A 70,656-nucleotide genomic window follows, 5' to 3' on the forward strand; every position below is an offset into this window, starting at 1 on the left:
GGTGACATCATTGAGGACCTTTAATAGCAGTAATGTAAAGAATGCCTTTGTGTAAATTAAGCAATTAAAAGCTCTGTTTCTTTGTTTTAGCAAAGTCAAATAAACTAAACTGAAAGCATGAAACCACACCAACCAAACCACCTGATATCACTTAGACTCTGATCCCCTTTAGTATCAACTGGAACAAAGCTTTATCGGTGTCAGAAGTCACTGAACCTTTTACACACACAACGGGCATGATGGACGCTTAAACGTGCAGACCCATAAACCGTAGCATCACACAATAATCTATATCCATATCATAGCACCAAGTAGCCTCTTATCACCAATGCATTATTCATCCAGCGCTATGCTATGTAACGCTACTTTCAAACAGTTCCCTAGGGGAATCCCTGACATCTCGTCTCGCTCAGAGACGGCCTGGATGATCAGAGAGGAGTTATGGGCTCGGGGGGAACTTGTATCTACAGAGTTAGTGTCTCTGCTGTGCTGTCCCTGTGGAGTTGTATCTCTAACCTTGCTCTCACTACAGTTCACACTCAGCACTCAGGGCCGCACATCAGAGGAATTCAGGTGGGTTTTAAGTGGTGTGTGTGTGTGTGTGTGTGTGTGTGTGTGTGTGTGTGTGTGTGTGTGTGTGTGTGTGTGTGTGTGTGTGTGTGTGTGTGTGTGTGTGTGTGTGTGTGTGCAGATCTGCAAAACTGGATGGCGTGCAGTTTCATTCCCTTTCACAAATTCAACCGTGAAGTGTTCTTATGGAGACTATTCAATTATAGTGGAGTCTACAGTATTTTGCTATTTTTGTGCAACAAAGCTACAGTTGGCCATTTTGAGTGGCAGACAGCTGTGGAGTTAATGAAGTCATTTCATTGAGTTAAACGGTAGACTGGCTCAGCATCGTGCAATCATTAGCATGCCTCACTGTGGTAAATGCAGCTGTCAGCTCCAATCTCGAGAGTAGCGTGGGTTCAGCAAGACACCAAGCCGAGGTAACGGCACTAGTATACAGAACTGTGGGACTGAGCACTCCGTATGAGATACCGACACATCTTATTTGTACAGAATTGAAACCGTTAACTGCACAAGACAATTGTAGGAGTAGGTGTGTGTGCATGTCTGCTATGGCCAATTTCTGCGTCATTCATTTCATTTCTATTCACTCTTTTAATTGACTGAATTGAAAACAAAATAAACCCCAACTCTGCTATGGACGACAAAACCAACTTGATAAGAGTTGGTTCTATTTAGTTAACTGTCAGAGTAACAGCAGACATGCTGAGAGGGACTTTGGAGACCCAGCCAACCAGATAATTGCTCATTGTTTAGGCCTTTTAAAGGTGAAGCTACCCTCGGCAGCGTCATCACCTGTGGGATAACGCTAACTATTAATTAACCGAAACGGGTTAAAATTTGCAGCAAACAGGCGATAGACGCAAGTTGAAAATCCAGTCCAAACCAATTAAAGAAAAAAAAAGCATTAACAGTTGGCACTGGGTCAAAATCTGAAGAACTTCTCCTGGTATCCTTGGCAACACACGTTGCAGTGACTATCTCCACACATCAACATCATGGGCTATTTATGCGTCAGCAGCATAAATACCATCTAACACACTGAGAAACAAGCAGACATATTGTTTGTGTGTGTGTACTGCATCAGGTACAGTGTGAATCCTATCCCCTCTATGTGGCCAGTCGGTACTGAAGGACACGCGCTATCAATCTTTCAAGCTGTGATTTACATGTACAGCCTCCCTGTGACCTTATGGGAGGTTTAAAAGAATACACCTCACGGGCAGCCATTTAGAAATCTATTTTCCCTATATTCTCCCCACGTGGGCCAGCCCCCTAGCAATTTGAGTTCTAGCCAATGAGCTTCAGCCCCTCGCATTTGAGTGACAGCTAGCAAGAGGCCTGCCCAGCGCTATCGAATGAGGTTGCAGGGCGGGCTCAACGGCTCAGTGGACACAGCAGAGAGAGAGAGAGAGAGAGAGGGAGAGAGAGAGTGCAACAACGTGGTGCACATATCTGCACAAATGTGACGCACTATGCCCTTTTCGGGGAACACTTTTGGCTCGTGAGCTCTACTTTCAGAACTACTGACTCAAAAGTATACAAGCTACTGGAGAATGTCTTTAACAGTAGAGCTGGCTGAATTTCTATGGGAAATGCCTTTGATGTTGTACACATTCATATTCATTTGAAATTGCATCACAAAATAACACCATTAAGGGATATTAATGGCAACATAGTTTGTGATGTACTACAGGTGTAGGATCTTAATTTGAACAGTTTCTCACAGCAGGACAATTATCTTGCAGCATCAGTAAATGTGAATTATTGTGTGTATTATAAATAATGGACATTTGTGTAGGGGTTGATGCATTCTTTTGTTGCAAGTCAAGTCAGATTCTTTTAAAAAAAATGTTATACCTCAAATACACTACACACACCATAGACAAACTGTGTGTGAATACTGAAGAGTGTCAACACCAGGGGTGTTAAAATCTTACCCTATGAGGTCAGGACTACTGCTGTTTTTTTTGTTCTACCTGATAATTCATTGCATACACCTAGTGTCCCAGCTCTAAATCAATCCCATATTTGACAGGATGAATTTAAAAAAGCAGTGAAACGCTTCGAGGTCCAGATTTGAAGTTGAGGGCTCTACACCGTCTCTCTATAGTCTGTAGATATGTCCAGACATTCAGAGACTAGACTACTCCCTGAGGTCTATACTCTCTATACCACCTTGTTACGTTCCCCAGCAAGAAACCCAAAACGTCGCTTAAACAGAAGGGGGAACTAACAGTGTCCCTGACAACAACCAAAACGAAACAGGTGTTTTTTTTAGGAGGGGTTCTGAAAGACACTCATGGGGGTGTCCACTGAAAGTTGACTTGCAACAACAACTGGAACCTAAAAGACACCCACCATGAGCGGCCGCTAAATTTGAGGCAAATAAAATGTAAAAAACACACCAAACTTAAAGACAGGAGCAAAACAAAATCAGGGAAATCAGACAAAGAAATGTTTTTCTACAAATCAAATAGGGAGCGCTAACTAAAGGTGTTGACCCTACACATCTCTCAAGACAACTGGAGCACTCAGCCAGCACTCTTAAATATCACATGTGCCAGCAGACAGCAACCAGCACAGGTGTAACACATACGGACTAACGAGGTGACACCAATCGGTGCGCCATATGTGCTAACAAGCTATACATGCTAAAGTCCAACCTCAAAACATAAATGGAAAACACCAAAACCAGTAACAACCTCCTCCTGGGCCATCTGCTACAGTAGTTCAATTCCAACAACCCAACCATCTATTCATGAATTAATTTATTAGTAAACCATTCACACATTATCCTCCATGATTAGCTTCAGATCACGTTCAACTGACACTGCCTTGTCTCTTAGTGAATCTGATGCTTTTCTAAGTCATCTGGGTAATACCTTACTTTATAGGGGGGGTACACATTACACATTCATGAAACCAGTCATAACAACATTACGAGTGTTGCTGTATCATTCATAACAACCTTCACGACACATTATTCAACAACATTCACAAGGGGTTTTGAATATGAAGATTGTTATGAAAGATACTACAAGGGTTCATGGTTTCATGAAGGTATTATGAATGCCTTATGTATACCCCCAATAGTGACGTAATACCATTATCCTCCACCTCCCATCTCTCTCTCTCTCTATATATATATATATATATATAGAAAAAAATCAATATTAGGACTGGAGTAAATCATCAGCGAGGCTAAACTTATTTGCTAGTTACCAGTGACAGCAGGTGAGAGCCGTCTGTTGGTCTGGCACTGCCCCAGTGGATCCTGGGAGAAGAGACAAGGAGAGACAAAGGGGATGTTTGTTTTTCTTCCATGTATCGAGCCGTCTGCACATCTGTCAGACCTGTTTTTCTCCTATACCTGCAACGTATGTGGAAATGTAGATGATGGGAGATGAGGGAGAAGCCATTGGGAGAATGGGATTGTGGAATAAATGGATTGGAATGAGACAGGGGAGATGTTGCCTCACTTTTACATTCTTACTTAGGCTATTCTATCACTCTCTTTCAGTTAGTACAGCTCTCAATTCTCCATGTTGCCTGTATTCCCCAGTCATACTTTATCAAATCATTCACTCAACACACCACCTGAAGTCCCGCACCCCCAAATGATTAACCGATCCACCAATTTCCAGGTCCTAAAATGAATCTAGAAGGACAGACCTGCTCTCAGACAGTTAATAATAGCTTACCCTACTGTTATTCTCCAAGTTATTTGGGCTGTGGTCTAGTTAGCCGACATTGACAGTAAAGGGTAGAGAAGAAACAGATTCACACAATGTCTAGTACTATTGCCAAACAACAACTGTGATGATGGAGTATAAATCTTAATTTATTATGGAAAGGCCTAAACGACATACCTTGGCGTCAAATTACAGTAGCTTCTTGAATGCAAAGGTTGTACAGTGTATAATTTGGTGAAATCACCTATGTTGCGCTTCATAATTTTTTTTCGGGTACTTTCCATTTTGTGAGACTTCTTCGAGCGCCCCCCTGCGTTTTGAGAGATATCTACAAGGTAAATAGAACGCAAAAGCGCTAAGTTTGTCCCAAACCACTGCCCGTAGTACGTTAACAACATGGCTGCTCCCTTGATGGTAAGAATATCCTTCGCTTCTCACGTCGCTAACGCTAATAAATACAAATTAAAACGGTATTTTGCATTAGTGTAGCCTATATTTTGAAGTTGTATGTAATCTCTGGGTTCAGCGTCCAGAATATACACGCTATAGCAAAAAATGTGGAGGGATCACATAACGGTGAGAGTATCGCGATAACGTTAGTGATGTCTCAGTGCAATATTTTCTATACTAATATTTTTGTGACAGGAAATATTCTGCAACACCTACATGATAAAATGCATACATAAGTACTATGAGCATCCATATTTTAGCAGAATTACAAATAGCAGGTTAAAGCAAGGACAACCACCACCAGGTGCTCTGGCACATAGCTATGGCTCCAGGTATATTGTCTTCTCACCTCTGCCTGCTCAAATGTTGTTTTATAGAGTAAAAGACAAATCAGTGGTGGACCTTTTAAAAAGGTGCTACCTATCACATTTTTCTAGATTATCAGTAAAGTGGACGTGGTATACTTTTGTGGATCAAGTGATATGTTTGGGACCCGTGGGGGGCAAGAGCAGTGTGGGCCGTTGAGAGCTGAAGAGTAACTAACTAATCAAATCAACAGTTGGAGTGCAAAAGTCTACACATACATGGGGGCCTTCCAAGAACAGGAGTGATGAACTTGTCTATGAAGTCAAAACCCAAACTATGCAACATCACACATGGACAAGAGTGGAGGTGCAAACTAAAGCACTCCTCTCACATGTACAGCCTCCCTGTGACCTTATGGGAGGTTTAAAAGAATACACCTCACTGGCAGCCATTTAGATATCTATTTTCCCTATATTCTCCCCACGTGGGCCAGCCCCCTAGCAATTTGAGTTCTAGCCAATGAGCTTCAGCCCCTCGCATTTGAGTGACAGCTAGCAAGAGGCCTGCAAAGCGCTATCGAATGAGGTTGCAGGGCGGGCTCAACGGCTCAGTGGACACAGCAGAGAGAGAGAGAGTTTATAGTTACCGCATATTAGCATGGCAAGTAGATTTTCCCCTCCTTTGCATTTGCCCCTCTCCTTTCTCACTGTCCATGTTCTGTGTATCTGTCTTGTCAGTTGATGCGGCAAAGCTGTAGGCAGGTGACGCTCTTGGCCGCTGCGTCGCGTTACTGGAGCTCTAGCCCTGTGGCTCCGCCCTCAAAACAGTCCAGGCTCCTCCTCTTCCTGAGCCAGCGTTTCCATGACATTGAGACTCTCCTCAGCTGGAGCTCCTGGTTCAAGAACCGAGGTCTACGACAGAAGAATTTGTATGTGTAACAGGAAAACACACCAATTATTCTAGCTACATGCATTTCTATCAGCACGCCACGGTCTAAAATGAACGTGTAGGTTATCATCTGGTCCCAAATCAGTCCCTCCCCCTTGGCCCTTACTCTTCAATGCACCATCTATAAGGCGTTGGTAAGCAAAATGGTGGACGCTCCAACATTGCTTATGCTATCCAGACCCTTTTAGATCTTCATGCAATGAAGGGTTATAGGCTAAGGCGAATGTGTAGGGAGTGAATTGGAACAGGCTGTCCCAACTCCATAAACATTGCTCTCAGCCCAACCACTGTCTCTTTCCCTTCACAGTTTCTATGGTTACACCCAGCAAAACTATGGGGACAACATTGCAGCTGCTTATTACATCCTTAGCCTGAAGGGAGGATTCAGGTAACTGTACCGCCATCTTGGGCTGCCCATAACCGCCTGTGCATGCCCCCTTTTTGACGTGCTGGTGAATATTGATGTGCTTTCAGTTTTTTGTTGTTGTATTTGAATGTTTTTTTTGTTGTATTTGCTGATCACTGTGTAATTCACTTGTTAGTGATGACTAGTCATTTGACCCTACAGGTTTGCAGGGCAGTCAGAGTGGTTCCGATCAGACAGAAGAGGGAAGTTCAGTTGGGACTTCATGAACCACCAGGACACCTCCATAGAGGAAGTGGATGTCGGCAACACGCTCATTAACTACACAGGCCTGGAAAACCTCGGTACATACCACTTTATTCATGTCTGGGGGGGGGGTTTGTATTTGTTTCACATTGCAAGTTACCCTTCCTAAATATTAATGGATAACTTAGCATTGTGGTTGATATGTATTATTATGCATGTACTCTGTGCCAGTGGTTTTCAACCTGTTTTCCGCAGGGTTTTTTAAATGATTCTTTTCAACATTAAATAACAGTTGGCACTATTAATGGTATTATATGCTATTTTACATTATTTTTCACAATGCATATTGTTATAAAAATAAGAATAGGCCTTTAATCTGTTAGTCACTGATCAAATGTATTCTAAATTTGACCGCCAGGGTTTTGTTAAAAAGTTTTGCGACTCTGCGGATGGTGTTCCTCAAACTTTCGGTAGTGATTTGGTGGTCCCCGAAATGGAAAAGGTTGGGAACCACTGCTCAATGCTGTAAAATGTAACTCCTTTTTCTCTCGTCTCTTTCTCAGTGAAACAGAGGGGGCTGCGTACTCTCTCTGTGAGTGGCTGCGCTGAGGTGGATGACTGGTTCCTGTCCCGCCTCTATATGTTCCAGGACACCCTGGAGGAGCTGGACATTTCGAACTGTCCCCGAATCTCTGTGGGGGGCCTGGCCGCACTGCAGAAGCTGAGGTACACTGACCAACACGGGAGGAAATGACAAAAACAGAGGTGTTTTATCAATTAGTACGTGAGGAACTGAGAAAAGACTATCTCCTTGCTTCGTCCTTAAAATGGATTGGAGGATGCGTTTTGAGAAGAAGGTGAGGAGAGAACACAAGGAATCATGGGAAGATTAATTGAGAAAGAGACGGCATCACTAAAATGTCTATGCATTTCCTCATGGCACTTGCCTTAAATATATTTGTATATGTGTGTATATATAGGGGTCAATGGACTCCATAACGTCACAAATTGATACAAACATCCCTTCTCTTCCTCTTGTGTATCAGGGGTCTGCGACGGCTGAACGTGTCCTCCCTCCCCAGGCTCCAGAACCCTGGGCTGGTTGCCATCCTGCTGGAGGAGATGCTTCCTCATTGCCATGTTACTGCTGTCGGGTACGACCACAGCCTGATCTACAGCCCCACACAGACAGACGGCTAGACGCCCAGACACAGATAAAGGCCCAGGCTGAGGCTGGATGTCAAAATCTGACTAGAGAAGTGGAGAGACACAATCGAAGTTGGGCATGGTGACAAATGCTCTTATTCGCTCCCTTTTTGATTCTTTAACTAACACACACACAGACAAACAGGCAGGGAGGGATGCCCATTTAGTGTGTGATGTAGAGCCTCACTGATTTAAAAAATGATAAATTATCAGACAAGGGTTTTACTTACTTGTAGAGCAACATTGTCGTCCTTAAGCTACCAAAATGATCAGTCGAAATATTTCCTTCAAAATATGTATATATGATGATGGTATGAATTATTATTATGCGTTGTATTGGTGATTTAAATAAAAATATTTGTAAAATATGCCTCCTGTTGTACATCTGGATCAATACAGACATTTATGAAGCAGACACAGAAAACCAAGTCATGGTTAGCGTTTTAAAACGGGTGTGAATCTTATTAACCGTGAGGGATGTAAATCCCATAATCCTTTGTGAGACTGAGGAGAGGAGACCTTAAAGCTGCTGTTGAATAGGAGGAATAACGATTCAAGAGGAAAATGGAGAGATTAACATATTGTAGACTGAAGTAATGATGTATTAACTACCTTATACTGTTGCAATATTTATGTTTTTATTTTACCTTTATTTAACTAGGCAAGTCAGTTAAGAACAAATTCTTATTTTCAATGACAACATAGGAACGGTGGGTTAACTGCCTGTTCAGGGGCAGAATGACAGATTTGTACCTTGTCAGCTCGGGGATTTGAACTTGCAACCTTTCGGTTACTAGTCCAACACTAACCACTAGGCTACCCTGCCGCCCCGCAATCATACTGTTCAAAACATTGCAGCCATGACCTCATGCTTAAACTACTTCTGCAGGTACATAACACTATAGTCAGTCATAATAACCTACACAGATTATTTTGTTATTTGCTGCTATCACCAGTCAAGATTCACCTCTCTCTTTCTACATCAGAAACACCCCGAGCCCTTCTTTTCCCTGGCCAGGGAGCTGTACCCAGGACAGTTTAAGGTAGGATCAAGCCTATTTTCTGGCTTTTTCTTAACTTAATTTCCTGAATTGTGCAGTTGGTGCCTGTGTATTATTAGGTATCACTAACAGCAGTGTTGTTGTGTGTTAAGCCCACAGTATGTCACTACTTCATCAAGTTGCTGAAGAACAAGGGGCTACTCAAACGCTGCTACTCACAGGTTCGGTATTCTTTCATATCCTTTGTTCTGTGTCTGAGTTAGTCACCTACAGCCTGTCGTGAATTGTTATTGGGGTCGTCCATTTCGGTTTGTCCAGAATAGTCACACCCTGGAACGTGTGGCAGCAGGACTGGAGGGAGAGGACCTGATTGAAGCCCACGGCACCTTCTACACCTCACTGTCAGATTTATGTGCCGGGAAGAGTAGGACTTGGACTGGATGAAATGTTAGTGTGGTACGGTAATATCTAACTGTGATGGTTTAACAAAACGCTGTTATACCACCTAGGCAGACACTCATTTACATGGATATGCTAATTAAGTTGTCATTTAAAAGGAATGTGGGTGCTATTAAAATAATTGTTGAATTATGCTATTTTACCTCTGACCTGCAGAGAAAATCTTCTCTGATGACATCCCCAAATGTGACAAGTGCAGCAATCTACCAAAGAGGTTCTTCACCTCAGTGGCCATGGTGAGTGTGGTTTGGGTGGTGACTTGAAAGACTACATTGAGTCTGTGTGTCTTTGTCTTTTCCATGTATGTGCAGATTTGTGTGTACACAACCATAATAAAGTGATGAACCATAATGAAAGGCACAGTACTCAGTACTGATTTCCTGTTTCTTTTCCTCCAGAACTTTCCTCGACTGTGATTTGCTGATTATAATGGGGACCTCCCTGCAAGTTCAGCTCTATGCTGCTCTTGTTGGCAGGTGAGTCTTTCTGTCTTGACTCTTTTCACAGGATCATGATTATAATGCTATCTGATACACTACTATTGGTATAGTATTGCATTTCAACATGTGTCCACTTCAACCACGGATTCGAGCATCAACGAGCTAATAAATGGTGTGTGATGGAATATGTGTTTGCACTGTTTCAAACAGCTGCCCCAGACTGCTCATTAACCGGGAGCCAGCAGGCAGCGTGAGTCCTCTGTCCTGTCCCTGTCTGTCTGGATTTGCATGAGACTTTCCTTCCTCTATCCACCTCTGTATTTCAACTTGTATATCTTTCTGTCTGTGTCTCCCTGTAGGCAGATCCTGTATTAGGGATGATAGGCATTGGCGGAGGGATGGACTTTGACTCAGAGAAAGCATACAGGTGAGAAGCTATCGCCTTCAATTGAACTATGATGATAATGGTTAAGATGGTGTTGGAAGTGTTGCTGATGAATATTCATTGGTTATGAGTTGTCTCTTGTCAGGGATGTGGCTCATATTAGTACATGTGATGATGGATGCTTGGTACTTGCTGACCTACTGGGCTGGAAGGTACATGATCAGTAAATACCCATATTCTATGGACACAGTCATAAGAGTGCAACAGAGATTGTTGTATTTTCAATTTTTTTCCTCTCACCACTCTCTCACGCCCACTCTCCCTCCCTCCATTATCTCTCTTTCTCCCAGGCAGAGCTGGAAGAGATGGTTAGGGAGCATGAGGGAGCTAGGGAGGGGGGGAGGCTAAGGTAGAATAACCAATGAGAGTCCGGCCGGCTCCAACCCATCACTAGGCTTCAGTCTGGAAGCAGATTTGCATAGAGTAACCAGGACTGTGCTCTACTGTCTGGTTTTGGATTTCCTCCCTTTAGTTTGCACTTTACTAACTCCCCTCTCCTCTCCAACCTCTGTTTGATATAAACCCACCTCCTGACTCCTACTGTGTGTATTGGTCTGCCTTTTGACAGTTCCCACAGATGGAGTTTATAGCAATACACACTAAAACGAGCATATTTTTCCTTCTGAGGGAGAGACCTACAGACACTGAGCTGTCAGCATGCCAACTAGCTCTGTTGAGTCAGTTAGTTGATTAATTTAGACGGAAGTGAGAAAGTATAGAAGCCATGGCAGGGTAACAAAGATGATGATTGGCTGATTCATCCACTGATGCAGTGACACAACTACTGTAAATAGAATGGAAAAAATATATAATATAGCATTTATGATCAATTACTATTTATAATCAATTATAATTATGCATTTGTTTTTCATGGCATTGCTTTCTATTCTTATTGTTTATATAAATTGTTTTAATATAATTATTTTTAATCTATTAAACGTACCTGTGGTATTTGGTTTCTCTACTTCCTGTGGATGTTGGCGTTGGACGTTCCTATTTCAGCACGAATGATGCAGCAGAAAGTTACCGCAGTGGTGTGATATGATGTCGCAGTACGTCTCTGGTGTTGACCAAATGCAACTCCATGCTTTCTAGAAGATTGTGTGTAATACAACAAGTAAAAAAAACACAAAATAACGTGGCAAGGTCTCCCACTGAAGTTGGTATTTTTCATGCACATACACTACATTAAGCATTGAGCTCATACACAGCTGGTACAACTAATGTTGATTGGTACAACTGATGTTGTCTGTGTGGGGTGCATGGGTTGTTTATTTCTATGTTGAATGTATTGTAGCCGTGAGTTGAACAGAAAACACTATTGCACATTTACAGTACACTTAGAATCCCACCTTTTTATTCCTATGCAGCTTTTAACTGCATCCATTTTGTCTGTGTTTTCAGCTCTATAAAGTGCAACATTCAGATGTGTCTCTGGGTAAAAGAGAGCGAGATGAACATTATTCAGGTCTTGAGAGTAAAGGCTAAGCAGACTAATTTCTTTATGTTAGATGTGTTAGCAAGGTTAACCACATGAAGGGGGTGGGAGATGAAGGAGGACGAGAGAATGAGAAAAAGAAAAATAGAGAACTTGTGGGCAAGTGGAAGTGCAACATGAAATGTCAAGGTGTGTGGTAGAGGCAGGTGATGCATCGACACAAAATATACTTCTGACGGAACAGAGAAAGACTGTTGCTGAGGTACGGAATCTGCAGTAGACAAATGTTTTACCCTGTTATTTTTCACCGATAAGACAAATTGTAGAGCAACATAGTTAGAATGTCAGAGGACAGGTCTGTAGGCACAAGGTTACAACATGAAGAGATCTGTGGAGTTTGTTAGGCTGACAACATTAAGAGATCTGTGGAGTTTCTGTTAGGCTCACAACATGAAAAGATCTGTGGAGTTTCTGTTAAGATGCTAACATAAAGAGATCTGTGGAGTTTCTGTTAGGCTCACAACATGAAAAGATCTGTGGAGTTTCTGTTAAGCTGATAACATAAAGAGATCTGTGGAGTTTCTGTTAGGCTGACAACATGAAGAGATCTGTGGAGTTTCTGTTAGGCTGACAACATGACGAGATCTGTGGAGTCTTCTGTTAGGCTGACAACATGATGAGATCTGTGGAGTTTGTTAGGCTGAAAACATGACGAGATCTGTGGAGTTTGTTAGGCTGACAACATGAAGAGATCTGTGGAGTTTGTTAGGCTGACAACATGACGAGATCTGTGGAGTTTCTGTTAGGCTGACAACATGAAGAGATCTGTGGAGTTTCTGTTAGGCTGAAGGGGAGACACATAAAGTTGTCTACTTTGACAAGCAGCCCTAGGGGCCATTAACAGTAAGTAACCCTTTTTAATACATATATTATCTCAAATCAGCTGTAAAGGTTAGTTCACCAACTTCTGGGTGAACTATCCCTTCAAATGTTAGTTGAGGAAGGATATAATCACTATTTTTTTCCAGAATAACTTTTTCAAATAGTTTAATGTTCATTTTTCCATATATTTCATGTTGATATATTGGATTTCATCTTAATCCGTACGCAGTTGGCACACACTAAACATTTTGTACACTATATTTCTGTGGTGTCCTCTCTAGTCTGGGATGATGAGGGTGTTCTGTAGATCAGGATAAGAAGAATGACTCTTTTCTCCACCCCATGGATCGTTATTAGGGACCCACTGGGGTTATAGATCTATTTTATACGAGCTCTCTGGTGGTTTCCAGGACACAGATTAAGCGTCGTCCTGGACGAACAGGCATTTAAAATTGTACATGCTTTTTAGTCCGGGACTAGACTTAATATGTGTCCGGAAAACCTCCCCTGTATGCTGTAAAAGCATATTATGAAGCCTCAAACTACCTTTGTGTCAATATCTCTAGAGGTGTGAGGACAGAGAATGGAGGCCCCTGTCTATGCTGGACAGGTTGCGACGGTGTCAGGACACTGGGATAGAGACAAGGCCCATGCTGCCCTCTGGGGCCGGCCAGCTAGGGTGACCTCTGTCTTTACACAGGTCACTGTCAGTCCAAAATGGCACCCTATTACCTTATATAGTGCATTACTTTTCACCAGGGCCCATAGGCTCTACTACCCATAGGGCTCTGGTCAAAAGTAGTGCGCTATGTAGGGAAATGGGTGTCATTTAGGACAGACACACTGTGTAGGCCCATGACACTATCTACTGTCTGACCTCATGGTTGACCTCTCTGCATCCAGGCCACCTTGGTACATTAGGTTAGCATGTGGACAGGCTGCGATTTTAAATTGGTGAATTTGGAAGCAGACACTTACATTATGTCGAGTTACTCTTGTAGTTCCCTTTTCTTTGCACGAAGGGAAATGAATGCAGAAGTACTGCATGTGTGAAATAGTAAGAAAGAAAGCGGAACGGACTGAGTAGCGGCGTAGAAGTTGATCGATGCAGAAAATACATTTGGTTTGCTAAAGAACCCCAGCTATCTTAAGGACCCTGTTTTAACAAGATCAGCCACTGAGACAAGTGAGTATGGTGAGACAATGGTGATCCAGTATCTGGATACAGCATCCTATTACACTGTAAGAACTACTGTATGTCAGGGTTTAGGTTGAATTAGTGGTATAAGCACTTTATATTTTAAAAATGTATTTAGAATCCTTGACTTTTTCTAAATGTTGTTGTGTTACAGCCTGCAATTACAAGGTATTAAATGTAGATTTACTTTTGTCTCTGGCCTACAAACAATAGCCCATAATGTCAAAGTGGAATTGTTTTTTCGACATTTTTACAAATGTAATTAAAAATGAAACCCTGAATTAAGTTAATAGGCATTCAACCACTTTATGGCATGCCTAAATACGTTCAGGAGTAAATATTTGCTTAACAAGCCACATAATAAGTTGCATGAACTCACTCTGTGTGCAATAATAGTGTTTAACATGATTTTTGAATGACTACTTCATCTCTGTACCACACACATACAATTATCTGTAGGTTTTCCAATGCCTCGCAAAGAAGGGCACCTATTGGTAGAAAACAAATTAGCCGACTTTGAATATCTCTTTGAGCATGGTGAAGTTATTAATTACACTTTGGATGGTGTATCAAAACACCCAGTTACCACAAAGATACAGGCGTCCTTTCTAACTCAGTTGCCGAAGAGGAAGGAAACCGCTCAGGGATTTTACCATGAAGCCAATGATGACTTTAAAACAGTTGCAGAGTTTAATGGCTGTGATAGAAGAAAACTGAGGATGGATCAACAACATTGCAGTTGCTCCACAATACTACCCTAATTGAAAGAGTATAAAGAAGGAAGCTTGTACAGAATAACAATATTCTAAAACATGCATCCTGTTTGCAACAAGGCACTAAAATAATACTGCCAAAATATGGCAAAGCAATTCACTTTGTCCTGGATACAAAGTGTTACAGTATGTTTTGGGAAAATCCAATACAACACATTACTGAGTAGCACTCTCTATATTTCCAAGCATAGTGATGGCTGCATCATGTTATGGGTATGCTTGTAATCGTTATGAACTGGGGAGTTTTTCAGGATAAAAAAAGAAATGGAATGGAGCTAAGCACAGGCAAAATCCTATAGGAAAACCTGGTTCAGTCTGCTTTGCACCAGGCACTGGGAGATTAATTTACCTTTCAGCAGGACAATTGCCTAAAACACAAGGCCAAATATACACTGGAGTTGCTTACCAAAAAGACAGTAATTGTTCCTGAGTGGTCGAGTTACAGTTTTGACTTAATAAGTCTTCTTGAAAATCTATGGCAAGACCTGAACGTGGTTATCTAGCTATGATCAACAACCAATTTGACAAAGCTTGAACAATTTTGAAAAGAATAATGGGCAAATGTTGCACAATCCCAGTGGAAAGCTCTTAGAGACTTACCCAGAAAGACTCATGGTTGTAATAGCTGCCAAAGGTGCTTTTACAAAGTATTGACTCAGGAGTGTGAATAGTCATGTAAATTAGATACTTCTATATTTAATTTTCAGTGAAGCTGCAAAATCATTTTGGACATTTTCACTTTGTCATTATGGGGTATTGTGTGTAGTTGGGTGAAGGGGAAAAAACATGTAATCCATTTTGAATTCAGGCTGTAACACAACAAAATGTGGAATAAGTCAAGGGTATAAATATTTTCTGAAGGCACTGCAAATTATGAAGTGAAAAAGGGGGAGTTAATTTCTCTTCCCCAAATTTAGTTGACGATATGCATCGATATTTAGAGAACTTGATATTTAAAATAGCTTGCCTGCATCAAACTGCTGCTTCCCATAGTTTGTTCTTGGCACAATGTGAACATACCAATGTGTCACTCACTATCACAGTCAGGCATCTGAACACAATGTTCATTAAACCCACTTCTGTAGCCCTATTGCGCGCTCACTTACAGTACCAGTCAAAAGTTTGGACACACCTACTCATTCAAGTTTAATTTTTTATTTGTACTATTTTCTACATTGTAGAATAATAGTGAAGACATCAGAACTATGAAATAACACATATGTAATCATGTAGTAACCGAAAAGTGTGAAACAAATCAAAGTATATTTTATATTTGAGATTCTTCAAAGTAGCCACCCTTTGTCTTGATGACATCTTTGCACACTCTTGGCATTCTCTCAACCAGTTTCACCTGGAATGTTTTTCCAAATGTGTTGATGATGTTCCCACATATGCTGAATACCTGCTTTTACTTCACTCTGCGATCCAACTCATCCCAAGCCATCTCAATTGGTTTGGTGATTGTGGAGACCATGTCATCTGATGCAGCACTCATCACTCTCCTTCTTGGTCAAATAACCCTTACACAGCCTGGAGGCGTGTTTGGTCATTGTCCTGTTGAAAAACAAATGATAGTCCCACTAAGCGTAAACCAGATGGGATGGCGTATCGGCGCAGAATGCTGTGGTAGCCATGCTGGTTAAGTGTGCCTTGAATTCTAAATAAATCACAGACAGTGTCACCTGCAAAGCACACCCAAACTATCACACCTCCTCCTCCATGCTTCACGGTGGAACCCACACATACTGAAATCATCTCTGTTCTCCTACTCTGCATCTCACAAAGACACAGCGTTTAGAACCAAAAATCTCACATTTGGACGCATCAGACCTAAGGACAGATTTCCACCGGTCTAATGACCATTGCTCGTGTTTCTTGGCCCAAGCAAATCTCTTCTTATTATTGGTGTCCTTTAGTAGTGGTTTCTTTGCACTAATTCCACCATGAAGGCCTGATTCACACAGTCACTTCTGAACAGTTGATGTTGAGATGTGTGTGTTACTTGAACTCTGTGAAGCATTTATTTGGGCTGCAATTTCTGAGGCTGGTAACTCTAATGAACTCTTCTGCAGCAGAGGTAACTCTGTGTTTGTGGTGAGTATATGAATGTGTGTGTGTTATTTGTGCTTCCACATTCTCTGCCACTTAGTTAGCTTTGGTGTGAGGCTCACCTGGCTCGCTCACTTCTGTAGGCCTTGAATGACTGGTCTACAAAACAATGAGTAAGTCCATCTTGTCCTTCTCTGTGAAGCTGCTCGGCACAATCACTGTTTCCTAACGCCCAAACACAGTGTAATGAGGCTTCTTGTCACCTCTCTCTCTCTCCTTTCACAGAAAGGTGTTGAGTGTTCCTGGTGTTGAGGGACTCTGCCTCCCAGCCCGTCCCTCTGTGTGTCCACTGGAGGAGAGAGTGGACATATCAGAGACAACCCCATACAGGCAGGACACACACATGTATGTTTTCCTGTCCAGAACCTCAACAGTCATACTTCATACTTCCCCCGTTGTTTTTTTGTTGTTCTTTTTTTAAAGTTCATCTCAAGTTCTTAGCTTGTTTTACGTCTTTTAATAATCTCTCTCTTCTACTCTCTAAGTTTATCAGACATCTCAGTCATATTTAGGCTTCTCTGATCCGGCTCAGTTAGTGGTCTTCTACTCTCTAAGTTTATCAGACATCTCAGTCATATTTAGGCTTCTCTGATCCGGCTCAGTTAGTGGTCTTCTACTCTCTAAGTTTATCAGACATCTCAGTCATATTTAGGCTTCTCTGATCCGGCTCAGTTAGTGGTATTCTACTCGCTGAGCAGGTGAGTTACAACAACCTACGGTATATATACTGACTACAGTATTTATCAGTTATGCTTCTGATATATCTCATTAACTTCTCTTTCTCTCTCTCTCGCTCAATTCAATTCAATTTAAGGGCTTTATTGGCATGGGAAACATGTGTTTACATTGCCAAAGCAAGTGAAGTAGATAATAGATAAAAGTGAAATAAACAATAGAAATGAACAGTAAACATTACACTTACAAAAGTTCCAAGAGAATAAAGACATTTCAAATGTCATATTATATCTATATACTGTTGTAATGATGTGCAAATAGTTAAAGTACAAAAGGGAAAATAAATAAACATAAATGTAGGTTGTATTTACAATGGTGTTTGTTCTTCGCTGGCTGACCTTCTTGTGGCAACAGGTCACAAATCTTGCTGCTGTGATGGCACACTGTGGTATTCCACCCAGTAGATATGGGAGTTTATCAAAATTAGATTTGTTTTCAAACTCTTTGTTGGTCTGTGTCATCTGAGGGAAATATGTGTCTCTAATATGGTCATACATTTGGCAGGAGGTTAGGAAGCGCAGCTCAGTTTCCACCTCATTTTGTGGGCAGTGTGCACATAGCCTGTCTTCTCTTGAGAGCCAGGTCTGCTTTCGGCGACCTCTCTCACATAGTCAAAGAGTCTGTACATAGTCAAAGATTTCCTTAATTTTGGGTCTGTCACAGTGGCCAGGTATTCTGCCACTTCATACTCTCTGTTTAGGGCCAAATAGCATTCTAGTTTGCTTTGTTTTGTAAATTCTTTCCAATGTGTAATCTTTTTGTTTTCTCATGATTTGGTTGGGTCTAATTGTGTTACTGTCCTTGGGCTCTGTGGGGTCTGTTTGTGTTTATTAACACAGCCCCAGGACCAGCTTGCTTAGGGAGGGGGCTTTTCTTCAGGTTTATTTCTCTGTAGGTGATGGCTTTGTAATGGAAGGTCTCACTCTCAATTTTTTTTCATATATTTTTTAAATTCTCTCTCTCTGTCTCTCTCTTTTGCTTCTCTCACTCCATATCTCTCTCTCTCTTTCTCATGTCTCCAGTGTGTCTGTTCATCCATCTGTGGCTCTACAGTGTAACAGATCAGCTACAGTCCAGCAGTCTGTCCCAGTCTGAATTCACCCTCGTCGTCTCTCCTCTTCCTCGCCCACGCTCTCTTCCACTTATCATCTTCCTTTCACTCCTCCTTTCCTCCCTTTCTTTTTGTGTATCTGTTTGTGTGTAGTGTCCTGGCTGTGTCTCACCTCTGACCTCCAGCCTGATCACATGACTCAGAGGGCTCCTGGTACTGCCATGTGCACCATACAGGTAATCAGCTGTATTCATAGCTTCATAACATGTCTATAAAGGTTGGGACCTACACTATATGGTCAAGAGTATGTGGACACCTGCTCGTCGAACATCTCATTCCAAAATCATGGGCTTTAATATGGAGTTGGTCCCCCTTTGCTGCTATAACAGCTTCCATTCTTCTGGGAAGGCTTTCCACTAGTTATTGGACATTGCTGTGGGGACTTGCTTCCATTCAGCCACAAAGAGCATTAGTGAGGTCGGCACTGATGTTGGGCAATTAGGCCTGGCTTGCAGTTGCCTTTCAATGAATCCTACAGGTGTTCAATGGGGTTGAGGTCAGGGCTCTGTGTAGACAAGTCAAGTTATTCCACACCGATCTCGACAAACCAGTTCTGTATGGACTTCGCTTTGTTCACAGGGTCATTGTTATGCTTGAACAGGGAAGGGCCTTCCCCAAACTGTTGCCTCAAAGTTGGAAGCACAGAATTGTCTAGAATGTCATTGTATGCTGTAGCGTTAAGATTTCCCTTCACTGGAACTAAGGGGCCTAGACCGAACCATGAAAAACATCCCCAGACCATTGTTCCTCCAAACCAAACTTTACAGTTGGCGCTATGCATTCGGGCAGGTAGCGTTCTCCTGGTATCCGCCAAACCCAGATTAGTCCGTCAGACTATGGTGAAGCGTGATTCATCACTCCAGAGAACGCGTTTCCAGAGTCCAACGGCAGCAAGCTTTACACCACTCCAGCCGACGCTTGGCATTGCGCATGGGGACCTTAGTCTTGTGTGCGGCTGCTCGGCCATGGAAAACCATTTCATGAAGCTCCTGACGAACAGTTCTTGTGCTGAAGATGCTTCCAGAGGCCGTTTAGAACTGAGTAGTAAGCTTGCAACCGAGGACAGACCATTTTTACGCGCTTCAGCACTCGGCTGTCTCCTTCGGTGAGCTTGTGTGGTCTACCACTTCACGGCTGAGCCGTTGTTGCTCCTAGACATTTCCACTTCACTATAACATTTCCTGCACTGGGCCTTACAGTTGACTGGGGCAGTTCTAGCAGGTCAGAAATTTTACGAACTCAATTGTTGAAAAGGTGGCATCCTAAAAACCACATTTTTTAAATGATTTAATTAGGCAAGTCAGTTAAGAACAAATTCTTATTTACAATGATGGCCTAGGAACAGTGAATAACAGTGAATGAATAAAACAAATAAAATCTGATAACTAAAAAGTTATTTTCAAAACATGAACAAACATGTTAAAATTATTATTTCAAGCTGTGTGCTTTCTTGTTCAGGGGCCTTGTTCAGGGTCCTTGTTCAGGGGCCTTGTTCAGGGGCCTTGTTCAGGGTCCTTGTTCAGGGTCCTTGTTCAGGGGCCTTGTTCAGGGGCAGAACAACAGATTTTTTACCTTGTCAGCTCTGGGATTCAATCTAGCAACCTTTCGGTTACTGGCCCAATGCTCCAACCACTAGGCTACCTGCTGTTGAAAGTCGATGAGCTCTCCCGTAAGGCCATTCTACTGCCAATGTTTGTCTTTGGAGATTGCATGGCTATGTGCTCGATTTTTGTGGCTGAAATAGCCTAAACCACTAATCTGAAGGAGTGTCCACATACTTTTGTACATATATAGTGTATTCACTGTGTTGCAATGTGCTTTAACATGACATCTCGTTAGAGACCCATTCCAGCGGATGTGTTGCCATGGTTTGACATGTGGTTCACGTTGAGTAGAAGTCTGCTCTGGGTGTTCCTGTTGCTTTGTAACAATGTCTCAGTCAAATGTCCCTCTCAGAATTATAGATGAGTAGAGGTGTACCTCAGTTCAGACTGACTTCACAGCTCCTATTGCTCTTCATTCGAAGAGTTGTATCTTACATTTGAATGCTCTATGTCCTTTTTCAAATCTATATAGGTTTTAAAGGCCCAGTGCAGTCAAAAGTATGTTTTTCTTGTGTTTTGATATCATATTGTAACAACAGCTGAAAAAGCTATCACTGTAAAAGTGTGAGGAAATTATATCAGTAGCTAGGTTTCCATCCAATTAGTAAATATTCTAGAATCAGCGTTAAAGAAAATATGTGCATTTTCTCACCAGTGGTTTGTTTCCACCAAACTGACTTGTTGTGAATATAAATCATGATGAGTTTTCATGTACAGAATAAGGTTAATGTGCTTCCATCTAATTTTCAACTCTACCTACAGTTTTGTCTCAAAAACTGTTGTGTTAAATAGCAAATGTGCCTACTTTGGCCTTGGCCCGTGCGCAATATCCAACAGCTCACAGATACTGTGCTAGTCTCCGTGATGAGATTATTATGGATAAGAGCGAGGATATTTTTAATTGTCAAATGGCAGTCCAGCATCGATCATCATGTCACCCTCGATATTTATTGGAAAGGAGCATCAAGCTCATCACCGTGCACTTTCACCATCCTGTGAAGTTCATCATAACTTATTTTATCTGTAGCCAGAGTCATAGTGGGAGGACCTCATCGCGTGTTTACTTCAATATGATGGTTCTTAAATCAATATTTGCGCATAAAGGTGTTTTCACCGCCATTTCTCGCATAAATAATTTTACAGACACAAAAAAATTGTGCAATGTCGAAAGAAGAAATGATCTCTGCATTTTAAAAGTTGATGGAAACTTCCTGTCTCCATCACAGCTGTCGTGATTTCTTTAAAACTGTGGAAGGAAACATGGTTAGTGTTATTTCCTGATAGTTTCTGGCTCGCATACACAGGATGAATGGGTGCATGGGTGGAGTTTTGGCTTGCCTGATGACATCACCAGGCGGTATAAGGTGTAATAGACCAATGACAAAGAGAGTTCTAAACCTCTCTGCCAATAACCTCTCTCCCATTAGGCCCGTCCTCCACTTTGGTGCCCATCCCCTCACACTCAGACCTCTCCCAGACAATCCTAGTAAAATTATTGATTAAGAAAGATTATTTTGCTATAAAGCTATTTTTGTTTATTTTTGACCACTACAGGTATTTATTTCTTACCCAGAAATAATTTGATATTGAGATAAAAACAACCTTTAATACTGTAACCATTATATTGTATCAAGTTCAAATCATTCTCCAATGATAATTTAACATTTTCGGGAAGATCCTCATGTCTTTTAAATACACAGTCACGCTCCCTCTCAAGTGTGTCTTCTGTTCAATAGCTGACAGCAGCCAATGGTGCTCTGTCCATCATCAACCCACTGTATCTCCATGAGCATGGCGATGACTGGCTGACGCATCAACCAACCAGCCCACAGCGAGTTAATCGGCCATCCAATTATAAGTGTGAGAGACGACTGAGTACCAGACCTTGGCCAGGGGCGGATCTTCTTACTAAGAGATCTATCTCATTGGAGCAGGAGCCCTGCAACTCTAGTCCTAATAATCCAGGTAAAGTGCTTTTGCTGTTAAAGGCCCAGTGGGGTCAAAAACATGATTTCTTTAGTTTTATCATTATTTCCTCACTACGAGGTTGGAATAATCCTGTGAAATTGTGAAAATGATGATGATGCCCTTTTAGTGTAAGAGCTGAAATGATTTGATATAAAAAATAATATATATATTTTAAACGACTGCATTGGACCTTAAAGGTGTTTTATTATCCATGTCCATCCTGTCTGTGGGAAAATGTCACCTCATTAATCTTCTCTCTGTAGCTAATGAGACATCTTAGAGCTCACTAGCCATTATGCCAAAACCAAAATCAACCAACGACTAACTGACACAGCGCATTCGGAAAGTATTCAGACCCCTTGACTTTTTCCACATTTTGTTACTTTACAGCCTTGTTCTAAAATGTATTAAATTGTTTTTAATTCCCTCATCAATCTACACACAATACCCTATAATGACAAAGCAGAAATAAAACTGATATCAAATTTACATAAGTATTCAGACCCTTTACTCAGTACTTTGTTGAAGCACCTTTGGCAGTGATTACAGCCGAGTCTTCTTGGGTATGATGCTACAAGCATGGCACACCTGTATTTGGGGAGTTTCTCCCATTCTTCTCTGCAGATCCTCTCAAGCTCTGTCAGGTTGGATGGGGAATGTCACTGCACAGCAATTTTCACATCTCTCCAGAGATGTTCGATCGCGTTTAAGTCCGGCTCTGGCTGGGCCACTCAAGGACATTCAGAGACTTGTCCCAAAGCCAACTCCAAGCGGGCTGTCATGTGCCTTTTACTGAGGAATGGCTTCCGCCTGGCCACTCTACCATAAAGGCCTAATTGGAGGAGTGCTGCAGAGATGGTTGTCTTTCTGGAAGATTCTCCTATCTCCACAGAGGAACTCTGGAGCTCTGTCAGAGTGACCATCGGGTTGTTGGTCACCTCCCTGACCAAGGCCCTTCTCCCCCAAATGCTCAGTTTGGCCGGGCGGCCAGCTCTAGGAAGAGTCTTGGTGGTCCCAAACTTCTTCAATTTAAGTATGATGGAGGCCATTGCGTTCTTGGGGACCTTCAGTGCTGCAGAATTTTTTGGGATACCCTTCCCCAGATCTGTGCCTTGACACAATCCTGTCTCGGAGCTCTACGAACAAGTCCTTTGCTCTAACATGCACTGTCAACTGTGGGACGTTATATAGACAGGTGTGTGCCTTTCCAAATCATGTCCAATCAATTTAATTTTCCACAGGTGGACTCCAATCAAGTTGTAGAAACATCTCAAGGATGATCAATGGAAACAGGATGCACTTGAGCTCAATTTCAAATATCATAGCAAAGGGTGTGAATACTTATATGTAAATATATATTTTTTATATTCATATACATTTGCAAAAATGTCTTTCGCTTTGTCATTATGGGGTATTGTGTGTAGATTGAGGGAAAAAATATATTTGATCCATTTTAGAAAAAGGCTAACTTAACAACATTTGGAAAAATGAAGGTGTCTGAATACTTTCCGAATGCACTGTATGTTTAATCTTGTCTATAGGGTCTCCTGTAGTCCAGGCTGCCCCGTCTCCCCCCACCCCTAAAGAGGTGGTGGTTTTGAGGAGCCCCAGTAATGATGCTTCCATTGAGTCACTCCACAGAACAGGGAGCCAGGACCGCACTACCAGGCCCCCCTCAGACCCCAAGCCCCTGTTCATCCCTGCCCCTCAGTCGCCTCAGAGGGTGTCCTGGATTGAGGACAATGTATGGCTCTCCCTCCTCCACCCACCCTCCCCGGAGCTAGACTCGCTGTCAATCAACAGCGTCGAGGAGGAGCCGGAGTCGGTCACCAGTCCCTCCCACTCCCCCCACCCCTCGCATCGGTTGGCCGACAAGGTGATGCACCGCCTCTCGGTTGTGGGCCTCGCCATTGGTGGGCTGGGGCGTTCACAGAAGAGGCTGACCAAGCGGGTGCAGGAGCTCAGCAAGCGGAGGGACGGAGTGTTTGCCGAGGCAGTGATGGGATTCGTTGAGATGACCCTGGGGGCTGGGTTTATCCCTGACATGACAGGTGCGGACATGCTTCAGGAGGTGCGTACGGCTCTCACTGCCCTGAGAGAGACACTGCTGGACTGTCCTGAGATACACATCTTCATAGACAGTATGGCCGACACAACAGACTGGGAGCTGGGTGAGTGTTAGAAAACAGAATATCACTACTATTATACAGAAAAACTGCTTTAGTTTACTATCCACCACAAAGCCAAGACGGACGAATACTCAACTACATAATATTCCAGAGTTGGTTTCTAACACCTCAGTCTCTCCTTATCATCCATTTTCTCCTTCTCTCTGTCCTCTATCTACATTAGATGCCATACTGGAGCGCTCCCTACACAAGGTGGCCCTAAAGCCTGTGAACGCCCACCTGTACACCTGCCTCCAGAGCTGTCGGGACCACGACGGTAGCCTGCGGAAGCTGAGGGAGAACCAGCGGCTCCTGGAGGGCCGGGGGGTGGAGGAGCTGGAAGGGACGCCTGGGGCGGGGGTCCCTGACCCTGTCACCCTGGAGAAGATCCAGCAGAGGTGGTCAGCCATGCACCAGTCCTACTCCCCCAGCAGGAAGGTCCATATCCTGCTCAAGGTCTGCAAGACCATCTACCACAGCATGACGGCCAATGCCAACCCAGGTGGGTGGTGCAGGGTACACCTCCTCAGCCTCGGTATGTGGAGTAAATGGGGTTGGTTAGGGTTAGTGTATATCTCTCTCTTTCTTTAGGTATGGGGAAATTCACCATACACTCTATTAAGGATAATGTTTGGAGTTCTTTGACCTTTGACTCCCTCCTCACATCTGTCTCAGGTGTGGTGTATGGGGCTGATGACTTCTTGCCCTGTTTGACCTGGGTAATTCTGCGTGGTGATGTGGTCACTCTGCAGCTGGACACTGACTACATGATGGAGCTACTGGACCCCACACAGCTGCAGGGAGAGGGTACAAATGATACAAACGTATCACGCAGACCCACAGAAACATGTACAGCACCTGTGAAAAGTTTGGACACACCTAATCATTCAAGGGTTTTTCTTTATTTGAACTATTTTCTACATTGTCGAATAACAGTGAAGACATCAAAACTATGGAATAAATAACACATATGGAATCATGTAGTAACCAAAAAAGTGTTAAACAAATCAAAATATATTTTAGATTTTAGATTCTTCAAAGTAGCTACCCTTTGCCTTGGTGACAGCTTTGCACACACTTGGCATTCTCTCAACCAGCTTCACCTGGAATGCCTTTCCAACAGTCTTGAAGGAGTTCCCACATATGCTGAGAACTTGTTGGCAGCTTTTCCTTCCGTCTGCGGTCCAACTCACCTAAAACCATCTCAACTGGGTTGAGGTCGGGTGATTGCGGAGGCCAGGTCATCTGATGCAGCACTCCATCACTCTCCTTCTTGGTCAAATAGCCCTTACACAGCCTGGAGGTGTGTTGGACAATTGTCCTGTTGAAAAACAAATGTTAGTCCCACTAAGCGCAAACCAGATGGGATGGCTTAACGCTGCAGAATGCCGTGGTAGCCATGCTGGTTAAGTGTGCCTTGAATTCTAAATAAATCACAGACAGTGTCACCAGCAATCACACCTCCTCCTTCATGCTTCATGGTGGAACCCACACATGCAGAGATCATCTGTTCACCTACTCTGCATCTCACAAAGACACAGCGTTTAGAACCAAAAATGTCACATTTGGACTCATCAGACCTAAGGACAGATTTCCACCGGTCTAATGTCCATTGCTTGTGTTTCTTGGCCCAAGCCAGTCTCTTCTTCTTATTGGTGTCCTTTAGTAGTGGTTCCTTTGCAGCAATTCAACCATGATGGCCTGTTTCGCGCAGTCTCTTCTGAGCAGTTGATGTTGAGTTGTGTCTGATATTTGAACTCTGTGAAGCATTTAATTGGGCTGCAATTTCTGAGGCTGGTAACTATAATGAACTTGTCCTCTGCAGCAGATTGACTCTGGGTCTTCATTTCCTGTGACGGTCGTCAGGAGAGCCAGTTTCATCATAGCGCTTGATGGTTTTTGCGACCGCACTTGAAGAAACTTCGAAACTTCTTGACATTTTCCGGATTGACTGACCTTCATGTTTTAAAGTAATGATGGACTGTCATTTCTCTTTGCTTACTTGAGCTGTTCTTGCCATAATATGGACTTGGTCTTTTACCAAATAGGGCCATCTTCTGTATACCACCCCTACCTTACAACCCCTACAACACAACTGATTGGCTCAAGCTCATTAAGAAGGTAATAAATTCCACAAATGAACTTTTAACAAGGTACAACTGTTAATTGAAATGCATTCCAGGTGACTACCTCATGAAACTGGTTGAGAGAATGCCAAGAGTGTGCAAAGCTGTCATCAAAGCAAAGGGTGTCTACTTTGAAGATTCTCAATTATGAGATTTGATCACTTTTTTGGTTACTACATGATTCCATATGTTATTTCATAGTTTTGATGTCTTCACTATTATTCTATAATGTAGAAAATAGTAAAAAATAATAAGAAAAGCCCTTGAATGACTAGGTGTGTCCAAACTTTTGACTGATACTGTATGTGTACACGGACACTCATGTGTACACGGACCCACCTTATACAGTAGTAACCCTCTTTCGATCACTGTTTCTCTCTCTCTCTACCTCTGTGTCTGTCTCTCTATTTTGCAGGAGGTTACTACTTGACGTCCCTGTATGCCTCTCTCTTCTACATCAGCAGCTTCCGCCCTCGTCTCGCCACGCGCCAGCTCAGCACCGAGGCCCAACAATCCCTGAGCCAATGGCAACGCAGGCGCACTCTGCACTGCAACCAATCACGACGCAGCACGAATCGGAGGACCCTCCGGAGACCTGGGCACGGCGAGAAGGGCAAGGAGTACTCCAGTGATGCAGAGCCGGAAACTGGCACAGGAAGTGTAACTGATGACCCACCGGCACCCTCTAGTGTTCGGGCAAAGGCACTGCACATAATCTCAGAGGTTGTGGTAGCGGTGAGGGAGGAGGAGGGCAGCAGAGTGGAGGGCCAAGGACCCCCAGCTATACAACTCCAGACCTCACCTCAGAAGGGGAGACAGGACTCAGGTTAGTCTCCGCAGCGTCCATGAGGCCCTCCACAGATGCTACCCTGCACAGCATGGCCTTCGCTCCAGATCAAAACTCCAAACCTACAACCTCATTTTGGCCAAAATTAACCGGATAGATTACTGCTACCAAGGTTTCCTGTTTCCAAGCTATACGGAGGGTGCTCTAGCAAATAAACAGCAGAGACCCGAGGACACCATCCAACCTGGAACTGAGTGAGTAGTGTTTGGTCTGATGCTATTTTGAAAGCCAAAAAGAAAAAGAAAGTACATTACAATGATATATTTTATTTTATGGGTACTGATAGCTGAGGTAAGGCTCCCAGGCTTGCTAGGACAGACCAGATACAAATTCAATTAGCACTAAGGTGCGAAGGCAAAGGTGTCGAGGCCTTTGGGCCCAACAAGTTGCAGGAGTCTTTGAAGCATCCTCTGAAGCCACCTCCTGCTGTTCAGAGACCAGTCGCTGGGATTTTCTACAAGAAATCTGCCTCCAGAAATAAAAGTTTCTCCCAAGTAGGTGTGACACCTATTCCTGTTGCCTGCTGCACTGCTGCTTGGATTCCACCTGGCGATCTGTTCACCGTCTGCCCTGGCCTGTCTCCCCCTGTCTGGTACAGGTATCCCCACCACACTCACCCCTCTCACCCGAGCTTTCACTCACCTCCAGCACTCACGCACTGTTGGGGCGAGTGGCTCTGAACTTACAATGGCTAAACCCAAGTCGTTATATATTTTCTTATTTTCTTGTGCATTTTGCTATTTTGCTTTTTGACTCATGACTCCTGCATACTTTGTTGACTACAAACTTTCTTTACCCAAACGTGGGACAGACTATGCTTGTACCCACACTCAGGACTCTGACTCTCTATTGGTTACACAGACTTTTGGCCTCCCATCCTATTCTAACCACCTCTCGCCGGCTTTGTATTCATGTCACCTGATGAAATTGCTGTATAATATGATCTTATTGCCATCTGATGCACATTCAGATGTCATAAATCAACACTGCAGAGCTCTCCCTGTCCTCTGTCGTGCCTTGATTGTATTACTGTTGATGATATCTGGAAATGTGCATGTACACCCTGGCCCATCTACTGTTTCAGGCCCCAATTCTGATTTGTGCTCCGATATCTGTTTCACGGATTTCTGCTCTCGTAAAAGCCTGGGTTTTCTGCACGTTAACTCTAGAAGCTTATTACCTAAAATGAAAGTGTGGGTTCACAGCTCCAATCCAGATGTGTTGGTCATTACTGAGACGGGGTTAAGGAAGAGTGTTTTGAATACTGAATACTAACCTTTCTGGTTATAAGCTTTTTCGGCAAGACAGATCTTCCAAACCTTCCTTCATGAACTGGCCTCTGTAAAATGGTATAGAATCAGCTCTGTCGAAGATGCTTGGACCTTCTTTTTTGATATTTTCAGTGGTATTGTTAACAAACACGCCCCCGTAAAGAAAATGGGAATTAAAAACAGGTTCAGCCCCTGGTTCGACCGTGATCTGGCAGAGTTACTCCACCTCAAGAATTGGCATTTGGCACACGCGTACTCAGGCTGACTGGCTGTCGTTCAGGCAAATGACAAATAAGTGCACTTGGGCTATCCGGAAGGCCAAAGTGAGTTACTTTAAGGAAATGTTCTCTCTCTGTGGGTCTAACCCCATGAAGATCTGGAAAACTGTTAAAGACCTGGAGAATAAATCATTCTCCTCCACAGCTGCCCATGTCCCTTAATGTTGATGATGTGGTTGTTACTGACAAGAAGCACATGGCTGAGCTCTTAAATCACCACTTAATTAAGTCAGGATTCCTATTTGACTCAGCCATGCCTCCTTGCCCGTCCAACATTTCCTCATCTCCCACCCCTTCTAATGCGACTATCCCCGATGCTTCTCCCTCTTTTTCCCCTGCCCCGCCACATAGTTTCTCCTTGCAGGCAGTCGCTGAGTCTGAGGTGCTAAAGGAACTCCTGAAACTTGACCCCAAAAAACATCTGGGCCAGATGGTTTTTAGACCCTTTCTTCTTTAAGGTTGCTGCCCATATCATCGCCAAGCCTATCTCTGACCTTTTTAACCTGTCTCTCCTTTCTGGGGAGGTTCCCATTGCTTGGAAGGCAGCCACGGTGTGTCCTTTATTTAGAGGAGGAGATCAAGCTGATCCTAACTGTTATAGGCCTATTTCTATTTTGCCCTGTTTATCAAAAGTGTCGGAAAAACTTGTCAATAGTCAACTGACTGGCTTTCTTGACGTCCATAGTATTCTCTCAGGTGTGCAATCTGGTTTCCGCTCAGGTTATGGATGTGTCACTGCAACCTTAAAGGTCCTCAATGATGTCACCATTGCCCTTGATTCTAAGCAATATTGTGCTGCTATTTTTATTGACTTGGCCAAAGCTTTTGAGACGGTAGACCATTCCATTCTTGTGGGCCGGCTAAGGAGTATTGGTGTCTCTGAGGAGTCTTTGGGCTGGTTTGCTAACTACCTCTCACAAAGAGTGCAGTGTATAAAGTCAGAAAATCTGCTGTCTCAGCCACTGCCTGTCACCAAGGGAGTAATCAAATCCAATCAAATCAAATGTATTTATATAGCCCTTCATACATCAGCTGATATCTCAAAGTGCTGTACAGAAACCCATCCTAAAACCCCAAACAGCAAGCAATGCAGGTGTAGAAGCACGGTGGCTAGGAAAAACTCCCTAGAAAGGCCAAAACCTAGGAAGAAACCTAGAGAGGAACCAGGCTATGTGGGGTGGCCAGTCCTCTTCTGGCTGTGCCGGGTGGAGATTATAACAGAACATGGCCAAGATGTTCAAATGTTCATAAATGACCAGCATGGTCGAATAATAATAAGGCAGAACAGTTGAAACTGGAGCAGCAGCACGGCCAGGTGGACTGGGGACAGCAAGGAGTCATCATGTCAGGTAGTCCTGGGGCATGGTCCTAGGGCTCAGGTCCTCCGAGAGAGAGAGAGAGAAAGAGAGAATTAGAGAACGCACACTTAGATTCACACAGGACACCGAATAGGACAGGAGAAGTACTCCAGATATAACAAACTGACCCTAGGCCCCCGACACATTAACTACTGCAGCATAAATACTGGAGGCTGAGACAGGAGGGGTCAGGAGACACTGTGGCCCCATCCGAGGACACCCCCAGACAGGGCCAAACAGGAAGGATATAACCCCACCCACTTTTCCAAAGCACAGCCCCCACACCACTAGAGGGATATCTTCAACCACCAACTTACCATCCTGAGACAAGGCTGAGTATAGCCCACAAAGATCTCCGCCATGGCACAACCCAAGGGGGGGCGCCAACCCAGACAGGATGACCACATCAGTGAATCAACCCACTCAGGTGATGCACCCCTTCCAGGGACGGCATGAGAGAGCCCCAGTAAGCCAGTGACTCAGCCCCTGTAATAGAGGCAGAGAATCCCAGTGGCAGAGAATCCCAGTGGGAAGAGGGGAACCGGCCAGGCAGAGACAGCAAGGGCGGTTCGTTGCTCCAGAGCCTTTCCGTTCACCTTCCCACTCCTGGGCCAGACTACACTCAATCATATGACCCACTGAAGAGATAAGTCTTCAGTAAGGACTTAAAGGTTGAGACCGAGTTTGCGTCTCTGACATGGGTAGGCAGACTGTTCCATAAAAATGGAGCTCTATAGGAGAAAGCCCTGCCTCCAGCTGTTTGCTTAGAAATTCTAGGGACAATTAGGAGGCCTGCGTCTTGTGACCGTAGCGTACGTGTAGGTATGTACGGCAGGACCAAATCAGAGAGATAGGTAGGAGCAAGCCCATGTAATGCTTTGTAGGTTAGCAGTAAAACCTTGAAATCAGCCCTTGCTTTGACAGGAAGCCAGTGTAGAGAGGCTAGCACTGGAGTAATATGATCACATTTTTTGGTCATTTTCTAATCAGGATTCTAGCAGCCGTATTTAGCACCAACTGAAGTTTATTTTGTGCTTTATCCGGGTAGCCGGAAAGTAGAGCATTGCAGTAGTCTAACCTAGAAGTGACAAAAGCATGGATTAATATTTCTGCATCATTTTGGGACAGAAAGTTTCTGATTTTTGCAATGTTACGTAGATGGAAAAAAGCTGTCCTTGAAATGGTCTTGATATGTTCTTCAAAAGATAGATCAGGGTCCAGAGTAACGCCGAGGTCCTTCACAGTTTTATTTGAGACGACTGTACAACCATTAAGATTAATTGTCAGATTCAACAGAAGATCTCTTTGTTTCTTGGGACCTAGAACAAGCATCTCTGTTTTGTCCGAGTTTAAAAGTAGAAAGTTTGCAGCCATCCACTTCCTTATGTCTGAAACACATGCTTCTAGCAAGGGCAATTTTGGGGCTTCACCATGTTTCATTGAAATGTACAGCTGTGTGTCATCCGCATAGCAGTGAAAGTTAACATTATGTTTTTGAATAACATCCCCAAGAGGTAAAATATATAGTGAAAACAATAGTGGTCCCAAAATGGAACCTTGAGGAACACCGAAATTTACAGTTGATTTGTCAGAGGACAAACCATTCACAGAGACAAACTGATATCTTTCCGACAGATAAGATCTAAACTAGGCCAGAACTTGTCCGTGTAGACCAATTTGGGTTTCCAATCTCACCAAAAGAATGTGGTGATCGATGGTATCAAAAGCAGCACTAAGGTCTAGGAGCACGAGGACAGATGCAGAGCCTCGGTCCGATGCCATTAAAATGTCATTTACCACCTTCACAAGTGCCGTGTCAGTGCTATGATGGGGTCTAAAACCAGACTGAAGCATTTCGTATACATTGTTTGTCTTCAGGAAGGCAGTAAGTTGCTGCGCAACAGCCTTTTCTAAAATTTTTGAGAGGAATGGAAGATTCGATATAGGCCGATAGTTTTTTATATTTTCTGGGTCAAGGTTTGGCTTTTTCAAGAGAGGCTTAATTACTGCCACTTTTAGTGAGTTTGGTACACATCCGGTGGATAGAGAGCCGTTTATTATGTTCAACATAGGAGGGCCAAGCACAGGAAGCAGCTCTTTCAGTAGTTTAGTTGGAATAGGGTCCAGTATGCAGCTTGAAGGTTTAGAGGCCATGATTATTTTCATCATTGTGTCAAGAGATATAGTACTAAAACACTTGAGCGTCTCTCTTGATCCTAGGTCCTGGGAGAGTTGTGCAGACTCAGGACAACTGAGCTTTGAAGGAATACGCAGATTTAAAGAGGAGTCCGTAATTTGCTTTCTAATAATCATAATCTTTTCCTCAAAGAAGTTCATGAATTTATCACTGCTAAAGTGAAAATCATCCTCTCTTGGGGAATGCTGCTTTTTAGTTAGCTTTGTGACAGTATCAAAAAGGAATTTCGGATTGTTCTTATTTTCCTCAATTAGAAAAATAGGATGATCGAGCAGCAGTAAGGGCTCTACGGTACTGCACGGTACTGTCTTTCCAAGCTAGTCGGAAGACTTCCAGTTTGGTGTGGCGCCATTTCCGTTCCAATTTTCTGGAAGCTTGCTTCAGAGCTCGGGTATTTTCTGTGTACCAGGGAGCTAGTTTCTTATGAGAAATGTTTTTAGTTTTTAGGGGTGCAACTGCATCTAGGGTATTGCGCAAGGTTAAATTGAGTTCCTCAATTAGGTGGTTAACTGATTTTTGTCCTCTGGCGTCCTTGGGTAGACAGAGGGAATCTGGAAGGACATCATGGAATCTTTGTGTTGTTTGTGAATTTATAGCACGACTTTTGATGTTCCTTGGTTGGGGTCTGAGCAGATTATTTGTTGCAATTGCAAACGTAATAAAATGGTGGTCCGATAGTCCAGGATTATGAGGAAAAACATTAAGATCCACAACATTTATTCCATGGGACAAAACTAGGTCCAGCGTATGACTGTGACAGTGAGTGGGTCCAGAGACATGTTGGACAAAACCCACTGAGTCGATGATGGCGCCGAAAGCCTTTTGGAGTGGGTCTGTGGACTTTTCCATGTGAATATTAAAGTCACCAAAGATTAGAATATTATCTGCTATGACTACAAGGTCCGATAGAAATTCAGGGAACTCAGTGATGAACGCTGTATATGGCCCAGGAGGCCTGTAAACAGTAGCTATAAAAAGTGATTGAGTAGGCTAGTGATTGAGTAGGAGTGATTGAGTAGGAGTAATTGTGATTGAGTGATTGAGTAGGAGTAAAAGTGATTGAGTAGGAGTACCCCAAGTCTCGATCCTAGGCCACACACTCTTCTCAATTTACATTAACAACATAGCTCAGGCAGTAGGAAGCTCTCATCCATTTATATGCAGATGATACAGTCTTATACTCAGCTGACCCTTCCCCGGAATTTGTGTTAAATGCTCTACAACAAAGCTTTCTTAGTGTCCAACAAGCTTTCTCTACCCTTAACCTTGTTCTGAACACCTCCAAAACAAAAGCCATGTGGTTTGGTAAGAAGAATGCCCCTCTTCCCACGGGTGTTATTACTACCTCTGAGGGTTTAGAGCTTGAGTTAGTCTGGCCAAATACTTGGGAGTATGGCTAGATGGTACACTGTCCTTCTCTCAGCACATATCAAAGCTGCAGGCTAAAGTTAAATCTAGACTTGGTTTCCTCTATCATAATCGGTCCTCTTTCACCTTAGTTGCCAAACTTACCCTGATTCAGATGACCATCCTACCCATGCTAGATTACGGAGATGTAATTTATAGATAGGCAGGTAAGGTTGCTCTCGAGGGGCTAGATGTTCTTTACCATTCGGCCATCAGATTTGCCACCAATGCTCCTTTGGGGCGGCAGGGTAGCCTAGTGGTTAGAGCGTTGGACTAGTAACTGGAAGGTTGCAAGTTCAAACCCCCGAGCTAACAAGGTACAAATCTGTTGTTCTGCCCCTGAACAGGCAGTTAACCCACTGTTCCTAGACCGTCATTGAAAATAAGAATTTGTTCTTAACTGACTTGCCTATTTAAATAAAGGTTCAATTAAAATTTAAATTAAAATTGGGGCAAGGCATGGAGGTTTTCAGCAGGCTGGCTCCATGGTTAGAACACAGTTGATGTGTTTTCCATGCTGACCACTAGGTTGCAGTACCACACCACTTTTGTCTGTTTCCTCTGGGTTGCAATAGTCAGGCATAACAGTGGAGCTCGTTAGTGCATAAGGAGTTTGAGAAATGTGTTGGGATGCCTGAATTAACAGAAAGAAAGAAAGAAAGAAATAACTGTTGATCCGATTGTGTTATGTTGTGTGTAATATGTACTCTGTTTTTAACTTCATTCTGTCATTATTTTAATCAACATTATTTGTCATGCTTTAGGATGGTGGAATGTGAAATAATGTTTGCATACAGTAAAAACAGCATTCTAGACATCTGCACATTAGAATACTTTGATGCTAAAGAGTGAACAGTGGAGCAGACAGGTCCTTATGCAAGCCCATGTATTACCATACACTGACACATGGTAGCTCTACCACATGGACACAGATCACACACACACACACACACACGGCATACTGTAATATATACATGCACATGCAATTACTTATACAGAATGCCTCATATGCAAATGAATGCACACACACACACACACACACACACACACACACACACACACGTGCCCTCCCATACATTCATACATATGGAACTGCCTCATTCAGAATTTTAAATGAGAAACCTAATCAAATTTGCCTAATGAGACATCTGGCATTCTGCCTGCTTTTCAGTCTTATAACCAGGTCTAAGAAACATCTGGGCCCTTCATCAGCCCAGTCAAACCTGATGAGAGAGAGACTGATGGAGGAACATTGGCTGAGACTTTACCTACTACACACACCTACCTACATGATCACGTGATATATTATGCATACATGGGACCATATTACACATTCAGTCCAGCCGTGCATTTGATATATGGCGGTGACGAGCACACAGATGGCAGACGCCTGAGGCTTTTAAAATTAGGACTTCGCTAGCTAGCTGCAGCTAAACATAGAGGCCGTACTGATGCAGAGTGAGTGAGAGAGAGAGTGAGAGAGAGAGAGTGAGAGAGAGAGAAGAGAGGAGAGAGAGAGAGAGAGAGAGAGAGAGAGAGAAAAAAAAAGATGGTCACACAAAGATACCCACTTGCACGCACGCACACATACTCACACACACAAAGTACATGCACATCCAAGCACAAGGCAACACCAGAACAATAGACAGTCACACACACATTCTGGAAAAACATGAATATTCACACTAAACAGTATATCACAAACACTTGTTCCTCGCACTAAATGTATACCAGTATCAGTGTGTCTCCCCTCCCCCTTGATTGACAGGCATCTAACGAGCAGCTGTTCTAATGGGCCTGGCAGCCTCTCCTAATAGTGATAAATAGATGAGAGACATTTGTGAATCAGGACCAAACACTTTTCAATCAATTATTCACGACATTACTCCAGTTTATGCATCATCAGGCTGCTACACATCCGGGCTGTTCCCAGGCTGGAAACAGTATTTGAACTCGGTGGTAAACGACCGTCGGAGCTACCAACTCTTGTTTTCCCCTCTCTGGCTGACAGATAAAATGGTTCTATTCTACATCGTCCTGCGAGATTTTTAATGAAGGCTTGTGAAAGCGAGCAGAGCGTCGTCGTTGGATCCTGACCTGTCTGCTCTGACGATGGTCGTTCCATATGGGACAGTACGTCACTGAGCTCATCTGTCTGTCACTGTCTCTCTGGCCTCCACTCTTATTTTGTTTGTCCCTTTTGTCCTATTCTGCTCTTTCACTCGTTGTCACAAACCGCTTCCCCCTGTTGAGGCTTTGTCTTCGGACACTTTTCCTCTCGCTTTCTCTCCCTCTTTCTTTCCCCCCTGTGTGCAGCTCTCTCCCCTTGTCTGAACTCTGACAGGTGTGTAATTGAATGATTAATGACCACCAGAGGCCCTCCTCCGCACACACACACACACACACACACACTTGCGCGCGCACACACACATTCAGCATTCCGCATTCCGCTTAAAAACAAACCACACACAGACATCTAAACAAAATGGAGATTTTTTTCCTCTTTTCGTGCACCTTTTCGTTCATTCAGACCTATTAGCTATAGCATTGATACACATACAATATGCATATTTTTATTCTCAAAACACAATCCTCAAACAGAGTTGCTCATATGAAGACTTAAAAAATAGGAAGCAATATTGTTTAGCCATTGTATTTCTGTAACTCAAATAATCTGCAACACATGTCTGCCAAAATCCTGCTGGGATTCATTATACAAGTACAATGTTCTCACAAATATTGAATACATCTGGTTTACATTAAGGTTAGGTTACTGTTCTATTTACAATATAAATATATTTTTAAAATCTGTATTCCCCCAAAAATGTGTGTTTATAATATTTTCTCCTGCTCTAGCCTTCCAGTTCCTCCAGTTTTGGGTTATTTCATTATTAAGATAGACTTAGTTGCCATAATGACTTCATGCTATACGTTTCCCTCACTGAGCTCTGTGGCTGTGCACACTATTCTCGCTCCCTTGCCTTTCCCAGTATTGGCACATTTATGCAATGCAATTTCCACTAGCTAATGGATTTTGTGTTTGTGTGAGGCTACGGACTCTAGCTATCAAAAGCAATCATAAAGTGAAAACAGTATGAATAGAATCTCACTCCTGCTGTCTGTATGTTTGCTGTTGGCTCTGAGATCTCCTTCAGGTGATCATACAGTCACTTATGTTCTCTATGGGACTATGGTGTTTAAATAATAATTGTAAGTGCTTTTCCAGCTCCAAAGTCACTTTACATAGTCAAGATAATAAGCAAGAGGAACACGTTCATAAATGAACTCATACACATGTTCAGGAAGCTCGATGTAAACAATGGACCTGCAGTGCAACAAATTATGAACCAACTGTGTGTGTCCACAGATTGAGGACTAAATTTATAGCTGGGACACGACTAGCATGGCATGGGTTACACACAAAAAAAGAAAGAGTGACAAGATGGACAAGGCGAATGAGTGTGTGGACAGGAAAATATGTGGTGGGACTTGGAGTCAGCCCCGAGGGTCATAAAGCCAGGCCATTTCCTGTTGACCCTTGTATGAACTCTGACCCCTGCTGCAGGCTGCATCTATCACAGGACAGGGGTGAGGTGGGGATTGAATGGATGGCCGGGTGGAGGAGGAGGGTTTAGGCCAGGCCAAATGCGTTTGAATTGTGTTTGACATTTAATGAGTAATCACTTTGGCTTGGATTTGAACCTTGTTGCACATGGCCCTGCAGATGGGAGGAGGTATAAAGTGAATGAGGAAGGAATGTGGAAAGACAGAGTGAAAATGAGGAGTAAAAAATTAACAGAGAGCTAAACTAAGGGAGAGAGGTCAGGGAAGATGCTAGGCTAGTAGAGAAAAATAAGAAAAGAAGGGGGTACAAAACTGCAGCATACATCAATTGAAAATGAGACAATTAGCATATAGTAACGACATGTGATTGTACCAGGAAGAAAATATGAATGTTTTCAAGATACTGATTCCTAATACTGATTTGTGTATTTCATTACCGTGTTGACTTTTCACACCTGACAGCAAATAATTGGAGGGCAAACTCAAAGAAAAAGTCATTCACACACTTTTACAAAAGAAAGGTTTTAATACTATAAGCAAAATCATAACTGTAACATCGTCATCATCAATTATTGTCACCAACATTTGGAAATAAATTATTTTATCAGAGACCCATAAGGAACTGAGGAAGATGCAGCGTGTGTAACGTCCTTGGCTGTCCTCCTCAAACACAACGGCAGACAACATGGACCATGAAATGGTATGACAGGATCGTGTGTGTGTGCGTGCGTGCGTGTGTGTTCACTGTTTGGCTTATGATGTGGATCCCACAGTAAACCCTACTATTCACGACTGACAGGATCTTAAGGAGGTAAGTGATCAACTCATTCCAACATATTTAAACAAACCAAGGTACGTCCTTGAACAAATTGAGAGAGACAAATTGAGCTCATTCATAGTGTACAAGAGTCATGCAGAGTGATGCCCTGGAAGATCACTGTTCACAGGACTTTTGTCAGGTCCCACCTCTCTGACACATATAAATACAAAAATAGATCTAAAAAAAAGTCAAATTAAACACGGTGTGTGTGTGACAGTTGTCGGTGTGGGAAGACTGGGTGTGGCCTGGGGCGTGGAGGAGAGAGGTTAGAGTGTATCACTGGCATTCTGTCCAATCACAACGCTTCAAGCCTGGGCTGTGTGAGGTCATAAGAGTTATGGAGGTTAAGGTGACCCAGGCAGATCGGGAGCTGTGTGTCTGACCTGTGTCCTTCCGTCTTTCCGTTTGGTTGGCCAGTAGGCCAGGTGGGAGAGAGAGGCAAGTTGGCTGGTCAGTGGTCCGTGTGGGGTGTTCCTCTATGCTCCTAGAGGGGGCTCTATCCTGGGAGTCAGACAGCTCACTGTCACCATAGAGTATGTAGAGGGGCTGAGGACGCTCGCCTCTTCCACCCTGAAGTGGGTTTGGCTCACACTCAGGGACCCAGTGTGGTGTGTGTCTTTGTCTACGTCTGAGATGGAATGTAAGTATGTTATTGATGGTATAAGAGGGGCCAGCGGTGGTATGTTGAGGGAAGGGTATGCATGTTGCAGACAATGGCTTGAGTGGGTTGAGTGACTGTGGAAGTCAGTGTCTTACGGCGGGAATGTAAACATTTGGACTTGCGCCATGCTGTCGTAGTTAGCGTGTGGCGGGTGTGTGAGCCCCCATCTCCCCCAGGATGGCCCCTCTCTCCCCTCTCCTCTCTCCTTCACACCCTTCCTTCTCAGTTAGTGGGCGTGTATGTCCAGGCCCTGGCCTATGAGGGGATCGGCGGGGTGGGGGTGGGGCGGCGGGTGCAGCAGCATGGCGGGGTGGGGGCCGGGGTAGGGGTGCAGGGACGGGCCGGCGTGGGGGTAGCCAGACTGGGACAGCAGGGCCCCGGGGTACTCTCCGGGAAGAGACGGCATCCCCTGAAGACCTGTGGAGAAGGAGAGATATTAGGAGGTACTGTACAACAACATACCACATGCACTAGGGTCATGTTCAGTCTGGCACACCATAGCAAAACCTTTTCAAATGGGAAAATGGAAAAGAGCATTTCTTATTGGAGTTCTGGTACTGCCTCCCTGCTTCAGTCTGTTTTCTTCTCTTTGTTGCCTAATGAACATGACCCAGTCGTCCTTATCTCTGTCTCTTACCTGCTGCCCTGAGACCCAGGTGGGCTTGGCTGTCCAGTCCGTAGCCCCCCAGTGCTGCTCCCTCTGGGCTGTAAGGACCACCTTGACCTGGTCAACCAAACACACACGCACATCATTCACCTAACCTGACTGTGCATATCGATCAGCTACACACATATGCATTCAAAATACACACCTATAGCATCAATACAACCTAGGAATGTATAGATACACCAGTAACAATACATTAGAGGAGGGAATACAGTGGTAATTATTACCTGAGCGATTTGACTGGTCAATCATGGGCTGTACTATTCTCCGTCTTGCATTGATAAACCTGAAGAGGAAGGAGGGGATATGAAACAGAGGGAGAATAGGAGCGGAGAACACAAAGAGGAGGAGAATTGAATGGAAGGAGAGTCAGTTAATGGAGAAAAGGACTAACTCTGGGAAGATTAACCTTTCACTTTTACAACCACTTAACCCCTTCATGGTTCACCGTCAATCCACATTAGGACAGAGGGAGTATGGATCTCTGGGTGATAATGGATTGATCAGTATTGATGGGGTCAGCGGAGGTCATGCTAAGGTCCAGGTCGACGAGGGACACAGTACAGTAGTAAAACACAGAGCTGATCATTGGTTATTGATCAGGGGGGTACTGACCAGTTGTTGACCTGCAGGATGGTCAGGCCTGTGTCCTGTGCCAGCTGCTTCTTCTGTTCCTCTGAGGGGTATGGGTGCTGGGAAGGGACATTCAGAACAAGGGCATTATGTATTTGCCAAACTGGTTGAGATTCAGCAAGAGCATGTCTAGCCTTTGCTTTTGGCATAGATTATTATTGCATAAAATCATCAAATGTATCATTTTGGCTCACTCATACGCCACACACAAATGGCTCCAGAAGTATCTATGTAGAATTAAAAACCCAAAGCATGTAAATAAGGGAGTTCTACAACCGTTAGATGAATACTAATGACTGACATTACATCTGAATTCATATCTCCAATATAACTTCTAAATATCAGAATGACTTCAATTGTTCTCTCTCTGTTCAGAACTATTTAATATTGAACCTCTTATTCACACATTATCTCTGTCATTCCATTTTCAACTAATTTATTTGCATTATGTGAACGATATCCCCTTCCTCCTCTCCCTCGTTCCTCTCCTCTCGGCTCCCCTCTGCTTTTCTCTGCTTCTATCTGTCATTCTTCTCTCACTATTCTTTCTACTGTCTCTCTTTTCTCACCGATAAATGCTGGAAGAGCCATGCCCTCATGATGTTGGTTGCCAGTTTGGGGAAAATGCCCCTCTTCTTGTTGTTCCTTCTGTCTCGGTCCGTATCGTCCTCCTCTCCCGTACTGGGGGAGGCCACGCCCCCATCCAAACCATCCCCTGCCAGAGGACAATAGAGATATGGCATTACGTGCGTGCGTGCGTTAACATGTCCAACTGATGTCAGGTTTATTTGCGTATGTCGATTATGTTGTTAGCATGAGTGTTTGAAAAGACAAGTGTGTGTTTGTGCAGGCGTGTGTATGAGTTAGTGTGTTAGAGGTACCCGTATCGCTGCAGTTGTCTGTGCTGTGTGAAGGCAGGCCACACGACATGCCAGGGGTCCCTAGCGGAGTGGATGCACAGTCATCTGGATCCCGCAACCACGACTGATTCTACAGAGAGCGCGGGAAGGAAAGAGAGAGAAACATATTGAGATGAACAGGAGAATGAAGACGGTCCGCACTCAGTACTTGTAGTCAAAGAAAGCAACATTTATTCCCTCTTTAGGGACAAGTGTTTTGCCCGACAGGGCTTCATCAGTGTCTTTTTCAGAGTCATATTGAGAGAGAGATATAGTGTGAAATATGCTAGCCAATCGTCATTCAAGTGTCACCTACCTGTTCTGACAGACTAGTGCAGGAGCCAGTGAAATCCTCCACGTCGGACTTGGGCCCACCCTCCTTGTCATCCAGAATCAGGTCTGTGGGCATCTTGCCCTTCAGGCAGGTGATGTAGCGATTGCAGAAGTTATCACACAGGTCATGAACCTGGAGAATAGAAGACGAGGAAGAGGGAGAACAGGTGGTGTCAGGAAATAGTATAGTACTGTGTGGTTTAGGTGTGTGACGGCTGATCATACCTGGTTGGCCTGCAGTCAGCAGTCACTAGTCTGAATCGTAAAGGGTAAGAGGAGAGACAGAGAGAGGGAGAGAGGGAGAGGGAGAGAGAGAGAGAGAGAGAGAGATACAGAGAGAGATACAGAGAGAGATTCAGAGAGAGATACAGACAGAGATACAGACAGAGAGAGATACAGAGAGAGAGAGAGAGACAGAGAGAGAGAGAGAGAAAGAGTCAGAGAGAGAGAGAGTCAGAGAGAGAGAGAAAACGAGAGCGAGAGAGAGACAGAAAGAGAGACAGAGACAGAGCGAGAGAGAGAGACAATATATTTTAGATGAGTGAAGAAGTACACCTTTTCCAGCTCCAACAGGTGGAAACGTAGTACCTGGATGGCCTGGATCATCTGAGGAGAAGAACAGATTGGTAGCTGTTACTATGACTGAAAAACATGTGTATGAGTTATTCTTAATCAATTTCTAAGTTACTGTGCGTCGCTACATGTACGCAATAAGCATTTATTAAAGTATACACGTGCATTTATTTTCATACCAGGTTGTCCAGTTCAGGATTTGTAGAAAAAATGGGCTTCTCTGAGCGAATCTGAATTACACAAGGAAAGACGTACAAGGTCATTTGGATAATGGTTGGAGCTCGGAGCTTACCATTTCCCCTGTACCCTGTAATTACACCTGCAACCCTGTACATGTGACTATTAAACTTCTAATCTAAAATCTAATCTAATCATGAATCCTTGTCACTACGACACATCACACATACAGTACACAGCTGTTCTCTGATTGGCTCATGGAGATGTAACTCACCTGTTTGGCGAAGGCTGCGATGTCATCGTTGAAGGAGTCTGAGGAGCATACATCACTGTGATTGGTCAGGCCTTGGAGGTGGGGAGGGACAGAGTGGGATGTGACGTCCCGCGGGGAGCAGGTGGCCAGCTCACACTTCTCAAACACCAGGGCCAGCAATGGAAACAGGGGATGACTGTGCACACAGAACACACACAGTTAACATAGCCACACACACACACACACACACACACACACTCTCTCTCTCGCTGTCCTCACACACATGCATGTACACAATACACACACACACATCGAAGAAAATGTATATAGGCACAGAGCACACTGACAGTAAATATACATATGCATACTGTTAGAACGAACAAGAAATCTAACAAACACAAACTGCAGTGAAATAGTTATTTTCTGCTCACCCATAGATCTGGTCCCTGTGGTGTTTGAGGGAATCTGGGACAGTGTGGCCATAGTGAGGGGGGTGCAGTGACCTCATGACCTCTCCATACCCCCCCACGGGCATGCCCTCTGACCCTGAGTAGTGCACCAGGTCTTCATACTGAGGAACAGGGGGGAGAGACGTAACATATTGAACATGTGTGTTGGGGTGTATTTTAATCATCTGCACTTTGTTGTGGAGAAGAGAGAGAGAGAGTGTGTGTGTGTGTGTGTGTGTGTGTGTGTGTGTGTGTGTGTGTGTGTGTGTGTGTGTGTGTGTGTGTGTGTGTGTGTGTGTGTGTGTGTGTGTGTGTGTGTGTGTGTGTGTGTGTGTGTGTGTGTGTGTGTGTGTGTGTGTGTGTGTGTGTGTGTGTGTGTGTGCGCGCGCGTGTTCGTAAGAGCAAGAATGAAAGAAAGAGAGAGAGAGAGAAATTAGGAGATGTGGCCCCCTGTGAATATGGAAGCAGATCACTTCGAAGCTGTAGCTAATTTTCTGACTAGAGGCTCCTTGCTGAGCAGTTTTTCGGAGGGAAAAGCAACATCCACACTGGGACAATTGACATGAGTTAAACAAACACACAGAGATTCATACATAAACATGAGCCTATGCTCTCTATCTCTCACACACTCTGTCAGTCTCATATCTCTCTCTCAACCTCACAGAGCTGATGTGTGTTAAACTGCAGCTGACTTCAGTCTCCAAGGCTTTTCTCCTGTCATCAAAAGCCAGCGGTTTTCTCCTGGATTAAAGTATGGCCAATCATAGTCCCATATGGCTGCGTGATCACAGCGTGCACCTGCTCTGCGGTTTTTGTGGGGCCACCTTTTATTTCATGGATACTCGCTATTAACGCAATCGCCAATATCAGATTCCGCGCCTTTCTTTACACGAGCTCTCCGATTACAATGCGACTGTAGCCGCTGTGCGTCAACCGATCAAAGCATCGAAATCAACATGACGAATTCTTCAAATTGTCCCAAAAGGCATGAGGCTGAGCTTCAAATGTGAGAAACACTTACAATGTTCATACGATTATAATTAACTGCAATCCTCGTATTTATCATGATAGCTCAAAGAGAGAGAATATATACGCATAAGCTATATCATGTTTTGATATATCACTAATTTGAACATGTTTTTTTTTACCACATAGGCTATTACAAATATTAGAAATATTAATGCTAACAATTAACCACAGACCAGTGGATGGAGACATGCGCATCCTTCATATTTAAAGGCGCATCCTTCATATTGTTCTTGCAGTTGTTTTACTTAATAAATCAGATAGAAGAAACTATTCAAAGTCTTGTTTGAACTTGCAATGTGCAATATACTCAATACGTACAAATCACTTTTCACCAGATTGCCTGTTGGCAAAAACAAAGTTTGCAAACATTCGCCTTTAAGCCTGTATTTCCAAAGCCATTCAACAGTTTCACTATTCTCAAGGAGAAAATATGTTTTTGTCCAACATTTTGTCAGACAAATGCAATGTATTTTTTTCGAGTAGCCTATGTTCAAAATAAAAAGCAACAATGGGTGGGCCTACGTAAATGTACATTTGTATCCTACGTTGTCCCAACACCCCGCTTATTCCAATGAAAAATGATAAGAGTTTGTGACAATAGTTTTATATTTAGTATACATGTAGGCCTAATACACGTAGAAAGTCTATGCAAAAACAGAAAGCTCTACAGGTTTCCAAACGGATCTATTTTCTTTCCGTTGAAGGTAGCCTAATAGCAATATGCTCGAATGACAGGCAAGTGCCAACAATTGTAAACAGTGGGATAAACTGTATATTTTACAGTACATGGCACAACATATATAATTTTATCAAATTCACTTCCCTTTGGTGCATATAACCAGAATTGGGCTAATTATGGATAATTGACTGATACACTTTCTTGACCTTGTTTCAGTGAACTAAAGTAGCCTATGTCTGAATTGTAATCGAATTTGACAAATAAAGTACCCGTTTTGTTGACTTTAATTAGCGCAAATTACGAAATTCTTAACAGGATTAGACTAATATAACGAAAATCAAATGTAAAATATCAATTAAAAGCGAGTGCGTAATTGTCATCTGTGGGCCTGATTACAGAAAAGCCGAAAAATCCTATCCTGAAATGCTACTTTGATTTGCACGACCCGAAGCTGTTGACACTCAGGCTATATGACATATCAAAAATGTCTTTCCTTACTCAACTGCAAGCCGAACGTGTTATTACAACACAGATAACAAATAGCCTAAATTTCATCTGACCTATTACCTTTTTTTCCGTTTTAATTAAACAACAAGAGAGATACAGAAAAGTGCAATAGTTCACTGCGTGGGAGTTTGACAAGTTACTCTTAAAATGTGGTAGATATTCAGCAGGTTATTGGTGTGTGTGTGTGATACAATGTCATGAGTAGCCTACTATGGCAATTATCTTTAGGAATAGGAAAGAGTAGCTCAGTGCACATAGCAACGGGATCCGCGAGCCGCCGACTCACGAGAGCAAAAGAGTTGACCCACTTAGCGACTTGGTCTGCCTCACCTGTCTCTCTTCTTCCTCGACCTCCTCACTACACATCATGCTGATATGGACATATCATGTCTTTCCACTTTCACAACCACTTTTATTAGTCCAAGAATCGACTATTCATTCCAGCAGGAAACACACATTTCTCAGTTTTAAATATACTGTATTTCAAATATTACACTAGACATATTGAAACCCAGATAAACGTTTATGGTTATCAATAGAGTTTGTACACCCTATATAAGAGCTATATAGTCCATAAGACTCCTGAACATCTAATCAAATTGCTACCCAGACTATTTGCATTGCCCCCCTCCTCCTCTTTTATACAGCTGCTACTCTGTTGTTATCATCTATACATAGTCACTTTAATAACTCTACCTACATGTACATATTACCTTAATAACTAACCGGTGCCCCCTCACATAAACTCTGTACCGGTACCCCCCTGTGTATAGTCTCGCTATTGTTATTTTACTGCTGCTCTTTAATTGTTACTTTTATTTCTTATTCTTACTCGTATTTTTTTAAACGGCATTGTTGGTTAGGGGCTCGTAAGTATGCTTTTCACTGTAAGGTGAAATGTACCTGTTGTATTCGCGCATGTGACTCATGCAATTTGATTTGATTTGATTATATGTTTATAGTCCTAAAGCCCTTGTAAAACAATGAGAATAGTATCATTCTGACAGTTGTTCACTTACACGTGACCCTATATTGAAAGATAAAGAAAAGTTAACAGCTCATTTATAAGCAAGATAATATATGAAATGTATAGGCCACTATGTAGCCTATATGAAATGTATAGGCCACTATGTAGCCTATATGAAATGTATAGGCCACTATGTAGCCTATATGAAATGTATAGGCTATTTCCACATTTCAAACTAGGCTACTTGACATTATATCAACACGACCCTAATCGTTTAGGTCAGGTCAGTCTATTTAGGAATATTTAGAGCATGCACAATTATGTCAATAAGGTTATTCCTTATTACATTGATGTGAACTCCTTGACATATTGCTGCTGCCTTCATTGGCCCTGTATAGCTGGGAGATGTGGCCTACGCGAGGGAGGACAGGGAGAGAGTCTAGACAGGCAGCGAGGGGCGCTACGTCAAAGCGTAAGGACCGAGCATAGAGGCAAAATGCTACATAACAACCAAACTAGCAAGATTATTATCTGGAGAGAATGATACAGACTACCGTGATACTACAAATGATGAGTGAGTGTAAAGGATGCAGTAGAATAGAGTAAACAGCCATCCTACCCTCTTATCCATGCGACACGGAAGCCAATCCTACTCCGGGAAGGATGAGACCAGACCCGCTGTCCAGCGCAGGCGTTCTGCCTCCTGTATCCAGATGATCTGATGAAAATAATGCGCTCTTTAATAAACTAATAGAGGTGGAATTATAACAGTTGAAGCATCAAACACTGAAGTCTCATCATTATTTACAAGGAGGTTGGTTAGAAATAATGAACAGCTGAACCAGTGTATACCATAATTAGGCTACACCAATAGCCGAGGCTACTATGGGCTACAATAGGCTACATATATTTCCGAAGTAAATCGAATCGTTACTTTTATTGCAAGCAAGCAGCTTTATGATCCAAACTTAGAGGTCCACGACCATAAAAGCGATGTGTATTTAATATATGTCACTAATAAGAATACATCAACCATTAGGCTGTTACATGCAGGCATCAAATATTACAGAAATACAAAACACTATTTTAGAAAAATATGATTCCATAAAATATCCCACCGAAACCTAGATTTGACGTATAGGCTATAGTCACTCTCAGGCCGTGCTCGAGATATCCTGCATGGGCTTCGGTTTCGAGAGCGTTGTGGTAGGTCCGCACGTTATGTTTTTGGGTCCGGCTCGCAGGCGAGATGCTTGGCGAGGAGAAGTAGCGTCCTTTTTGGCCGTTCTCGCTGTCCATGGACTGTCGCGGCAGGCTGGAAAATGTCACAGCGACTTGAGTGATGTTGCTTTAAACATTGAGATAGGCAGAGACTATGTGGGGAGAGATGGTGGTCGGGAGTTGTTTGGGGGGGTCAAAACACGACGTGGTTTCTCACCCCCACCTTCTTTTCACACACACTCGCGCATTACAAACGCAGGATCCCCTCGTTTTATTCCAATGACACGCACTACACTCACGTAGCATGCATTTGCACAGTTTATTCGCTCCCGTTCACGGTTGCTGAGCCATGACAAGATAATGTCTGATAACTCGAAGATGTGTAGTCGAACACAGACTTTTCTTCATATTCCATAATCTGCAGGATAGTGAGCGCATTTATTAATGAGCACCATACAACCGTTATTGGTATTGGAAATAAGGTTCATATTGTTTCCAACACTTGCCTCAAGCATCTGGGGTATCCCAACTCTCAGTGACTGCATTTGTTGTTTTTAGTAGCATGTCAAAGTAAGTAAAATTCACATAAAATGCTGATGATTCTTTCTGATAGGCTATTGACATGTTGGTTATTGGCCGCACAATTCAGGATTCAGATACATTTCTGTATAGCCAGGTTAATTTAACAACCCTGGAACAACCCACCACAGTGCATATGGTAACATATACAGTAAGTAATTATAGACGAGGCTATTAAATGTCTCAGACATTGGTTCTACGCAAGATAGCCTATAGTTTTACGCAAGATAACATTGTTTTAGGATGGCAAATCAGGTCATAAATCATTTTCAGTAGGGAAGACCTATGACAACACATTTATTGGCTGATAATGACTATAGTAGTGTTTTTTGTTTTTGTTGACTTAATGTAATAGATCTTTGTTACATTGTGTTATTGTTTTTACCATCGAGGACCACTTTTGGAAACAAGCGTTTTAATTAATACTTTCAAGTGATATCCTCTGGGTCCACATTGTACATGTTGTTGTATATGTATGTTCCCCAAAATAAAATCAATTCAATTCAATTCTCCATTAAACTGGCCAAATGTCCCCACTTTGCTTGTAACAGCTGGCCATTTTATTGATCTGAAGATGTGTAAAAACCAGGCTTCCTTTCGTCTCATTCTAACTTGAGGGAAAACTTTCACAGCTTTCACAACCTCGTCTTGTGTTGTAAATTACTCTTAAGTAACATAATAATTATTCAAAACGGTTCTCTTTCCCCTCTCACGCGGCGAGGAACCAACAGGCGGCCGAACTTCAATCGGCAGCGCGGTTGCGGCCACATGGGCCGGGGCAAGTCTTCACCGCGGGCGGCGTCGGGCGTGATTTGCTGTGCAGCCTTTGAGCGCCGTAACATCAACGAACCTGTGGCCTTTTAACACGGCGGGAGGTTAATTCCTATGACGATGATCATAGCCTTTAGACCCCTCTAACATCGAATCCATAGCATCAATGAAAAATGTGAACGGACAGGAAAATAGACCGCCTAATAGGATATTTCTAATTGATTAACTGATTAATTGATACATCCAGTTGCAGTCCTATTCTGATTGTTTTATGTTTGGATTTTTTTCTTTATGACCTTATCTTTGTCAGTCCAACATCCAAGCCATATTATTGTGCAAGATCCAAACATCTTGATGAGGTTGCGGGTGTTGTAGGGATGCACCACTATCCTTCGGGAAGCACACCCTTATGCGTCAATGAAGTCCATGTCATCCCATTTCTGACACCAATGCAGTGACTTTAGAGGTAAAGCCTCAGGACTTAAACAGGGAATCTGCAGTTTAAACAACAACAAAGCGACCACCCTGCCACTGATTTGGTCTACAGCTGAGAAATGGGGCTAAAGAAATGTAGCCACTCTTAATTTCATAGATAAAGCTATGGATGCTAAGGACTGACCATCCATGAGAACTAAATGATCGTTTTAGCCATGTTTTGAGGCGAAACAGTGTTTGTTTACAATTATATTGTTTACAGATATTTGGGGTTCTGTTGGGGTGCAACCGTTGAACTCAGGCCATGAGGCAAGTATAAGATATTCTTCAATCGTCAATGGTAGCCTATATATAATTAATTTAAAGGTCCAAAAATTGATGTAGCCAAGTTGCAGATTGTCCATTTATACCCTCAACCTAGCATCTCTCAAACCTTGTTCACACTGGCAGTTTGAAGTGACTCAAATCCTATTTTTTTTGCATATCTGATGAAATCTGTTATTTTTCCTGCAGTCTGAACAGCCAAAAAGCACATGGATTCTGATATTTCAATACACATGACAAACAACCTTCGTAGGTAGTTTGTAATCAGGTACAAATCTGATTCCTGGCCATGTGACTTGTGTCTGAACAGTCAAATCTGATATATTTGCCCTCAAGAGGTTTTTAGACTGCTATCTTGCATATTTTGTTGCTTGCTAGCTACTCTGTCGACTGTTTGGACAAGAACACTTGGTACCTTGTTAATTGTTTACAAACAAATGAGTTAATGTGCTAGAAAGTTAAACAGCTACCTAGCTAGCTAGTTGGCTGCTGTGGCTAGCCACAAAACAACTAATTGGATTGTCTTATCCTTTGAGGCTTTAAAATGTGTTCTTACACTATGATTTTGAACATGCAAAGCAACAGGGAAACGTCCAAGGACAGGCATTGTTGTCACCTTAGCTTGCTACATAACTTCTGAGTGATAGGAAGCAGGAGCACCACCACCAATCGGCCTACACCACTGCGCATACAACCGCCATTACTATGACAACCAGTGTAGCCATGTCAGCAAATGACTGCTATCTGAACACACACACATCCGATTTGATCACTTGTAACTTGCTGTTTGGACAGTCACTATTCCAAAACGGATTTGAAAAACAAAACTGATTTGAGTGTCAAGGCCTGCAGTGTGAACAAAGCTTAAGTCCAACCAACTTATACAATTCAGGCAAGAGGTCAGAATCTTTTGACAAGGACGCTGGTGTACTAAGGACGTCACACTATATACACAATATTTTCAGTGTATGGAGAGGATGTTAGAAGGAATAGTTCTGAGTAGCCTATATGGCAAGGCTGCTGCAGTTGTTTGTCAGGCCCTGTCAGGGTTGGAGCGGCTGCTGCTGTGCATGTGTGTGTGTGTGTGTGGGGGGCAATGCCAAGGTGCTCGTGAATCAAAGCATTGCTTACTGCAGGCATTGCCCAAGGCTAAAGAGCAGAGAGTGGCTGAGCAGGAAACAACAACAGGAGATAATGAAAAAGGTGGACAGGTTTAACTATACTTGTGGGGAGCTAGGGTTAGGCTTAGGGTTAATAGGATTTTGAATGGGACTGAATTGTGTGTCCCCACAAGGTCCGTTATACAAGACTCCGTTATACAAGACTGCCTGTGTGTGTGTGTGTGTGTGTGTGTGTGTGTGTGTGTCTGTGTGCGTGTGTGTGTGTGTGTCTGTGTGTATGTGTACCGGTTTGCCTGTCAATGTGCATCTGTTTGTCTATTTTTGTGATTTGAGAATTGTTTCTTAACCAAATGTTGACATGCTCAACATGATCGAATGGCTTTTTAGGGACATTGTGCAAACTCTCCGCCCCTACTGGACCGGTACATCAGCCAGCCCATAGAGAGATATCCTCGTCCACAATCTACTGTGTATTCACTAGGAACCAAACGGAAGCAAACAGGGAGGGAATAACCTGAACTTGTCCAATAAGAATCTCTTGTTTTCGATGCAAAACCTTTTCTGTTACAAAACATTTCGCTAAAGTCTACTGCAATGTGCACTAATGAATACACTCCTACTGTATCCAAAGGCAGAAACTCTCAGCATCTCCTCATTATCAACACTAGGCCTATCTCTAGCTGGACTCTCTCCCTCTACATTCATGGCAATACAAAACTTCTGTGGTCCATATAGTCATGATTTATACTGCGTAGCCTTCACTTTGAGTGTTTATATATATATTATCATTGCTTCTAGATCACGTAGATAGCACAGGTGCACATATATACATTAGGAAATATCAGATGTGTAGTGATCTAGTCGTTTGTGAACATGACAACATAGACCATGGATGTGCAACTGACGGTGACCCCCCTTTTGTAGGTCTGCAGATTTAGAAGAAATTACTGTTGAGTTAGAATAGTAGAATACACAAGGATCAATATCGATGCATCAGCAGTTTTAAGTAAGTTAGTCTAGCCAGCTAATCATGGTTGAATTACCGACCGGGGACGCCAACATTGATTTTGTTAGTCACTCTCACTCAGATATCATATTAAAAACGCCAAACCTTTCTCTCCACCCCATGGCAAAATGTGTAGAATTGCAGGAAATTAGTTATAAAATAGCAAAATCATCTCTCCGCCCTGTTTCAAAGCAGCAAACTTGCTTTAAAACTGCAAAATGTTCTCTACTTCCAAGTGCAAAATGTGTAGAATTGCTGCAAACCTGCTTTAAAACTGCTACATTTGATCAACTTCCCATGGCAATATGTGCAGGAATGAACTCTAAAACTTCAACATTTCTTGTCTGCTGTCAAGAGGGGTGCCGCTAAAATGTTTGGGCCGACACTGGCTGCATGTGTGGGTCTGGATGTGAATATTTTTAAAATGTTTAAAGTTTTATTCCACCTTTATTTAACCAGGTAGGCCAGTTGAGAACATGTCCTCATTTACAACTATGACCTGGCCAAGATAAAGCAAAGCAGTGCGACACAAACAACACAGAGCAACACATGGGATAAACAAATATACAGTCAATAACACAATAGAAAAATATATATACAGTGTGTGCAAATGTAGTAAGATTAGGGAGGTAAGGTAATAAATAGGCCATAGTGGCGAAATAATGACAATTTAGCAATTAAACATTGGAGTGATAGATGTGCAGAAGATGAATGTGCAAGAGATAGTGGGGTGCAAAGGAGCAACAAAATAAAAAACAATATGGGGATGAGGTAGTTGAGTGGGCTATTTAAAGATGGGCTGTGTACAGGGGAAATGATCAGTAAGCTGCTCTGACAGCTGATGCTTGAAGTTAGTGAGGGAAATATAAGACTCCAGCTTCAGCGATTTTTGCAATTCGTTCCAGTCATTGGCAGCAGGGAACTGGAAGGAAAGGCGGCCAAAGGAGGAAATGGCTTTGGGGGTGACCAGTGAAACATACCTGCTGGAGCACGTGCTACAGGTGGGTGCTGCTATGGTTACCAGTGAGCTGAGATAAGGCAGGGCTTCACCTAGCAAAGACTTATTGATGACCTGGAGCCAGTGGGTTTGGCGACGAATATGAAGCGAGCGCCAGTCAACGAGAACATACAGGTCGCAGTGGTGGGTAGTATATGGGGCTTTGGTGACAAAACGGTTGGCACTGTGATAGACTACATCCAATTTGCTGAGTAGAGTGTTGGAGGCTATTTTGTAAATGACATCACCAAAGTCGAGGATCGGTAGGATAGTCAGTTTTACGAGGGCATGTTTGGCAGCATGAGTGAAGGATGCTTTGTTTGCGCAATAGGAAGCAGGTTCTTGATTTAATTTTGGATTGGAGATGCTTAATGTGAGTCTGGAAGGAGAGTTTATCTAGGTATTTGTAGTTGTCCACATATTCTAAGTCAGAACCGTTCAGAGTAGTGACGCTAGACGGGCGGGCAGTTGCGGGCAGCGATCGGTTGAAGAGCATGCATTTAGTTTAACTTGCATTTAAGAGCCATTTGCAGACCCAGTACGCAGACCCACGAGCCACTGTGGCTCTTCATGATGAGATCAGATTTTTTGGTTGCCTGTGGAAGAGAGCCAATGGGATAAACACCACCGGTTGCCCTTGGTTTGGTAACCTTGGCCACCCAGGCTAGTTGACACGGTTGACTCCGCCATAAAGGGAATATGGTTGCCTTGACCCTGGGTTACCCACGGTCCAGAGGGAACATCTGAATGGGGTGACCCGCCAGTCAAGGAGCGGCACTCTCCAAAGGAGAGAAGGGGGTAAGAGGTGGGAGAGAGAGGGGTAAAAGCACGGAGGGGAGGAGGGGCAGAGTGCTTTTTTATGAGCGTGTGCCTCTCCGGTTTCTGGGCTGTCTGGCCGCATGGACATAAATTCTCTCTCTCCCTCTCTCTCTCTCTCTCTCATCACCATGTTCTTACAGTACAGTGTTGTCTGTGAACTTATTCTCTCTCAGCCTGTCTGCATTTCTGTCTCCACCTGGTTTGACACTGTACTTCATTCACTACACATAACCCCTCTCTCTCCCACTCAAGCCCTACTCTCCTCTCCATCCCTCCATCATTTCATGTTTCTCTTCGTTTGGAGAAGTCATCACTGCCTTTCGCCATTATCTCATTTTCTCCCCCCGTTTCTCTCCCTAGTTCTCTCCCTAGTTCTCTCCCTAGTTCTCTCCCTAGTTCTCTCCCTAGTTCTCTCCCTAGTTCTCTCCCTAGTTCTCTCCCTAGTTCTCTCCCTAGTTCCCTCCCTAGTTCCCTCCCTCCCTCCCTCTCCTTATAGATGGAGATTAAGTCTGGGCTGGAGCCCCATCCGTTTCCATGACTGTTTGTTATTAAGGAGATGGATGGAGGCTTGCAGTGCCAGCTCGACGCAGCCGCAATTACAGCAGGTCCAGTGATAGATGGAGAGAGAGCGAGCGAGGGAGGGAGGAGATGGAGAGAGGGAGATAGAGAGAGGGACATCTATCACGCCCTTTAATCTACCTGTCATTGCTCGGGGAAGGCTGGGGAAGGAGGCTGGGCCTTGGGTGAGGTGGGTGGAGGGGGAGTGAGGATGGAAGAGATGAGAACTGGCCAATACAGCGCCTTGACTATTGGTTAAAGATTTCATACCCTTCTTTTGCTCTGTCCTTCCCCCAAACAATTACATGAAAAGACGCCCTCCAGTACTGCAGTAATTAAATGTCCTCATTAACTAATTGATTGTCTTGAGGTTATTGAATTTCGTATTGAATTCCGGGTGTTTGTGTGCCTGTGTGTGTCTGGCTGCTTAAACAGTGTTGCGTCAGATACTGTATGTTGTTACGTTGTTGTGTGGATGTGCGCTGTTGTCTAAATGTTTTTCTTAACTTTTTTTAATGTCCAGGTCAGGAGACAAAGCGTTGAGAATGTCATTTGTTTGGAATGAAGGGAAACATTTTTGCATTGAGATAATTGAATGCACCTTGGAAGTACTGTGCATCTACATGTTTCAAATACCCAGTACACACATGTGCAAAACACACACATGCATACACAAATACACTCACATCACGCCATCACACATTGTGCAATGGTCCGTGGCCTGCACACACCAACACACACCTGTTGTTATTATCAACGAAGCGACCACCTTAAGAGAAGTGAACAATAACCCTGCATATATTATGTGTAATTTGACTCTCGTTTTCCCCCTCAATGTTGGAGAAATATTATGAAAGCTAATCCAAGCCTCTCCTCTCTCTCTCCCCTCCTCCACATTCTCATCTGTCCAGGATAGTGAGGTATGGGATGGAGGGATTAATTCTCTTCCATTGGCCATGGGGATGATAGATGGACAGATGTGGGGAGAAGAAAGAGAGGGGCAAAGGAAAGAAGGGAAGTCAAGAGGTCCATAAATCTGACGGGAACCTGGTCTGCGTCACACATTAAGATCTCCCAGAGCCATGATAACCCAGGCTAGAAATGTAAGTAATGTCAAGAGATGCCATCTGATCTTAACAATCATATCTGAATGGATCTTGGGCGATGGGTCATGATGCAAAGGAAACATTTATTTATTTTGATCGAGGCTCAGGTTTGAGGACGGAGGCCCTAGCAGAACCAGCAGGTTGATCATACTGTTTACAGTTGTGTTTAGCCCCGTTACAAGAGTGACTGTTGGCTGCATTGACAGTGGGACACCTCTCTCCTTCCTCCCAAAGTGTGCACTTGTTCACATTCCTCCACTGATTTGAAAGAAAATTACGGGTATATAGAAATATGGCCAAACCTCCCTCTAACCCATGCCTCGACCAATCCAATGTCTTTAGATTTGTGAGAAGTAGTGAGCGTGTGTACACTTCAGGAGATATGATCAGGAAACAGCCATTGTGTAGTTCTACGATGCAGCGGAGACTGGAGGTTCAGTAACAACACAGACAGTCACGAGAACAGGAACAAAACTGTACACAAAGCAGAGTCAATTAGAGAGTGCTCTCCTCATTGGCCCTCCTGTGCATTAGGGAGCCCATAGGCCAAGAAGGGAGTGTGTGTGTATACATTTGTATATATGTGTGTGTGTGTGTGGGGGGGCTGTCTATCTGTGTTTGTTTGAGAATGTTTTTCAGAACTGTCAGCATGGAAACAGAACATGGTTTGTTTACCCCTAACAACAGACAAGCTGAACATGGAATCATTGATCAGTTCTTCCTCAAGTGACAGATTCATTTTTCAAGTACAGCACTAGAGGATGCAGTGGAATGCAAACTAGGAAACGTCCCTTTACGGCTACATACACGGATGTCCTTTTATGCAGCACCAAATGTATGTGAGTTAATGTGTGTGCTGTGTCCTTTTATTTGTGTCCAAATGTGTGCATGCATGCGTGTGCATGTGTGTGGTTGTGCGCGCTCTTAAAGGTGGCTGAGCGTGCACTTGTCTATGCACTTGTGTGTATATTATTGTGTGCTTTTTCAATCATCATCTTGAATCAACAGTAAGCGCAGATGTGCTGTGACCTGACTAAGATCAGATAAAGTGCCCCCCCCCTCCCCCAGCTCCATTTGTCATGGGCCAGCTGTCGGGCTGCTGTGATTGGTTGTTGTGGGAGACAGATAGCCGATAGGCTCTGATTAATAGTAGTGGCTCTGGAACTTACTCATTGATCAAGAGAACAGGCGAGGGGGGAGAGGACAGGCGAGGGGGAGGGAGAGAACAGGCGAGGGGGAGGGAGAGGACAGGCGAGGGGGAGGGAGAGGACAGGCGAGAGGGGGGAGAGGACAGGCGAGGGGGGGGAGGGAGAGGAGAGGAGGGAGGGGACAGGCGAGGGGGAGGGAGAGGACAGGCGAGGGGGAGGGAGAGGACAGGCGAGGAGGAGGGAGAGAACAGGCGAAGGGGAGGGAGAGGACAGGCGAGGGGGAGGACAGGCGAGGGGGAGGGAGAGGACAGGCGAGGCGGAGGGAGAGGACAGGCGAGGGGGAGGGAGAGGACAGGAGAGGAGAGGAGGGAGGGAGGGAGGGAGAGGACAGGAGAGGAGGGAGAGGACAGGAAAGGGGGAGGGAGAGGACAGAGGGAGAGGGGGAGGACAGGCGAGGGGGAGGGAGAGGACAGGAGAGGAGGGAGAGGACAGGAGAGGAGGGAGAGGACATGCGAGGGGGAGAGAGAGGACAGGATGGAGGGAGGGAGTGGACAGGAGAGGAGGGAGGGAGGGAGAGGACAGGAGAGGAGGGAGGACATGAGAGGAGGGAGGGAATGAGAGAGGGAGAGAGAGAGAAAAAGCATTCCCTGTCGCTCTGTCAGTGCTTGCTGATTGCGTTTGTGTGTGTATGTCGGTGTGCATAGTAAATACATAACGTAACAGATATGGGGTTTGTTGGTCAGAGGCCTAAAAGCACAGTGTTGTCATATTTGTGTAGGCCTATATTACTATAGATGTATAAAATGTGATATAGTAATGTTAATATGTACAAGTATCTCAGAAGGTTGGTCTCTCTCTCTCTCTCTTTACATTGTCAAAGCAAATGGAATAGACAATAAACCAAAGGGAAATAAACAAGGGAAACATTACTAAAAATTACTCACTAAAGTTTTAAAATAATATATTTAAAATGTTATATTATTGGCTATGTACAGTCTCGTAACAATGTGCAAGTAGTTTAAGTATGAACAGATGAATAAACAGATAGGTTGTATTTACAATGTGCTCCTGATTGTCCTTTTCTTGCCCTTTACTGCACAGGGCAGTATTTCGCCTAACAGATATGGGAGTTTATCAATGTTTGATATGTTTTCAAATTCTTTGTGGGTCTCTGATCTGTGGGAAATACGTGATCATCTCTCTCTCTGGTCCAGTCTTGGATAACATATGTGTGCCTTTCATTCGAATAAGAATATATGCATGCCAAATAGTCCTTGTATGTACTCACTGTGTGTACTGTACTCACTGTGTGTACTGTACTCACTGTGTGTACTCACTGCAGTTCCAAACCATGAAATAGTTAAGACCTTATCATTCCACACAACTATAATTCAAACATCCACCAGAGAGACAAGCACAAGGGAAATGGTGTGTGTGTGTGTGTGAGTGAATCGAAGCCACACTGTGTGTGTTCACATTGAGAGGGTCCATGTGGGTGGGTACTGTGTAGATGGAAGTATAATACATTTGAGAGTGTGTGTGTTATTATGTGTGTGTGTCCCAGTAAACTAGAAAATAAACTGTAGTGTATAAACAAATATAGGAGTTGTGTGCATGGGTGCGTGTGTGTTTGAGCTCTCTCTGTAGGGTGGTCAGTGGTGGGAGGTCGTGACCTGGTCGAATCCGGGGGAGTGGAGATCATCAATCAGCGAGGGGCAGGCCTGAGCAGCAGGACCATCACCACCCCTCCACCCCACAGGGAAACAGATGGCCTTGGGACAACTGGCTCTTGCTCACCTCTCTCGTAACACACACACACACACAATGATGTAGACAAAAAAATGACACATACATACATACACACACTCTTTTGGATGCACACATGACAGGATCCACACACTTACAGATCAGATACCCACACACCCACAGTGCAAAATAATGAATCACACACAAAGACACACATGGTGCTAAATATCTCAACATATACAGGCACATTGTTTACGTCAATGTATTCATGAAGACCACACAAACATGCATGTAAACAAACTCAAACACAATAGTGTTTTTATTTGCTGGATATTTGCCATTGACTGGGTAGATGTGTATGGCATTAGCGCCCCCTGCTGAGAGTAAAGATTAAAACAATTAAAAAAGGGATATTTTACTCAAAACTATTTTAAGAGTATTTAGCCATTTCAATATCATTTATAATCACCACAGTTTTTGCTCTGTACTGGAAGCGCACCATCTCGACAACTCGACTGCTGACATTTTTCTGGGATTGTAGTAACTGGACTAACAAACAAAATGCTAACAACTGTTTTTGGGTTGAAATGAATTTAAAATTAATTGTAGTCAAAGACAAAATCCCGCAATCCACAGAAATCAGACACCAGATTATCAGCAAACTGATGATCATTTTCAAGCTCACAGGATTAAACAAAATTAACTCCTAGGTGGTAAGGGTAGGCAAGAACACATCTACCACGCTGATCCTCAACACGGGGCCCCCTCATTGGTGCGTGCTTAGTCCCCTCCTGTACTCCCTGTTCACCCACGACTGCGTGGCCAAGCACGACTCCAACACCATCATTAACTTTGCTAACGACACAACAGTGGTAGACCTGATCACAGACAAAGATGAGACAGCCTATAGGAGGAGGTCAGAGACCTGGCAGTGTGGTGCCAGGACAACAACCTCTCCATAAATGTGAGCAAGACAAAGGAGTTGATCGTGGACTATGGGAAAAGGAGGGCCGAACAGGCCCCATTAACATTGACGGGCTGAAGTGGAGCGGGTTGAGAGTTTCAAGTTCCTTGGTGCCCACATCATCAACGAACTATCATGGTCCAAACACACCAAGACAGTTGTCCGCCTGGTATGGCAACTGCTCAGCATCTGACAGTAAGGCGCTACAGACGGTAGTGCGCACTGGGCCAAGCTTCCAGCCATCCAGGACCTATATACTAGGCAGTGTCAGAGGAAGGCCAAAAAAATTGTCAAAGCCTCCAGTCACCCAAGTCGTAGACTGTTCTCTCTGCTACCGCACAGCAAGCGGTACCGGAGCGCCAAGTCTAGGACCAAAAGGCTCCTTAACAGTTTCTACCCCCAAGCCATAAGCCCCCCCGCCCCCTTTGTTTTTACACTGCTGCCACTCGCTGTTTATTATCACATTACAAATTTCCTCGACTAACCCATAGACCCGCACATTGACTCGGTACCGGTACCCCCTGTGTATAGCCTCATTATTGTTATGTTATTTTATTGTGTTCATTTGATTTATTATTATTAATTTTATTACTTTAGTTTGATTAGTAAATATTGTGAGAAGAAGAACTATATTTCTTGAACTGCATTGTCGGTTAAGGGCTTGTAAGTAAGCATTTCACAATAATGTCTAAACCTGTGTATTTGGCACATGTGACAAATATTTGATTTGAAAAGATCAACACAAGCTACAAAGCAATCCAGAGTACATTCAGATGATGCATTGTCTGAGATAACTTCACTGAATCTAGACACAGGAAAATGCCCGTGTGCAGAGGCTGTAAACCTTTGCACACTAGATAATGTTAAAGGCATCTTATACTGAGACTCTCTGGTTAGCTATAATAGTATGTAGCTAGAAAACTTAAATACTGTGTACAGCATTATACGTGTTTCCCAAATTACTAAAACTGCCTATCAGTGGCGATTTTAGCATGTAAATCTTGGTGGGGCTAAAAAATGAAATGAGTAATGCATGCCAGCAAAGCCACTAAACAACACTAAACAATACGTTAATTACACTTTACCACTGCTACACCTGGCTATCAGCAGAGTTCATTCAGTCTCATTTGCTGCCTTTAAAAAAAACATAGCTGATATGGCTGACTTGCTTAAACAAATGTGGTTTCTACTGACAATTGAGATGTACAAACTATGGGATCATTTTTTAAATTTTACTAGGCAAGTTAGCTAAGAACTAATTCTTATTTTCAATAATGGCCTAAGAACAGTGTGTTAACTGCCTTGTTGAGGGGAAGAACGACAGCTCGGGGATTCGATCTTGCAACCTTTCGGTTACTAGTCCAACGCTCTAACCACTAGGCTACCTGCCGCCCCATAAGGGGAAAACAAGCGGATAAATCCAAATCAAATCAAATCAAATTTTATTTGTCACATACACATGGTTAGCAGATGTTAATGCGAGTGTAGCGAAATGCTTGTGCTTCTAGTTCCGACAATGCAGTAATAATCCAACAAGTAATCTAACTAACAATTCCAACAAAAAAAACTACTGTCTTATACACAGTGTAAGGGGATAAAGAATATGTACATAAAGATATATGAATGAGTGATGGTACAGAGCAGCTTAGGCAAGATACAGAAGATGGTATCGAGTACAGTATATACATATGAGATGAGTATGTAAACAAAGTGGCATAGTTAAAGTGGCTAGTGATACATGTATTACATAAGGATGCAGTAGATGATATAGAGTACAGTATATACGTATACATATGAGATGAATAATGTAGGGTATGTAAACATTATATTAGGTAGCATTGTTTAAAGTGTCTAGTGATATATTTTACATCATTTCCCATCAATTCCCATTATTAAAGTGGCTGGAGTTGAGTCAGTGTGTTGGCAGCAGCCACTCAATGTTAGTGGTGGCTGTTTAACAGTCTGATGGCCTTGAGATAGAAGCTGTTTTTCAGTCTCTCGGTCCCAGCTTTGATGCACCTGTACTGACCTCGCCTTCTGGATGATAGTGGGGTGAACAGGCAGTGGCTCGGGTGGTTGTTGTCCTTGATGATCTTTATGGCCTTCCTGTAACATCGGGTGGTGTAGGTGTCCTGGAGGGCAGGTAGTTTGCCCCCAGTGATGCGTTGTGCAGACCTCACTACCCTCTGGAGAGCCTTACGGTTGTGGGCGGAGCAGTTGCCGTACCAGGCGGTGATACAGCCCGCCAGGATGCTCTCGATTGTGCATCTGTAGAAGTTTGTGAGTGCTTTTGGTGACAAGCCGAATTTCTTCAGCCTCCTGAGGTTGAAGAGGCGCTGCTGCGCCTTCTTCACGATGCTGTCTGTGTGAGTGGACCAATTCAGTTTGTCTGTGATGTGTATGCCGAGGAACTTGAAACTTACTACCCTCTCCACTACTGTTCCATCAATGTGGATAGGGGGGAGTTCCCTCTGCTGTTTCCTGAAGTCCACAATCATCTCCTTAGTTTTGTTGACGTTGAGTGTGAGGTTATTTTCCTGACACCACACTCCGAGGGCCCTCACCTCCTCCCTGTAGGCCGTTGTTGGTAATCAAGCCTACCACTGTTGTGTCGTCCGCAAACTTGATGATTGAGTTGGAGGCGTGCGTGGCCACGCAGTCGTGGGTGAACAGGGAGTACAGGAGAGGGCTCAGAACGCACCCTTGTGGGGCCCCAGTGTTGAGGATCAGCGGGGTGGAGATGTTGTTGCCTACCCTCACCACCTGGGGGCGGCCCGTCAGGAAGTCCAGTACCCAGTTGCACAGGGCGGGGTCGAGACCCAGGGTCTCGAGCTTGATGACGAGCTTGGAGGGTACTATGGTGTTGAATGCCGAGCTGTAGTCGATGAACAGCATTCTCACATAGGTATTCCTCTTGTCCAGATGGGTTAGGGCAGTGTGCAGTGTGGTTGAGATTGCATCGTCTGTGGACCTATTTGGGCGGTAAGCAAATTGGAGTGGGTCTAGGGTGTCAGGTAGGGTGGAGGTGATGTGGTCCTTGACTAGTCTCTCAAAGCACTTCATGATGACGGAAGTGAGTGCTACGGGGCGGTAGTCGTTTAGCTCAGTTACCTTAGCTTTCTTGGGAACAGGAACAACGGTGGCCCTCTTGAAGCATGTGGGAACAGCAGACTGATATAGGGATTGATTGAATATGTCCGTGAACACACCGGCCAGCTGGTCTGCGCATGCTCTGAGGGCGCGGCTGGGGATGCCGTCTGGGCCTGCAGCCTTGCGAGGGTTAACACGTTTAAATGTTTTACTCACCTCGGCTGCAGTGAATGGCTAAGAAGCAATCCGTAATTTCGATTAAGACATTAATGAGTGAGATAGGACGGATGTAGTCAAACTCGGGCTCCCGAGTGGCGCAGCGGTCTAAGGCACTGCATCTTAGTACAAGAGATGTCACTACAGTCCCTGGTTCAAATCCAGGCTGTATGACATCCGGCCATGACTGGGAGTCCCATAGGGCAGCGCACAATTGTCCCAGCATCGTCCAGGTTTGGCAGGGGTAGACCGTCATTGTAACTAAGAATTTGTTCTTAACTGACTTGCCTAGTTAAATAAAGGTTCAATTTAAACCATTTACATTTAAAAATATAACTATTTGATCTGCACTTTTGAAATGTACAGCGACAGAATCCAGAAAATTACAGGGTTCTCCTTTACAGTGTACACCAAGTCAGAACTATAGGATAAATAAAGGGGGCATAGAAGCAGACATGGAAGCGCTTACAATATTCTCAAAAACAGGTTATAGGCTACATGTGCACCACCAAGTCAGAACAGTGTGTAAAATTAAGAGGTGAAAATAGACCAAATGATTAGGGTGAGGCACATGGCCTACTAACAGCTTACTACACAATATACACTTAGTATTATTTTCTTAGCTACAGTAACATATCTCCCTGTCATATTACATCCTTTATGCAGCAGCATACAATACATGTTTGGACTCATCTTGTTGTGCTCACTTGAACAGGAAGGTGGCGCTGTGGTCCTTCGTGGGCAAATTTAGTCATCAAACTTTGTCATCAGTCTGCTATTCTCTGGATTTATGGTGCTTTCAAGAAACCTGGGAACTCAGAAAAAAAAGGTTCAATCACGATGACGTCAGGTCTACCCTTAGACTTGGCAGTGACGCAGTGTCCTCAGGAGTGACAGAACACTGAGCCAATCGCAGTGCGACGCTCTGTATTTTATTCTGGCTTGCCACAACACCACAGAAAGCTCTGAGCTAGGCTGAAACACCTGCATTTACTCAAGAAAACAAAATAGTGACCATGTTTGTGTGCTGCTTTATTAACTCAATAATTTATAGATATTTTTTATATTGTTAGCAAACTGATATATAACACGTATTAATGCCAAAATAAAAAAATTAATAAGTCCAAAAAATACAAATACAAATTATTATTTTTATTTTTTAGCTAAAAATGTGGGGCTCAAAACACGTGGGGCTCTGCCCCACCTGCCCTGAAACTTATATACTGGAGTGAATTCAAGCACATTATAAAAACTGAAGAAAAACACAAGAAAAACATTAGAAAAACCACCAAAAGAACCTTAGAGGACCTGACCCAATGGTCATATGATCATCATGGGAATAAACATGAAGAGATGGGCTCAGGAAACAGGACCATGTGATTCACTGCCCAAAGTTTACCACACACAAACAAGCACATGCACACACACACACATAAAATGATTTGCTGTAGGGGCCATAGTTGTGGTTATAGTAATGGTACGTGTGTAATATGAGCACGGAGCTACAGGAAGAAGAGGAGGGGTCACCGCAGTACAACCAGGTCAGATCAGTTTGATGGGCTGAGTGATGGTCATGACAGTCAGATGATCAGGTAACCTGCCGTTGGGTCCATCAGCCCACAAGCTTCCAGGCAGCTTCCTTCAGCCACTTGGCAACCTTCCTCTCAATGGCCTGACAAACAGAGACAAAAGACAGAGCAGGATGATGGGAAGTTCTCAAATAATATAGACTATGGGGCAGTTTCCTGGACACAGATTAAGATTAGTCCTCGACTAAAAATCTATTGACCATTGACCATGCTTTTTTGTTTTTGGGAAACCGGCCCAAAGTGTTCAATTGAGACACACTGTACAGTTCTGAAGCATACATTTTCTTCATGTGCCGCCAAAGCTCACAGTCAATGTCTCTCTCAGTTACATCAATTCAGTGTTGTCTAGCCTGCCGTGTGCCGTACCTTGCGTGCCTGTTTCAGGGCGGGGCGGTCTGCTACGCCATCGGGGTTCATATCGGCACAGTGGGCGGTGCCCTCGATGAGGATGGTCATGTCTTTGTCCTCCTTGTCCAAGTCCTCTTCCAGGACGCTGAGCTCGTGCCAGGGGTCAATGTCACCTGACAGAGGTCACAGGTCACAGACCAGAAGGACAGGTCATATACTGACTGTCACACAGAGGAGGCTGGTGGGAGGAGCTATAGGAGGGTGGGCTCATTGTGGCTTCCATACGCTTGATGTTTTTGATCCTGTTCCATTGATGCCATTCCAGCCATTACATTGAGCCCATCCTCCTATACCTCCTCCCACTAACCCCCTCTGATGTCACACAATCACTCACATAGACACAGTACATTGATTCACTGCCAGTGGGTTTAAATTACACTATGATGAAATGAGAGGTCAGGGTTTAAACCTCCAACCTCATTCATCTATCTATCTATCTATCTATCTATCTATCTATCTATCTATCTATCTATCTATCTATCTATCTATCTATCTATCTATCTATCTATCTATCTATCTATCTATCTATCTATCTATCTATCTATCTATCTATCTATCTATCTATCTATCTATCTATCTATCTATCTATCTATCTATCTATCTATCTATCTATCTATCTATCTATCTATCTATCTATCTATCTATCTATCTATCTATCTATCTATCTATCTATCTATCTATCTATCTATCTATCTATCTATCTATCTATCTATCTATCTATCTATCTATCTATCTATCTATCTATCTATCTATCTATCTATCTATCTATCTATCTATCTATCTATCTATCTATCTATCTATCTATCTATCTATCTATCTATCTATCTATCTATCTATCTATCTATCTATCTATCTATCTATCTATCTAGTGGTTGGGCAAGTAACCGAAAGGTTGCTTGTTCGAATCCCAGAACCAGCAAGGTGGAAAAATCTGATTCAGGGGGGTTGGGTTTAAATACTGAAGACACATTTCAGCTGAATGAATTCAGTTGTGCAGCTGACAAGGTATCCCTTATCTACTGTATTTATCTGTGAAGTCTCTGCTCACCGTTGACATAGAGCACCCTGTCGGTGTCGGGGTGGTCTCCTCCATAGTACTTGTTGGTGAAGGCGATGTGTCCAGGCAGACTGTGCTGGGGGATGTTGAACACCTCAGGACACAGGTCGGTCTGAGCCTGCAGGGTCAGCATGCGGGAGAAGGGACAGCTGGCGTCCTCACACGTCTGGTCTGTCACAACAAAACAATGAGGTAAGCCATACAAATACAATGAATTCCTATTGGATGATGGTCGGTAGTTCTATTTCTGTAATGTAAGATACAGCTGAGTGGCTATGGGCATATAGTAATACTGATCTTATAATGAGTGATACTGTACTAAAGAGTGGGAGCTTTGTACAGCTGGTGTTAATGCACTGGGCTTATGAAGGTGCTGCTTAGGGGGAAATGAACTCTGGACCTGTTTTTCTTTACCCTCCAGTGGCGTGAGCAGTCAACTCCCTGACTGAAGCATCTACCTCGGTTATACTAATACTTATACTAGACTTGAGCTTGGTAAATGTAGTGGGATTCAAAATGATTGACATCCTTGATAAAGATGAGCAATACATTATTCAAATACTGAGCTATGCTACAAAAAATATGGGGAAATTATATTATTTTACACGAATAGTATTTGGTCCCATATCAAATCATATTTTATTGGTCACATACACATGGTTAGCAGATGTTAATGCGAGTGTCGCGAAATGCTTCTACAGTAATGTGGATGCTCCCAATAACAGGGGAGGTTAGCATAACTTGGGGGTATGATCTTTGGCCCTCTGTAATGTTCTCAATCATCATTATTCACGATTCTTTCAGAATGATCCCTAATCATGGTAGCATCCACATTACTGTAGATGTGTTTAGAAACATTCTTATTATCTATTCTTATTTATAATAAAGTGACTCCAAAATGACACAATGTTATTTACCATTCATTTCTATAGGGCACAAAATAATCTGAAACAACCAGAACGAACTGAAAATACATCCAACAAGTTTGTAGAGTCACAAGCTTGATGTAGTGATATGCGACCAAATACTAAACATTTGATTAGTTTATCTATAATAATTATTAGGGGTGTGAATCATTTAGACTACTACCTTCTAGAGAAAAAAATGCATTACTTGGTAAACAAAATCTCTTTCTCTTGAGCAATTGATTTAGTATAAAATAATATAATTTCCCATATTTTTTTTGCATACTGAATTATTTATTTTATGTGGTCATTATTGTTCATCTTCATCAAAAGGCATGAATAATTTCGGACCTCACTGTTTCTCCTCTAGGACTGACGGTGTTGTGTGGTGGAGTGTTACTCACAGAAGCCGAACTCGGTGCAGGTCTGGTAGTACCACTGTCTCTCTCCATTGTAGGCAGAGTCCAGATTGGTGTCACTCAAGTCTTTGATGGTCTGTTTGTGGGACGCATCCAGACAGGGCTCCTTGCCAGTGGCACGGTCTATCTAATAAACGCACACACATAAATATGCATGCACACAAACACAGTAACAGTGTTCTGACTGTTCTGCATCAGTCAAGGCTTGGGGATGCACAACTGTAGTTCAATACAGCCCTCTGCTGGTTAATCAAAGAATTGTCACTGTGGGGCTGTGTGTGTGTGTGTGTGTGTGTGTGTGTGTGTGTGTGTGTGTGTGTGTGTGTGTGTGTGTGTGTGTGTGTGTGTGTGTGTGTGTGTGTGTGTGTGTGTGTGTGTGTGTGTGTGTGTGTGTGTGAGGTGTGTGTGTGAGGTGTGTGTGTGTGTGTGTGTGTGTGTGTGTGTGGTGTGTGTGTGTGTGGCTGTGTGTGTGTGTGTGTGTGTGTGTGTGTGCTGTGTGTGTGTGTGTGTGTGTGTTGTGTGTGTGTGTGTGTGTGAGGCTGTGTGTGTGTGTGTGTGTGTGTGTGTGTGTGTGTGTGTGTGTGTGTGAGGCTGTGTGTGTGTGTGTGTGTGTGTGTGTGTGTGTGTGTGTGTGTGTGTGTGTGTGTGTGTGTGTGTGTGTGTGTGAGGCTGTGTGTGTGTGTGTGTATGTGTGTGGCTGTGTGTATGTGTGTGTGTGTGTGTGTGTGTGTGGGGCTGTGCTTGTGTGGGGGGTGGGGGCTGTGTGTGGGGTGTGGGGCTGTGTGTGTGTGTGTGTGGGGGGGATGTGTGGGGGGGTCAGGTGTACAACTGATTGTGTGTGTGTATATGTGTGTGTGTGCATACATTTGTGTGTGCATGTGTTTGAATATGTACAATACACCTAATACCTGCACCAGTTTGATCAGCCGGTCGTAGGCCTCAGTCTCCGAATTGAAGGTCTCTGTCTCATTGGTCATGATGTCACAGAGCTCCTCAATAGTCAGGATGCCCCCCTCCTCGTTGTACGCCACAGTTCCCATGACGATGTCAGCCAGGCTCTGCATCAGCTCAATCTGGTCCTCCAGATCCTCAGGAGTCTCACAGCACCCAAAGTCCTTCCCAACCTCAGTGGCGTTCCCCGCAAACAGGGCGGCCTCCACGGCAGCAAAGGCCTCCCAGATGTCCCCCACACACTGAAGGAGAGAGCGAGAAAGAGGGGGGTGGAGAGACAGCAGAGAGAGAGAGACAGTAACAAGGAGACAGAGAGTCAAATCACACAGCAGAAGACTCATACAGTCAGACACTCCAACACATGATTTCAAGCGCCCACATCTACTGTAAATGTTCTCAAACCTTATCTGAACCTCCAACGTCCTCGTCTGCAAGACTTAGACCCACCACCTAGAAGAGAGCAACACCACAGTTTGTTTCCACCGTTTGTCTGTACAGCTGAACATCACATCTACCATGCTATTAACAGTTACTAGTATGTCTACGACTACTACTATTACTATTATTACTACTGGTACCAATACTACTACTACAAGTAGTACTAATGATGAGATCTTTACTTTGTTGAAGGCGGAATAGTCCAGTTTGGCTTTGACAGGAGCGGAGGAGGCCACAGCACCGTAGACCAGGTGGGGGAACTGGAAGAGCAGGAACAGAGAACATGATTTACTATTATTACCATGTAACACTGCTGTCCAGTCCTAAGTATAAATAAAGACCTTTCCCCTGAGCCAGGCAGACAAGGCCCCAGCATAGGAACCTCCGAAGCTGATCCAGGTATTTTTGTCGGAGAGGTCAAAGCGATCGCTGATGTATTGATGGAATTCTGCGATGTCGGCGAGACTGGAAACCAAGAGATGGCAGAGAAAATTAAATTTAATCTCTGCCCAATTCAAGCACACTCAAAAGCGCTCAGCATTTACATTTGGTTGAGTTGTCAACTAATGTGAATTCAACATGAAATCCCACAAAAATTCACCATGCCATTGGATTTAGGTTCAAAGGTGGGTGAAAAAAAATGCTAAATTCCCTCACATTGATGACTTTCTGCAAATCCAATCAGTTTTCCACATTGATTCAACGTCATCACATTGACTCCCTCCTCCCGCCAGTACTCACGCCTGCTGGCTGGACAGGTCTCCCAGGTTCTCAGTCTCCAGGCCGTCTTTGTTGATGCTCTCGCCGTAGAAACGATGCTCCAGGGCCACAAGCAGGGCCCTGTGCTCCTCAGCCATGTCCACATGGTGGCCTACAGATACACACAAAGCAGGAGCAGGGGAGAAAAAGGGGGAGGTTAAGAGTTGGTAGAGGTATCAACAAGACAAAAACCAAAGAACAGGCATTGACTTGTAACTAAATACAAGTATCATATTCATAACACCTATGTAAGCCTAACTTATCGTGTCAATGCATTTCCACTTTCTTTTCATATTACTTAAGAGCGTGATGGGGGAGATTTGTGTTTACCTGCCAGCACATCGAATTCAGAGATGGGGCCCTCCCCTCCGATGAACAGGAACACTGGGCCATGAGGACGCTCCCAATAGGCTTCATTCACTAAAAACCTCTGAGAGAGAGAGAGAGAGAGGGTGAGAGAAAGGGAAAGGAAGCGAGAGAATAAGAGAACAACAAAACAAACTGCAAATGCATTCAACAAGTTTCTAGTCACAGGCTGTAGTCATTGCATGCTAGGAATGACACCAAATACTACACCTTTGAATATTTAAATACACATATAAGTGAATGTGTCCTAATACTTTTGGTTCCCTAAAATGGGGGGGCTATGTACAAAAAGTGCTGTCACCCTATGGATGAAAATACCCTCAAGTGAAAGCTGACAGTCTGCACGTTGACCTCATAGTCTTTGTACTATTTAAAATCAAAAGTTCTGGAGAACAGAGCCAAAACAACAACAAATATGTAACTGTACAAATACTTTTGGACCTCACTGTCGGTGCATGTTTCGATGGTGCATCACCTGAGGAAAGGTTTCATCGTTTTGACTGTCGAAGTGGTCCAGGGGTTGGTGAATTTTCCCGTCTCTCACTTCGCATATGGGTTTATGCCCGTTGACTGCGCTCATCAGCACATTCATCTTCGCTTTTTCATACTGAATTTTACGCACGCGCTCCTTAATCTTCCTCAGAACTCGTCCTATGAAATATAAAATGTGATATGACATATCAAAAGACCAGTGGTGGAAAAAGTACACAATTGTTATACTTGAGTCAAGTTTAGATACCTTAATAGAAAGTTACTCAAGTAAAAGTCACCCAGTAAAATACTACTTGAGTAAAAGTTTAAAAGCATTTGGTATCAAAAGTCAATTTAATTGTTAAAATACACTTAAGTATCAAAAGTATTTTTAATTGCTAAAATATACTTAAATATCAAAAGTAAAAGTATAAATCATTTCAAATTTCTTACATCGGACGGCGCCATGTTCTTGTTTTTAAAATGTACGGATAGCCAGGGGCAGACTCCAACACTGAGACGTTATTTACAAAAGATGCATTTGTGTTTAGTGAGTCCGTCAGGCCATAGACAGTACTGATGACCACGTGTTCTCTTGATAAGCGCGTGAATTTCACACTTTTCCTGTCCTGCTAAGCATTCAAAATGTAATGAGTTCTTTGGGTTGTAAGGGCAAATGTATGGAGTAAAAAGTACAGTATTTTCTTTAGGAATGTAGTGAAGTAAAAGGAAAGTTGTCAAAAATATAAATAGTCAAGTATAGACACCCCCCGAAACTACTTAAGTAGTACTTTAAAGTATTTTTACTTAAGTACTTTACACCACTGCAAAAGACGAGAGGGACAGAGGACGGGCAAAGATAGAGATAATACGATTAGATCAATTGTTTGTAGTTGCGCGTAAAGACGCATATAGAGCTAAATTACGCGCGTAGTTGTTGGTCAAACCACGAGAGCCTCCTAAAACTTGAAAATCAGAATGTGCACATATTCCACTCCATAACAATTACTACAATTATCTTTCACATTTCGTTCTACAATTTTATGGATTCACCTCAATATTTAAAACTATAGGCCTATACATAAAAAATTATATTTGACCAAAGTGTATATTATATTAGCCCATAGAGATACAAGGATGCACTTTCATGCTAGGTTTAGGACCTAATATTGAAGCTTTAAGAGACCACAGCTGATGTATAAACAATCTTAAAATGATCAACTTTTGTTTCAATACAAGCATCATGAAACCTCTAACAGAATACTTTAACTTGGTGAAAAACATTTTTTTTTTAAACCCAACTTGCTTACCACTTGTTCCATGTGGTTTCTTCATGAAATGACATCTTCCTAAATATTTGTTTAAATTATTAATTTTGTGT

The 70,656-nt window shown here is 43.4% G+C and overlaps 4 protein-coding genes and 1 pseudogene across 6 annotated transcripts in view; 3 read left to right on the forward strand and 2 right to left on the reverse strand.

Annotated features, from left to right (window-relative positions):
- The first annotated feature begins 4,595 nt into the window (after window positions 1-4,595).
- Window positions 4,596-8,155, forward strand: dmac2 (distal membrane arm assembly component 2). 2 transcript variants are annotated; one of them, XR_006078822.1, is made up of 6 exons: window positions 4,596-4,679; window positions 5,759-5,949; window positions 6,277-6,357; window positions 6,538-6,677; window positions 7,143-7,436; window positions 7,626-7,767. XR_006078822.1 is itself a non-coding variant. In XM_024444753.2 (6 exons), the coding sequence occupies exons 1-6, from the start codon at window positions 4,662-4,664 to the stop codon at window positions 7,777-7,779; spliced, it is 747 nt and encodes a 248-aa protein (XP_024300521.1). In that variant the 5' UTR covers window positions 4,597-4,661; the 3' UTR covers window positions 7,780-8,155. The 2 variants fall into 2 exon arrangements, 1 of the variants encoding a protein (XP_024300521.1); XM_024444753.2 differs by having other exon boundaries at window positions 4,597-4,679; window positions 7,143-7,305; window positions 7,626-8,155.
- Window positions 8,156-8,653: 498 nt separating this feature from the next.
- Window positions 8,654-11,212, forward strand: LOC112267380 (annotated as a pseudogene).
- A 5,555-nt stretch (window positions 11,213-16,767) lies between these two features.
- On the forward strand, window positions 16,768-28,023 carry LOC112266867 (ras and Rab interactor 3). The gene is made up of 7 exons (XM_024444755.2): window positions 16,768-16,875; window positions 18,470-18,552; window positions 21,717-21,945; window positions 23,490-24,119; window positions 24,301-24,618; window positions 24,792-24,923; window positions 26,658-28,023. Exons 2-7 carry the CDS (start codon window positions 18,511-18,513, stop codon window positions 27,071-27,073), a joined length of 1,767 nt encoding a protein of 588 aa, XP_024300523.1. The 5' UTR covers window positions 16,768-16,875; window positions 18,470-18,510; the 3' UTR covers window positions 27,074-28,023.
- A 10,032-nt stretch (window positions 28,024-38,055) lies between these two features.
- LOC112266868 (homeobox protein meis3-like) lies at window positions 38,056-47,292 on the reverse strand. Its single transcript, XM_042297234.1, has 13 exons — window positions 46,930-47,292; window positions 46,431-46,529; window positions 42,612-42,751; window positions 42,202-42,376; window positions 41,930-41,980; window positions 41,733-41,783; window positions 41,161-41,310; window positions 40,827-40,935; window positions 40,515-40,660; window positions 39,928-40,004; window positions 39,540-39,598; window positions 39,283-39,369; window positions 38,056-39,062 (listed from the first exon to the last, which is right to left on the reverse strand). The coding sequence occupies exons 2-13, from the start codon at window positions 46,440-46,442 to the stop codon at window positions 38,872-38,874; spliced, it is 1,248 nt and encodes a 415-aa protein (XP_042153168.1). The 5' UTR covers window positions 46,443-46,529; window positions 46,930-47,292; the 3' UTR covers window positions 38,056-38,871.
- Window positions 47,293-63,060: 15,768 nt separating this feature from the next.
- LOC112266870 (thymus-specific serine protease-like) overlaps window positions 63,061-70,656 on the reverse strand; it is a 7,868-nt gene continuing 272 nt past the window's right edge. The window contains exons 1-12 of one of the 2 annotated variants that reach the window (XM_042297236.1): window positions 69,729-69,766; window positions 69,280-69,455; window positions 68,769-68,868; window positions 68,421-68,550; window positions 68,021-68,144; window positions 67,862-67,939; window positions 67,644-67,691; window positions 67,199-67,483; window positions 66,276-66,417; window positions 64,958-65,137; window positions 63,868-64,022; window positions 63,062-63,584 (exon numbers count right to left, since the gene is read on the reverse strand). In XM_042297236.1, the coding sequence (XP_042153170.1) occupies window positions 63,525-63,584; window positions 63,868-64,022; window positions 64,958-65,137; window positions 66,276-66,417; window positions 67,199-67,483; window positions 67,644-67,691; window positions 67,862-67,939; window positions 68,021-68,144; window positions 68,421-68,550; window positions 68,769-68,868; window positions 69,280-69,396 (1,419 nt within the window). In that variant the 5' untranslated portion in view covers window positions 69,397-69,455; window positions 69,729-69,766 and the 3' untranslated portion in view covers window positions 63,062-63,524. Of the gene's footprint in view, window positions 63,585-63,867; window positions 64,023-64,957; window positions 65,138-66,275; window positions 66,418-67,198; window positions 67,484-67,643; window positions 67,692-67,861; window positions 67,940-68,020; window positions 68,145-68,420; window positions 68,551-68,768; window positions 68,869-69,279; window positions 69,456-69,728; window positions 69,767-70,656 lie in introns of those variants that run through there. The other variant, XM_024444756.2, reaches the window with a different exon arrangement.

The sequence above is a fragment of the Oncorhynchus tshawytscha genome, linkage group LG14 (genome assembly GCF_018296145.1).
Source record: "Oncorhynchus tshawytscha isolate Ot180627B linkage group LG14, Otsh_v2.0, whole genome shotgun sequence".
NCBI lineage: Eukaryota > Metazoa > Chordata > Actinopteri > Salmoniformes > Salmonidae > Oncorhynchus > Oncorhynchus tshawytscha.

What these genes read in the sequence shown, in the direction of transcription:
- LOC112266868 (XM_042297234.1), bottom strand. An exon ending in CACAGGGACCAGATCTATGG is followed by an intron (nt 42,377 to 42,611) that starts GTGAGCAGAAAA and finishes CTGTGTGCACAG; the next exon opens with TCATCCCCTGTTTCCATTGC. An exon ending in GCACTAGTCTGTCAGAACAG is followed by an intron (nt 40,936 to 41,160) that starts GTAGGTGACACT and finishes CGCTCTCTGTAG; the next exon opens with AATCAGTCGTGGTTGCGGGA.
- LOC112266867 (XM_024444755.2), top strand. Translation starts at nt 18,511, where the DNA reads ATGACTCAGAGGGCTCCTGGTACTGCCATGTGCACCATACAG. An exon ending in CTGCCATGTGCACCATACAG is followed by an intron (nt 18,553 to 21,716) that starts GTAATCAGCTGT and finishes TCTGTTCAATAG; the next exon opens with CTGACAGCAGCCAATGGTGC. An exon ending in CACAACAGACTGGGAGCTGG is followed by an intron (nt 24,120 to 24,300) that starts GTGAGTGTTAGA and finishes TATCTACATTAG; the next exon opens with ATGCCATACTGGAGCGCTCC.
- dmac2 (XM_024444753.2), top strand. An exon ending in AGCCTGAAGGGAGGATTCAG is followed by an intron (nt 6,358 to 6,537) that starts GTAACTGTACCG and finishes TTGACCCTACAG; the next exon opens with GTTTGCAGGGCAGTCAGAGT. An exon ending in GCCGCACTGCAGAAGCTGAG is followed by an intron (nt 7,306 to 7,625) that starts GTACACTGACCA and finishes CTTGTGTATCAG; the next exon opens with GGGTCTGCGACGGCTGAACG.